The following is a 71597-nucleotide window of genomic DNA, read 5'->3' as shown; positions in this document are numbered from 1 at the left end:
AACATTGATAGTTGAGGTGCATGGATTGCCATCTTCATCCAAAATCAACATTGTCAAACCCTTTCTTGGTGGTACCCTCCAAACACCAACATACAACTGTCCATATGCAATATTATAATGTTTGAGAGTGAAAGTGAGAATAGGATGAAAGTGTGGGTATTTGAATTGTGAGTGGAGTTTGTCTTATAATTTAATTGAGTGGAGTTTGTGATTTTAACACTAATACAATTGTTAATCACAACAATATTTGAAGAATAAGAAATTTAGGACTTAAATCAAATACTTATTATAGCCTCACATTAACTAAAATACCTATAGCCCCATGTTTGAAGAATATGAAATTTAGGACTTAAATCAAATACTTATTATAGCATCCCATATTTAGAGAAATATAAAATTTCAAACTACCATCAAATATTTATAGCCCCCATGTATAGGAAATATTGATTTGTTTGAGGTTAGCATTGAAATATATGTTTAGAGAATATTCAATATGATTTATGCCATACACAGAGAGAGAAGAATAAGAAATAAAGAGTGAGAGATTGAAAGTGTGAATGTTTGAATTTTGAGTTTGAATTGTGGGTGAAGTTTGAACTAATTTAATTCAAACTTAATAAACAAAACACTAAAAGAAATATATAAAAGAAAAAAACACAATTCAAAAGGAAACTTAGTAAAAAGTCATTGTCAATAATAGCTTAAACATCTACTTCACAAATAAGTAAGCATCTGTTATGCTTCCCGTAAATCATACATCATTTATATCAATTTAATCAGTTTTGAGTTACAAATTTGATAAAGAACTTAATACACAATTGTCTAATATTTTTTGCCTTTCAATCAATCTATATACTTTTTTTAAATAATTGTCTATTGTTTTTGTATGTAACACACTATTGAAGAACTTGATAGACAGTTGTATTCACTCTTATACTTGTTGCAGAAGCTTATAGCAACACCTTCCTATCCATGTAAAATTAGTCACATGCTAGTCCCCCATTGCTCCAATATTGCCTATACCAGCAAATTTATAAGTCAATGATATTAAGTAGGGAGATTGTTTTATTAGTCTTCAAATGAGTGCAAGTGAAAACTGTTTAATCTACAATAATTTTATCATTAAATTCTTCATCGCCATTCCAAAAGGGAAAATGAATTCGAATAAAACTTGAATGAACATTGCATTTAACACAGACAATATCAAATTTAATGTGTTCTTGTGATTCAAAACAGACAAGTAACTTGGTTTATTGCAGTCATTTGGTAAAAAAAATGACTCTGCCTCTCTAGTATCAATTTTCCAACAATCATTGATTTATGATCATTTATGTAAAAATCTTAATTCAGCACTATGAAATGGCTCTGCAAAGTCAATAGTGAATTTTCTAACAAACAAAAATGAATATTCTTTAAAGGAACTACAGTAGGGAGATTGAAATTAAATAGGAAGGTGATAAAAACAAAATGCAACCTAGCTGAGAAAACATAGTCTAACAGATGGCTGAAGATAGGAAGGGTAGAATTAATTAGATACCTTGAAGGAGAAACTCTCAAACGTGTAATTGGTTGTGATATCTTCCACACTAACATTAAGAAGAGGTACTATTTAAAAAAAATTAAAATTAAAAGTCAATCCCAGGGTAAATCTAATATTGTTAAATTGCATACCTATTTAATCTTAACCATCAAATGCATGAAAGAATTAAAAACAGGTTCTTGTCCAGGTACCCCATCATAACTGTTCCAGTTTTGTATCATAGGGAACTCAATTCCACCCTTACATATTGTTTCATCTCTGTAACCTTCCATTGATCCTAACATATCGTTCTCTCTCATCAAACTGATTATAAGTTTAAAAATAACGATAATCTACTAAAAGTATTTAATTACTTAAATGTATCATCCTAAAGTATTTCATTGATCATAAAGCATAACCAAGACAGTTAATCAAAGATGATACTATAATATATTAATATCCATGTTTGGGTACAATAGTTTGAGAACTAAAGTTTAGGATGTTACCTTAGTTCATAGAACCGCAACAGCCAAAAAGCAAGGGCATCATGAAATCAATCAAAACAGGCCCTGGTTCAATAGATAAAGAACCTATAAGTTATAACACTAACAATTATATTTCCAATCAGTGCCAAAAGGAGTCAAAACACTTTCACGATTTACAAAGGCCTTCAATATAAATCTATATGTTAACTTGTTAAGTGAATTAGTAAAGAAATTGCCATGGGGAAAAATGTCAAGCATTTCAAAACCCCATTTAGATTAGTTAACTATTTGGAAATAAGATAGCATGACATATTCATAAAACTTAGTGTCAACTTAACAATACATGCAAGCTGGCAAAATAATAAAGTAAAGGTTAAAAGCTCAATGATATGAACAACAAATTGATATAGCTCCTAACAGGAATTTTGTCTTGTGGCCCATCAACTCAAAATGACAGAGAGTAAATTTGTACAAAATATTTCAGCTAACAATTAGTATCTTCAAAGATATGGACTTTTCACAAAATTTCATATAGAAGAATATGATAGCTAGTTTAAGACTATAATCAGAAAAAGATGATAATCCTTTTACTCCTAGAATTGAAATCCCACAAAAAACTTTGCCATAGGGTGTATGGAAAGAGCATTAGGATCAACAATTGAGTTTATAGTAAAAACCCAGAATAGCAAAGGATCAACCTAATAGGTAAAAAATATTTACCATAGTTTGACACCAAGGAGCAATCAGTGAGGCCACATCCATAGACATTGCAAAATGTGAAATTCCAACACTGTCAGCCACAAATATAGGGATCATAAAATATTTTGGAGGGATTTGAATTTGAAAACTTGATTGAAAAGGGAGAAAATTGCAGATAGAATGTGACTGGTCATGTGTACAACATATCATCTTTTTTTGGGGGGCCAACAAAGCATCTTGTGTTTAAAGAAAATTGCAGATGGAATAGGACTGGTCATTTGTAGAAAGAAAAGACTTCTAATTTTTTTCTCATTGGTTAGTTTTGGCCAATTCTATTGTGATATCTTCCACACTACTACAAATCTCCCATATATAAAGACCAATTGAAAGAAAGGAAAATCACTAATAACAAAAAAATAAATCTAAACTAAGAAATGAAGTTACCTCATGGCCATTAATCTCAAATACAAATCTTGATCTCTCATGTAACGCTTCAAAATCTGCCAAAACATTGAAATATGAGTGCACTGAATGAATAACTAATAAGACCTGATTAAGTAGTATCTATAAAAATAAGATTGATCTTACTTGTTTAAGATCATCAAGAACAACCCTTCTCTTTATCTTGATTATATATGGATGTGGAATTTCTTCAAAAACCTTCGATCAAGCAACATGTAGGCAGATATGAGCATTAAAAGAAAACACAAAAATCTGAACAGAGGTCTTCTATTGGAGCTCAAACAACCAAACATAGACAGAGTGTGAAAGAAAAAAAAACAAAAAAAAGAGATGTGTCATATTCAGATTCAAATTCTGAACTTGACCAATATGTAAATATTTAAATATGATTCTAAATCTCAATCTCATGAAAATGGTAAAAGATTCCAAACACCAAAAATAAAGGATTTTTTTTTCTACCTAGATAAATAGGTCATGATTTAAGCTTGCATAAAAGATACAAAAATGTGGTACTTTTATACTCATTATAGGAAATACTCTTAAGCTTAGAAATCATTGAAGTTTTAATGACAAAACAAAGTATAAGTAAAATCAAATAATATCTCTTTTTGATGTTTGACGAAATTGGCATGTGTGATGTAAGCATTGTGAATGTGTGTAAGCATGTCTTTTAGTGGATATATGTTTGAATTTAAAAATGATAGACACATTCAAATTTGAAATTTGAATGTGTGTTAGATGCAAGAATTGTTTTCTAATAATAATAAAAACTAACACAAATAATAGCATCAAAAGATGATGAAATAAGATACTAACTCTTGTAATTTGAATTTGTCTGCAGTATGCTTCTTTCAAAAATTAAGAGCTAACCAAACTTATGACCTTAACTTATTCATAGAACCATTACTAACATATTTATTATAGTAACAATCATAGAACCTTTAAATTAGCATGAATCACATAAAAGTATAGTTAAATAAATGTGTTTTTGTTTAAAATTGCATATCTTTATCAAGGAACAACACCAGTAAAGTCTAAATAAACATGACAGAACCGCCAATAAACTTTAATATTGTATATAAAAGTACCAAACAAAGACCAAGATGTTGTTGTTTATATTTGCCATCAGTTTTCAATGTTGAGACATTTTGTCAAACACTTGGTGAGTGTTCAATTTCACAATAAAAATTCATATGAAATCCAAAAATTAAACTACATGTACATTTATTCACATGTAATCCAAAATCATATGAAATCCAAAATCATGAACAGAACTTCATTGGCCCTCTTAAGTTGAAATCATGTAAATTTATTCACAAATTCTCCAAAGAATGCACATTTAAATATCTTCAAACACCTTGTTTTGAATTTCAAAATGAATCTGTGTATCAATGTGTAAACTAATTAGCATGTGCAACAAATGAACAATTGTCTTGAATTAATTATCAAGTTGATTCAATTTAAACTCCAAAAATCATTCAATTGTTTCAGTCGATATGACTTGGATTTTTTGCTACACAATTACAATAGTTTAATTGAAGGACTAATCTAAAAATTATAAAATTACACATTTAACAAAACCTTAATCTAAAGGAAATATAAAAAGAAGTTTTTTGTTAAAACTATAAACTGGTCAGAAAACCACTAACCAAGGAAAACAAAGATATGGATCACAACATGTTGCAGTTGTTCCAATTCCTCTATTTTTTCTCCACCTATTGCTGCACAAAAAAATCAAAACAGAAAATCATTTATCATTATTGCAAGTGGTTGAATGAGAAATACAAAATGTATCCAAAAAGAGAAAAAAAAAAAAAACAAACAAAATTAACAAATAACCTTTGAAGAGATCTGAATGAAAATAAAAGAAGCTTCTGATTGTAACTCCGGCGCCGCGGAAGCGAATTCCGGTGCGCTGGTCACTGGCGAAGTTTCTCCGATGAAGATAAATTTTTGTGTGTTTTACTGTAGCATTCATGGTGAAGGAGATATTCTGCTTAATTTCTCCATAGGCAGTCCACGGTGGTCGGAAAACAACAATTTTAGAAATCACCTCATGAGTGAACTTGATAGATCTATAAATTAATTAGTGGGTTTTGAAGAGGATGAAGAGAGGAATATTATGGTGGTTTTATTTCTGTGTGAGGCAGCCGAAGTTGATCGGAAATGAAGAAAGAAGGTAGAGGAAAAATGGTTTCATGGAGGGAGAGTGAGGTTTACATGAGAGAGTTGTGAGGAAGAGGAAGAGAGAGAAAGTGAGGAAGAAAAAGAAATAAGTTTGGAATGAAAGAGAGAGAAATGATGTATGTTGGCATAAGAGAAAAGGTAGAAGGGAAAGAAAGAATGATTTGAAAAATTTTGAAATTTGAAATTTGAATTGAAGAGGGAAAATATGTGATAATGATATTTTATTGTTTGTATTGTGTGAATGCTTAAAATGGCAAAAATAAAATTAGTTTTTAATGGTGATGTGACATGAAGGGGCTTGAGGATTTGACACATTGGATTGGTGCAAAATTTTTTGCTATTTGTTTCTTCCCATTTGTATATTATTATTAAGATTTGTGACCAATTAATTAACTGTTTATCATTGTTGGTTACATGCATCTTTAGTTCAATTGTTTAGGCTGTACATATTTATAAGGAATATAATTATTATTTTTTAGGGGAAGGAAATGATTGTTAGACGTGAGACTTATTAATATCAAATAGTCTCGTTGGTTTTTATGCATATTTTTAAATTTCGTATAAAGGAAGCAAAAGAAAAAGATAAACACATACAATGCTATATAGATACTTTAATACTTAAATAACAATTCTATTTATCTATGGTCCTTAAACAATCACGCTCAATTAATTACAAAGGTATAAGCATGAGGTGATTATTTGTAAGAAAGTGAGCCAACAATACCATTTTGTGCAACCTTGATATTATAAAGCAATTTAGTTCATCAATTTGTGAAAGAAAAATTAAACAATTTAGTGAATTTTCCTAATTTTGCACTGAACTTTAAAAATACAAACACAAGATGTGCCATAATGGAACAAAGCCGGATAATGATACAAATATTGTTTAGCTATCATAAACCACATCTACAAAAAAAAAAAACACAAAGATAGACACCAAACTTGAGTGTTAACTCCTAAATTCGCTTGAGCTTACGTTTTAAGGTGTGAATTTAGTGACAAACTTGTTTAATAGTGAAATTGGAGAATGTACTGAGTTTGAGCGATTTAACCCGCAACAAAATCGGACAATCTCATCCAATTTTAAACAAGTTTACTTTAATAAAGTCTTTCTTTTAGTCTTTTTTTTCTTTGTGACCCATAAGCTCATTTAACGCGTGAGAGTGCAATACTTTCAATAACAAACAACTTAACCAAACATTTAAACTAAAAAGGTGAAACCCTAACTCTAATTTTTTTGGATAGTTTTTTGTCAACAACTTTAAAGCTTATGAATATTATTTTTTTGGAATGCTAAAAAGTGCCCTTGGAGCAATGGTTAAAGTTCTAAAATAATTAAGTTTGTATTAAAAAGTGGTATAATTATTGCTAAGACAAAAGTAATTCTTGTATTACTAATACAAAGTTTCTATTAAGGGATCTTTAACCAATGTCTTTAGGGCACTCGTTAGCAAGACTTTTTATTTTATTTTTATTGTTTGTTGGATGTTTTAATGATTTTATGGGATAATTTTGTATATTTTGATACAAGGTTGAACATTACACTTATTTTAGCGATTAGATATATTTTGGTTTTATAATTAAGATAATATTTTGAATTATTTACCTATTTAAAACATTGTAGAAGTGATTCCACCCATAAATTTCAGATTTTAGGTAAATCCTCAAAAAAATTTCGATTTTTAGGATTCTACTAGTAGGGTGCATGACCAGTTAAGGTCTAATATTTTTTTTTCATTATTACTTATATGGAGCTCACTTTTCAGATTGATTGACCCACTACGTATTACCATCCATTAACTTTATTATACACAACTTTTTTTGTGTAAACTGGTATCCTCCCTATGCATTTGCGAAAATTAATCTCTCAAACTTGTTGGAATTCAAACGGACAATAAACTTTTGCTGCATGTTTAAAGCTAAATTTGAACCTAGACTATGGTTAAGTTAGAACACAATTTGAATCGCCGTTAAAACATTCAAATGTTTGTAAATAAAATAAATAATTTGAGATTCCTAAAACGCTAGTGTGTTCTCTCTTCCTAATACTTTTATAAGGTTCACAACATAAAGGATGTTAGGAAAAATACCACAATTTTGTCACACAAAAAAAGGAAAAAGCATAAGCGAGAGATTCTTATGTTATAAGTGCAAGCTACATTAAATAAAGGTATCGAATAAACCCACTAACAGGGAAGAATAATGGCAACTATATACACTTTATGCAAAGTGAACCACTGTAGTAGGCATTTTGTAATTAATGATCATAATATAACCTTCTTGAGAAACATTGAAGGATTATTAACCATGGGTTCAAATTATAAAAACTAACATAACTCACTAATTTATTAACGAACTAACGTTTGTCACAATCTAAAAAGATGAGGCATTTTTATTCAAAATCTAAAAAGAAGAGGCATTTTTATTAAAAAAAAAATGAAAAATAAAAGAAGAAGAAAAAAAGTAGAGGCATTTCATTATTGAAGTACGTTAATAATTATTGAGAAATACGACATATTTTTTTTTTCTCTTTCTCTTTTTTGCTGTATACATTTTTTAGTTTTTTAAGAGCATAGCCTTTATCTTATAAAAACTGACATAACTCACTAGTTTTATTGTACCTTATTATTCTTTAATTTGCACATATATATACACATTAGATTCTCCAATGCACAAGCAACTATCAGAGCCAAATAATCTTCAAAAATAAATGAGACCTAAGCAAATTTTAATATATAAGGTTTATTTTGTTTGCACATGCTGCTTTTTTGCTAATAAAATTTAATGTTTTTTTTTTTTTTGTTTATTGGCCTAAAGTGGAGGTTTTGATGGTCTTACTCTTAAGCCGGCCCTAACAACTATATTTGTGTGAACACCTTATCTCATACCAGCTATCAAATTAAGTTGAATAGTATCATAAAACTGTAAATGAAAGGGTGGGGCAGAGAGTCACTCATCATCATCATCACCATGCCTGATGCAAAAGGCAAGAATATATATACTTAGATCATATAAGTGTTGGGAATAAAGATATAATGTTATTTTTTTGTTAATAAAAGTTTAGGGTATGGGACTCAAATCAATAACTTTTCGAACATTAGACTCCACTCGATCAACAAATTTAAAGATCATCTTATATTGCTCCTTAATTCTTGTTCATGGAATTTAAAAACATAATTGGTTACATAAAATTCAACAGTTATTAATTTCCCATATAAATATAATTATATTAATGAGTTAAAATATCAAGTAATATTCGATAATTCAACTTATAACTGGTTACACTCTTCCATAAAAATAAAAATAAAACTCGTCTACACTCTTATCTTGGAGTATCATGTTTCTACTAAACACACAAACTTATACAAATACAAATACACTAATTAAATAAAGTTTCCACTCGAATTTTTTGGTTACTTAATGAGTAATATTTGCTTTGAGCCGTTGGCACAGCATTCGTGCAATATAAGTAAGCCAAGAATAGCATAACCAAATTCTACACACACCCTACTTCATATACAAGCTCTTCTATCTATTATACCTTGCCTCAAAATCAATCAAATTCAAAGTCACTACTCATACAATGGTGTCTCCAAAACATAGTTCTCAAATATTTACAATAGTTCTTCTTTTCTTCATCACAATTAATGCATACTCATCTAGCAAATTAGACCAATTATCATTGGCTTCTAAGCCATTAGACGTTGAAATCAAATGTGGATCATGTCCTTGTGGAAACCCTTGTGATGAACAACTTTCACCGCCGCAACCACCTCCTACACCACCACCAGAATCCCTACCGCTCCCCGAGTATTCCTCCCCAATAAATAGTAATCCACCACCGTCACCACCACAACAACCATCATCTCCACCTCCACCTCCACCGCGATCACGACCACCACCAACACCACCTCCACCGAGGTTCATATATGTGTCGGGTGAGCCTACGGATGTATACTATTATTACTCTGCTGCTCAAAATAGAGCTGTAGGGTTTATGGTTTTGGCTTGTTTGGGAGCAATGTCAATCACTATTATATTTGGGTGACTTCATGAAGCTGATCTTACTCATCAAGAACAACAGTTTGATTTATTTTTGTTCCTTATTCTTCTTGTTCATCCCCATTTTATTTTTCATATTTTGGCACGTTGTCTTATATTTCATTTTAACCCCCCCTTTTTTTTTTCTTCTCTCTCTCTCTTATATATAAACTTCCTTTGTTGAATTGATTAATTTAGCATGCCATGAACTAATTCAGTTGTTGCCATGTATTTTCGTTGCTTTTTAAGACTATGTTTGGCATGACAGGACTAAATTGTTAGCTTATAACATATAAATTGTCTGAGAATTGATTTTAGCACCTAACAATTGGCACAAGTACAAAAGGTTAGGCAGGGCAAGACAAAGTTAAATGAACTAATCCAAACAATTCTATTACACTAATTTTCCATAATTTAAAAGTAAACATGTCTATTAACCACTACTAATAGCATAAAATGCAGTCATAATTTATTACATTACGCTAAAAAATCAAACACTAGCTATTAAACCAAAGCAGTACCTACTTAAAAATAAAGAAAATACTACATAACTCTTAATTAATCAACCTACAACAATGTTCCTGAATTGTTCATCTGCTAACTCTGAAGGTGACTTTATGGATCTAAGAAAGTTATATGCAATTGCTCCAGCTATAGCTCCAACAATTGGACCAACCACATATATCCATAGTCCTTTGTAAACATGTACTATAAGTGCAGGACCAATACTTCTTGCTGGGTTCATAGATCCTCCTGATACAGGCCTGCAACAAATTTAAATTCAGTTTTATTTATTTATATGTCACTCTCATGGACAGTTTTAATTTGTCATGCAAAAAATTAGTATTTAACCAATAATTAATTACCCAGCAATGAAGACATTCAACATTATAGTCATTCCAACTGCAACACCTGCGAAATCATTCACCTGCGAAATAAAATGTAATCATCATTGGATGTTAGTATAAAATTGTTTTGCACCGACAAGCGTATATCCCTTAATGTGTAGATATTTACGAGTGCATACCGCTCTTTCGTCGGTTGAAACCGCTGAAATGACAAACATTAAGAGAAAACTGATGATGATTTCTACAACTAAAGACTGGCCATTTGATCCAACTGGTACGGTTCCAAAATAAGTTTTGGACGTGACATCGAACATTAGTGATAATGTTCCACTCGCAAGCGTTGATCCTACCAACTGAGCAAAAATGTATAGTGGAGCCTACATGCACAAGAAAACATATGGTAGTTAGAATGATTCATATAGAACACAAATGAATGAAATATTCATTAAAGCATTAGTCACTTATGAAACTAAATTTTTTTTATAAAGTTATTAATCACAAAAATGTAAATAAGTACCTCTTTAAGTGAGGTCCTACGAAAGATGGTCCATGTGATGGTAACAGCAGGGTTGAAATGTCCTCCAGAGATATGACCAACAGAGTAAGACATGACCATTACAATAAGCCCCCAAGTGATACATACCCCTGGAAATGTGACAGACCCATAGATCTTGTCCACTGCTACAGACCCACATCCAGCAAACACCACAAAATATGTCCCAATGATTTCTGCAATCACCTAGTGACAATCAAGAGAAAATAAATTAATCAATACACATGTGTCTTATTTTATTTTACTCATAAATTTATTTTGTGTCCGAATTCATGTGTATTATAATTCTAAACGTTTAATGTTGTGGAAAATGACATGGTTTGTATTATGTATCCAACATGTTGTAGGCACGAACTTTCACTTGCTCTTTGGTTACGATTGGATGAAAGATTTAATGTATATTTGGTTTTACTGTGGGTATGTTAGAATCACAGTGATACACGTGACTTTTTAAAAGCTACACTTTATAGTTTATGCAAAATCACCGTGGATCACCGCAATTCTAGCATATATCAAACATAGATTTAAGAAGCTAGACTTAGACCTTCAAAATCATTATCTCTAAAAACCATTTAAACCTCTTCGTCAAATGAACACGATATTTGAACACAAAGAATCCAACATCGTATACCCAAACAGTAAAAAATACACTAGTTTTCAATGTTGGTTCGATTCTGAGGAAAGTAAAAAAAATAAAAATAAAAAAAAAAGGAAAATTATATGAAATGACATCAAAATACGGTGTTGCTGTTAAGTTTTGATGTCTAAGAAAGTTTCCACCACGAAAACATATACTTAGGGTGAAGTAAATGTAATTCTCTTCGTAAGTGATCAACGCCTTGAATTATAGCATGTCTCCACATTCTTGATTAAAAAATTAATTGATATTAATTTATGAGACAAGTGACCAATTAAGTCACACTTACCTTTTGTATCAAGGTGATAGCATTGTTTGATGAACAACAAAGTTGCATGACGTTAGGGTTTCCTTCTTCAACACTTGAAAGTTCATCGTCATGATCATGAATGTCTTCACGTTTGTTGGCCATTGATGATAATTTCTCAAGTGAGTAGCAGTTCCGAGAAGTTGGCGAGTTATAATATTGGGAAGTTATGAAATGTAGCGTGGTAGATTTTGGCTTAGGACCAGTTTTTAAATAACTACTAAGTTTTTTTTTTTTTTTTTTTTGGATATGCATAAAATAACGGATATATTGATTAAGTCAAGTTAACTAGAGAAATCTCTTCCACATCATAACCAATATCACCACGTCATAACTAGAAAAATCTTCCCTCAATAAAAAAATAAAAAAAAAAACTAGAAAAAATCTCAGATTTTTAAGGGATGAAAAAGTTTAATTTATATACGTGTAATTTTTTTTTTGCACATTTTGCACATGCATCTAAAATCCAGTGATGTGTTGTTAATGAATTGTAATGTAAGTACTTATACTGCAATTAGCTTATGGAATGTTACATTTACTTCCAACAAAGCAAACGATTACAGTTACTGTTACTAGTAGCACTTGAATTCTGCTCATTACTCAAATGGTTCCGCTCATTTTCAAAGTAAATGACCGAAATACCCCTACGCAAGTAAACATGCGCTACGTGACTTAAGTCACGTAGCGCATGTTAACTTGCATGCGTTAAATACTATTTTTGTTCAAAACCACAAAGTTCCATTTTTTCTTTCACTCCACCTCCAAAAATTCCAAAAGTGCAAAATTTTGGGTAAAAATCTTCATTTCAAATCATTGCAAATCGTCAGGAAACAAGTTTCTACGCTCATCAAGCATCAAAGAACATGTAATGTATCGTCAAAACTTTTTCATTTTTGCTGGTAGTTTCGTTTTTCATTTCAGTAGGCGTAGGGCTCAGCGTGAGTTAACTCACGCTAGTTGTAAGGGAAACGTGACTTAAGTTGCGTAGGTAGATAGGACTAGCGTGAGTTAACTCACGCTACTGACAGTAGCCTAGAATTTGAAATTTTGCGCCACTTTTTTTATTTGCTTTGCTTGCCGCACAAGTCATTTATTTATTTTTTTCTTTGTTTTTTTTATTGAGTAGATATTGAGTGGCATGGTTGAAAATATGGCGGAGGATGGCGTTGAGGCGAAACCGGGCAAAAATAAAGCTTCCGGCGTAGGCGTAGGTTCCGGCGAAGGAAAACCAACCAATGATGTGAAGTTTAAAGTGAAAATTCCTTTTCAAGTTGAAGCTCACATAGTTCACAACCAAGCAAAACCGGTACCTACCGGTAACTTTGAAGAGAAGCCTAAACCGGTACCTACCGGTGTTCGTATTATTCAAGTAAACACCGGGTCATTTTTTACAACAAATGAAAGATGGAAAGATCGAGAAGAATTACTTGGTTGGATTCGTCAACAAGCGGCTAGGGCTGGATTTACTATTTCTACAGATAAATCTAGTACAATAGTGCCATACATGACGATGCAATGTGAGAGGAGTGGTGAATACAAGCCACCTAAGACGAGGAAGAAGCCGAAGCTTGAAGGCACGAGCTCAAGGAAGTGTAATTGTCCGTTTAGGTTGAAATGCTTCTTTGAAAAAAAAACACAAGAATGGTGGATTGCAATGCTTTGTGGAGTTCATAACCATGACTTGGCGTCAAATTTATCAGGCCGGTTGTGTAACCTTCTTGGTGGCTGGTTGTGTAATTTTGATATTTATTGTCAATATGTAACTAATATTATATAAATATATGAAATGATTTATTTTGGATCGTTTACGTGTCATTAAGTGTGTTTAAATTATTACCGGTCATTACCGGCGAATTTGTGAAATTTGGATCGTTTATGTGTGATTACGTGATTGTGAGAAGAACGATGTTTTTGAGTAATTTGGATCGATTATGTCGTATTATCCGATAATCTTGTTAAACTGGCGTAATTCGGTTAAGTTATGAGTGTGGCGTGATTATGGGTCATTCTACACCTTTCAAGTTTCAGTTCTGTTATTGCACTGCATTTATTGCAGTTTCTGTTGTCTGCTATGAACGTTAGTTAACTCACGTTACACATTACATTAGCGCATGTTAACTTACGCTAAGTTATTCTACAAATATCACTAGCGCATGTTAACCTACGCAACGTATCTTAAGTTACGTTGTAATTCCCACTAGTGCATGTTAACATGTGTAGGGGCATTTCAGTCATTTACTTTGGGAATGAGCGAATCCATTTAGGTAATGAGCAGAATTCCTAGCAGTTCATATAGCTTGGGGCAGGAAAATGCTGTTGTGGATCAATGGGTCAAACTAAAAATTGGCCATCTTGGTTCGATTATTTAGGCCCAATACCCCACAAACATTCTAAATGTACCCCTAAGGTTTCTTTTGTAGGTGAAGATGATTACTTAGCAAGATTCGATGAAGGCACAAATGAAACTCGCAATGAGAAAGGAGTGATTTCAAATTTGAAAATGACGAAGGGATCGAAAATGGCTAATGCAAAATTGGAGAAAATCCAAGACACTACATACATATGATCTAGAGTCCTTACACAAATGCAGGGTGCATTCATTTTTTTATAGGGAATGAAGGGATACATTAGTCTTCAATCTTCATAGTAATTGTGTTGAGAACACACCTTCAGCAAAGAAATTTTATGCTGCTTGCAAAGAAAATTTTGGTATGCATACAATCATATCACAATCACAAGCTATAACTTAGAGATACCATCTCTAAGCAACTTTTTTATTAAACTTATATAAGAGTACCATTTTATTAAAATATATCTTAGATCTCGAAGCTCATATGTTTATGCAATTGTAAAAATGAGGGGACAAAATAATAATAAAACCCTTTACTACTCACTTGCATATCATTATGTACATCAGTTTCTTATAGCTTCAATTTATTAACAGTTACCACTACCAGTCACTTGATACCTATACATGGCCTGGACTAGCATTTTTAACTATGTATTATCTTCTATAATATTAAATCGCGGGCCGTAAATGCAATATAGATGATTTTGAGGTCTTCGCAACTGAATTACAACCGCAATTTCGATCGCATTGGCTGCATTTTCATGCAATATAAATGTTCACAACGTACCCGTAACCACGACCACAATTCAATACCATGCTATCATCATTTGGAAGAAACTTCAGAAGCACAACTAGTAATAGACACATCACTTGTGGTAGAAACTAGAGCCCTTTGTTGTAAATGTCTCAAACTTTGTTCCATACTAACTTGAACCATTTCATCTAACATTTTCTTTGCTTTACCAAATTGTTCATCACCATCAATCTGAGATATAATATCATACACTATGTTCTCAAGAGTCTCACCTTCAATTTCACATCTTGTTTCAACATCAGAATCTCTTAGTAGCTGCAAAAGTGTACATGATTTTGCCTTAGACTTTGTTGTTCCTTGAACAGTTAGTTCAAGAAGTCCTGGAATTACACCTTCGCTTAAAATTGGTTCCCTATATTTACACCTATCACTTTGACACATTCTCAACAATGTTCCAACAGCATGTTCTTTACTTTGTGGATTTCCATTTTCAAGAACTTCAACTACTGCAAGAACACCGCCTTCTTCCGATGTTAATGAAACTATTCCTTCTTCATAATCGACCAACGACTCTATCAAACTGCAGCATTTTTCAGCTGTTTTTGAGGACTTTTTACATGTTTTGAGAATGTTAATTATAAAAGGAATTGGATTTGATTCTAGTATAGTGTTGAGGTTATCATGGTGTGTTGATAAATTGGATAGAGCCATTACAGCATCAGATTTAGCTTGTTGGCTTCCATTTCTAAGAATGTTAACAAGAAGAGGAATTGTTTCATAAGAAGTGATGATTGGTTTGTTGGTTGTTGATGCAGATAGAGTGAGCAATGATGCAGTTGCATACTCTTGTAGATTTTGATTTTGTGACTTGAGAAAATTAACTATTGGTTCTAATGCACCAGCTTCCACAATGTTGATTTTGTTCCTATAAAAAAATGTTCAAATTATTGAACTTTTAATAACTATGTAATGTATAAAATATGTACCGACCGATCTACACACATTTCTGATTTACACACATTAAATGTGTGATGCAGTAATTCTTCTTAACCGTCTAGTCTCAAATCAATGATGTAGATTATTTAAAGACGATTTGATGAAGTTGCAATATGTGCCGACCGATCTAAATTAGTAGCCGAGATTAACTAATGCAGTGTGAATTCAGATCCAATGATTAGAGAATATATAATCTATTTTTTTTTGTTTTTAAGATTGAATATGCATAATTTTCCATGATTTATTATAACTAATTTATCAAACCAACAACCTATCCACTGCTAGATAACTATTAAGCCTCTGAAACTTTTTCTCCTAGGGACCAAAAGTAAAAGAGAAAGGAAATTTGAGTATAGAAATAGAACATTTATATAAGTATGGTTGGTTACTTTTCTTTTATCAAAAGCATTTGGTATAAAAGGAAGCATGAACCAAACAAAGCTTATTTGACTGCATGGAAAACATAGAGGTCAAGATTTCAAATTGAGAATCATTGGTACAATAATAATGTAAAAATTTGAAAGTGGGGTTTCTTGATTTACAACCAAGTAACAATTAGCAAACCAAAACAATTTAATCTTCATTTTTGCTTCCATTCCATCTTTATTTTAAACCTACCATATCACAATTCACAAGCATAGTCTTAATGAGAGGAGTACAAAAATTTGGAAAAAAAGTCATTTGGTAGTTGAACACCTTACACACTGAATTGAATGTTATGGGCCTCAAGTCAAGAACCATCTTCTAAAATTAAGCCTATAAAATGGATGGTTTATTTTATTAATAGAAAATAAATTTATTTTTAACATTTCCTTTGTAAAATACAAAACAATATATAACTTGTCCATTTTAAAAGAAAAATTTGTCTATTGATTAGTAATATGCATTCATATCTGTAATTTGGCAGTTTCCCTTATCTAGGTTGGATTCCATAATTGTGCAGGGTCCAGCTTCTAGTCAACAGGATTTTGGTACTACATATAAGAGCGATAATACTGTATAGTTGCAGCAAAGTCATGGAATTAAAATAATCTCATTGGCTAAGAAAAATATAATAAGTCAAACTCATAGTTTGAACCTAATAAAAACAACCATCCAATTGATGAGCTTCAACTGTCTAAACTTCCAATTATTAATTGATAAACTGTATGCATTCATCCAATTATTAAATTGATAAACTGTATGACATTCATGAATTGCTGCTAAACCGTAGGAGACACTAATGTAAGGAATATATAAGGAAATCATAAATTGTTTAAGGCTTTGATACATCTTATATACCATCAAAACAACAAAAAATGTTCTAGCATCTCAATTGGGGAGAAAATTGAGAATCTTATATTTATTTTGTCTTTTAACTCCGATTTTTTATAAGGGTCGTAGTAATCCAAAATTCAACTAGGAACTAGATTAATGTTGATAAAGTATCATTTTAGAAACAATTATTGTCTTAGATCAATAATAAGAACTTAGTGTCGTAACTTAGCATACAAAATTTAAATCCTTTGGAATGATTGTAGAAGAAATATTAATGTTACTTTAATTAAAAATATAAAATAAAACATGAATCATCTTCCTTATGTTATGGACATAAGATTCTCAAAACAAATAAAGACAAACACAAAATTCTTAACCGTTGGTGTAACTTTTCTCGTTCTCGTGTGTAATTTGTTTCCTCCTCTAAATAATATATTTCAAAAATCCATTTAAAATTGAATAACAAAAAAGAAAATGATGAAAAAACAAGAAAATGATGAAAAAACAAGAAACAAGTTCAAGTATATATACATACTTTTCATCTTGAACAGCGAGGTTAAGCAAGGCCAAAAGAGCAGGTTCATGGGATTCCGGCAAGTCGACTCGGAGCATGGAAACAAGTGGGGTGATAGCTTGTTGGAGCTGACGGCGGCAACGGTGGGATGTTTTGGTGAGATGGCGGATGTCCTTGGCAGCCTGAATTTTCATGTCCTGGTTGTCCAGATGGAGTAGCTCCAAGGCTCTCCGTACGGACACCGATGTATTTTGGTCCTCCAACGTTGGAGGAGAATTCTCTGATGTTTCCATTTGTGGAATTGTAGAGAGAGAGGTTGTTTGGAAGAGGCTTTAAGCAACAGTTATAAGAAAGGAGACACAAATAGAGGAGCAGTTGTTGGTTGAGAAAGGTTCTTATTTTGTATACGGTATTTACATTAAAATATACAGCTTCATTATCTATAGACTATAGTCTATACCGTAATATAAAGTGGTCATTTATAAATCAAAAATATTATTGAAATGGTTTGAGTTTCACTATTAATAAAATTCTTGAGACTTTTGGATGTATATATTTGTGGTTAGAATATCCTTATCTTAAGGCTTTAGTTTTTGAAAGTGAGATCTAAGTATAGGATAGTTAGATTGAAGATGAGAAACTCAAAAGCACTTGAATGCTTAGATGAGATGGTACAAGTTTCTTCTACCATAATCAAAATTCTAATTTCGAATTCAATTTTGGGCATGCAACGACGTTAAAACTCGAGGGAGTTATGTCAGTTAAAGACGAGAACTTAGTTTCATCTTACTATGAACTAATTTTTGAATCTGAGATCATAGCTCATTTTACAAAAATAATATTAATGGTGATTTTAAAAATTAAAACTAACTTTGAGATGATTTACATTTCATCATTCGAGATTTGTATACGAGATTCCATTTGATTATTGCTTACAATTTTTAAAGAAAATGAATTTTAGAAATTCAAAGTTCATACCCAAAATTAAACCAAAGATATCAACATAAATTCAGTCTTGCGAAATAGGATACATTCCTACAATGAAACTAATCAATATTCCCATTTAAATTTGAAGAGGCGCACGTTAAACTCAATATCAATTCTAAATCTTAGATATCAATTTTTCTTAATCTAAATCTTACTAATGAATTGAGCTTAATCACTTTATTTAGCGCATACAAATTAAAATAAACTCATAATAAAACATTAATTTGTGAACTAATGATTCAAAACTCCCTATCAAAGCAGTCAAACACCAATTGAATGTTTAACTGACCATGAGTTTCATACCATGATCCATGAATATAAAAATTGCTTGATGCTGACATATTGTTATAACGGAAAAGAAACTACACTCATTTATTTGTGTTTAATATCTATGCACAATACTTTTGCTTTTGTATTTTAATTTATTTCTCGAAAGTAATATTAATACATTTATAGTTCACCAAAAAAATAAAAAATATTAATACATTTATAATTCTAGGCTACTAAGTTAGGAGGCCCTAATATAAATTTCATATACGAAGGTGCTCTTGAAATTACATTGTGTTTAGAGTGTTTTAATTAAAAAAAAATAAATAAGGAGCGGATAAATTTTAACCAAGGAAAGGGAAATGAATTTTTTTTTATTTAGTAATTTAGTGACTTTAAATTCATCTTTTAAGATGAATAAGTGACAAATTTGAAGTTCAGGCCCCGATCACCTTATATTATAGTGTCTCTGTCAATTGAGTGTGAAATTACTTTTTTTTTTGTCAGGTAGTCTAGTGACTAGAATTCACCTTATATAAGGTGAATAAATGAGATGTCCGGGGTTCGAACTCCGACCCCTATATATAATAATGCATTGTCCTACCAACTGAACTATGTTCACGAGACGGTGTGAAAATACATTTTTACATTGCAAATATTTAAGGTCATATTAAATAATATAACTTTTAAGTTCAAATTTTACATAAATACTTTAGAGGGCACCTAAATTTGGCTTAGAGGCAATTTTGCTCATCTCGTTTTTCCTTCCATTCTCTCCAAACAAAATTGAACCACATACCTAAAATATAAAATAGGGTTAAATATGTTTTTGGTCCCTATAAAATTGGGAACTTCTAAGTTTAGTCCTTGCTTAATTTTAATATGGTTTTAAGTCCCTACAAAAAAAAATTACTTTTAATTTTAGTCCCTATTACAACAAAGTTTGTTTAATTATCCTTAAACTCTTAAATTTTTGTACTATTTTTTTGAGACAAGTTTAGAATACTAAGAAAGGTTCATTAACTAAAATTTAGAATTTTTTACCATAAAACAAATTAAATATGAATTTTTTAAAACGGCAAAAGTTTAAGATAAAATTAACAAAATCTGAACGTAGAAATCAAATTTTGCGTCAATTTTTTGGAGAGGAACTTTTAGTAATGTTTTTTTTTTTTTTTTTTTATGTTCTATTTATCTTTGAAAAAGAATCCTAGATTGTCCAACAGGTTCCTTACTGTTATTCTCTGTAAGGGTTCAAATCGTTTGAATCAGTGCAAAAAGTAAAATCTAGTTTTTTTAATTTGGGTTATTTATTCACTTTAATGAATAAAATTTCAGTATGATCATAGTTATGGAATTTTACCTTATGAACTATAATAAAGTGTGACTTTTTTCTTATTGAACTTCAATATTGTTTTATTTCATTATTTTCTTGGTTGGAATCTCAGAATTGAGTAAAATAAGTTCATCTCTATATCCAGGCTGTATCAATTTTCTCTTTATTTGTATATCTTATAATTATGTCCCAGGATGTTTATATTGCCCGTGACATCATTAACAATTGAAAAAACAAGTGTGACTTGGATCCATATGAAGTAGGTGAGGGGGAAGATGATACTGGTGAATCTGATGTGAGTGACTTTATAGTCACGTTTCACTCACTGGGTTCCTTACTGGGAAAATGAAATTCTATAGGATGTTCAAAGGATTGAGAGTGAAGTATAGGTATATACCTATTCAATATTCAAAAGTTGAGTTTAACGTGGTGATGATTTGCTGAATGAGAAATTTGGAGCTTCCGGTAATAATTTGTGACCACATATACTAAAACAATTGTGCAATGATTAGAATCATGTGGAATAAACAAGTTTGCTATTTGGTTCGTTTTGGATTTCGATTAAAAAATCAAACCATATTTATTCACCTCATGAACATGAAAGTATAATGTCACTAAGCAAATCATTGATGAAATAAACATGGTTCTTTGAGTGGATGATTTGATTTTGTTTAATCTCCTTTGGACTATGCTTAACTTAATTACAGAAGCTAGTTCGGTCACATTGTCTCAACAACACCACTCCATCACGCCTTACATTTAAAATATGGAGCATTGACATATACGCGTGACTCAATATTAGATCAAGAATAGGTTGTGATACCTTATTGGAGTACATGGTACATTTAACTTAATCCCAGAAGTTACCTCAAGGGATCTGCTTGACGTGAACAACTAATTGTTGGAAAACCCTCAACTTTCACGATGAACTGACTACTTTTCTATTCTAAGTTGTAACAAGGTTATATACACCATTACACCTACCATAAACTTTGTTACTTTTGATGAGCAGAAATGGATGAAAAATGTATGCTTATCTTTCTTATGCTTCTAAACATCCTTTCACATTCCTGAATCCCTAACAAGACATTTCCTGCATACAAATTAGGTATAGGTTTTTCCACTTTTAGACACCTAATGATTGATTGATTCACTATCAGATTCTAAAACAACATCCATGAAACAGCAATGGATTTTCCTGTTCTCTTCATTCCCTCCCTCCCCACCAAAACCTACAAATCACTCTCTCAATTCTGTCACAAATGCTAAGAAGAATTCTGAAATAACTCATCACATAAGTTGGCATTGACACCCCTGATTAGCACTCCCCTAATCCTAAAAGAGAAAGAAAGATTTCTCTCTTTCCAACCTTTCAATTTAAGATTGTTTACCAAACATGATCAAACACTATTATCATTTTAAGATTATTGATAAAAACAGATAACATTTTCTTTCATAACAAGACCATCATAAGATTGGTTCCATCTACCAAAACTTCAATTGAATATATAAGTTAACTTTTAAGCGCTGTGTCACAAATTCTAAAGAGACGAGAAGGTCATCACAGTTACTACTAGTTAGTTTGAGCTTGAAAAGTGATAAACTGCATAATTTAAACAAAGGATTTAATTAATAAGAAGAGTACATATATAAGTTATTGGAACTCACACCGTCTCTACAACATACCTGGCATTTCATCCATCAATTAAATCAAACACAACTGTGTAAACAAGAAGAAATGCCACTTCTAATTACTAAAAAGAAAAACAATACACACCATAATATGTTGCGCCTTGATCCTCCGCCTCCCACTCATTGACATAGTCTGACAATTGATTGCTAAGCTGAATACCACCTATACCACTCTCCTCATCATCAGGAGATGATATCTAATTTTCTACAAGAGGATAAAGCACACTAACCACACGAGACATGTCAGGCCTGCGACCTGAACTCCTTTCAGTGCATTTAAAAGCTAACTTTCTTATAATGCCAATAGTAGCTAGCGTATCTTCTTCGGTGGTATCAATTGTTTCGTCAACCGCACTTATTAACAAGTTTTCATCCTTGCGCATTTCTTGGAACCATGTTACAATACTCCGCCTATCCTCACCCCTGCTGTCATCCACTGCTTTACTTCCTGTCATCAGTTCCATCAACATGACGCCGAAGCTGTACACGTCACCTGGAGGTGCCACGGTGCCAGAACCTGCAATGAACATACAACAACTTTATGATTACTAAAACAACTTTATCCCGGTGAAATTTCAAAAACTAATATACTAATTGCAAATATCATTTTAAAAAGTAAAAAAAAAAAAACAGAGAGAATAGATGCATCAATACGCTTCACTATAAAAGATACCTGCGTATTCTGGCGCGATATATCCAAATGTTCCTCGTGCGTTTCCTGTTCGGATGGAGGATTTGTTGTGTGGAATAAAACAGCCTAGGCCGAAATCTGCGATCTTTGCCCTCATATTTTCTCCGAGAAGAATGTTAGAAGGCTTCAAGTCTCCGTGGACGATAGTACTCTTAGTTAAACTACCATGAAGGTACTCCAAACCTTTTGCAATATCCAAGGCAATGATCATTCTCTGATTCCATGTGAGTGATTGGAGTCCTTCGACCTCCCAATCAAAAAGATGCTGACTTAGAGTCCCATTAGGCATATACTCATACACCAGAATCTTCTCTCCCTCTCCCAAGCAGTAACCAACAAGAGAAAGTAGATTATGGTGACGGACTAATTTTGAAGCCTCAAGTTCCGAGTGAAATTCTGATCCAGTTCCTCCTGCTGCACTCTTTTTACTGCAAATGTGCCAGGAAAACCTTGACGAGTGCCTTTATAAACAGTTGTTGATTATCCTTGTCCCAAAATATTTTCATCACTAAAGTTGTCAGTGTAGAACTTGAGCGACCTTAAGGAAAAGACCACTGGTTTAAATAAGCAATCACCATCATTTTGAGGTGGTACAACACTCGAACTTGCTTCACCGACATGACGTGCAGTTGGTACAACACTTGATCTTGCTTCATTGGGAGGCGTATGTTCAAGAAAATGGCGAGGGTGGTCATGGACAACTGAGTGGGGAGGGTCATGATCAACTTGTGGGTTCAGACTTAGTTTGTTTTGGATGTTCTTCGAGACTTTCTTCAAGGCTTTCGCTATGTTCATGTTGTTCGCTTTCAATGGCTTCTACAAAAGGTTAATTAAATTGTTAATGGAACAGTTCCTGTGCAAGAAGCTCTCAGCAACATAGGAATAAATTGTCATATAATGTGTTCAAGGTCTAACTCATAACATGGCATAGCATAAATAACTCTTACAAATGCATTTGCACAAAAACAAACAACCGCTTCATTAGCAAATTTAAAGAGAGTGAGACTTGTTAGTGAACATGCTGTGTAGAAGAATGTAAAACTTGGAAGAAAGATACTTCAAGAGTGTGTAAATTAGATGTTAGCAGGTCAGAGTGCGATAAACATGCTGGGAATGAGAGATCAGAGAAGTCACATTATAACGAGGAATTTTGCAAGAGTTTTAATAAAATCAGAGAAGTTACGTTATAATCAGAACAGTCACATTATGGCATATCATAAATAACTCCTATCAATGCATTTGCACAAAAACAAAACAACATTAATCAAAGTAATAAATAAAATAAATATGAAACAAAAATGATTTCCACAAAGAAACCAAAATATCATGAAAAATGTTCCTTAAGAGGGAGAGAGATTACCTTAGGAAGAAGGAGAGTGAATGATTTGAGAAAGGGAATGGAAAATAGGAAAATGTAGTGTTTGAAGTGGTGGACTTGTATCCTGAGTAAACTATTATGATATTGTATGTACTAATAAATTAAACAACGGTTATGTTGTATTGATATTCAATATTTTTCACAAAATTGTACAATTTTGTTTGAAGGTACCTTCAACCTTGCATACACACATGTTGTAATTGCTTGCAATATTCAATAAGTGGGCCTTTTATATCTAAATACAAAAGGCATCTGTTTTATTGAGTTTCTTTTTTTTCGGTAGAGTGGAAATGATGATTTTATCTAAGGTAAAATATGTTTTTAGTCTCTAAAAAATTACGGGTTTTTAAGTTTACAAAAAATGTATATTTTTAGTCCTTTAAAATAGTCCCTATAAAATGCAAATATAGACAAACATTATCATTTGAGTTAAACCTTACCCACAACAACTAAATTATCTTATCTACATATTTTTAGTTCCTATACAAAATTACAACATTTTAAATTTAGTTTGTACATAAATTTTATTGAATTTTAGTCTTTATTTTATTTATTTTTTTTACAAATAACGAATACTTTGTCTTTGTATTTAAACTCTACAAAAAAAAAAAAAACCAAACAGATAATTAAAATTAAATAATAAAAATAGTATTTAACTTTGTAAAAAAAAAATAGCATTTAACTCAAAAAAGATTAATAAGAAAAGTCAAGTGTGTTGAGTAACCTTGGCTCTAAATGAATTATTAGAGGAAGAATAACAAAAGAAAGAACACGGTTCTGCTATTACTTAAGCTGCTATTTTCTTATCTTACTTAGGCTTAATCATGTTGCTTAGCATGTAATTAGGCTCATTGTATTTTTCCTTCTTTCATATAAATACTTGATGTATCCTCATTTACATCTATGACAAATGAAACTATTTTGCTCTTTCCCACTTTCATAATATGAATTTTATAGAAAATGATATCCTTATTTTTGTATATTAAGCTCTATTTTTGTTGGAATTCCTTGTCGAGTAAGTTATTATCCTATCACCTATGTAGTCCTAAACTAGTCATATCCTATGTAATGTAGTCTTTGTTTCTTTAAGAGGGGTAATCCATAGTCTTCTTATCCTATGTAATCATGCTTTTTTGACAAAAGACAATCACCAACCTTTCTTCGAAATCTCTTTTTGTTGACACACACAACTTCTAATCTGAATATAATTAAATAAATACTAACAAATATTTTTTTAGTATTAAATTGCAAAATACTTAAAAACCCTTTCATCCCATTTTAATTTTTGCTCTACCTGTTGGATGTAACCACTTTTAAAGTTCTTTTTCTTAAAAATGTAATGATAAAGTGTATAAAAATATGAATTTATGTTAATGATGTTTTTCTTTTAAATGGATATGCTGAAAGAGATCCATTGAACAAAATTTAAAATAAAAAAAATAAAAAAAAACTTGGAGAAAATTAGAGACAAGTTGTAATAACAGAAGAGAACACACCTGAGCAAGATAGAAACAAAGATTTTTGGTGTTGAGAAGATGCAGATGCTTAGGACTTGGTTAAAAGCAGGAACAGATATTGTGAAGAGGGTGATACTGTCATATTGCATCTAATGTATTATGTATTCAAATACAAAGGGTTAGTTATTAATGAATGAATACATATTAATGGTGGTCCATTTATATTTCTACTTAGGCAATTTTTTCATTATCATTTTTCCACTTACACTTTTTATTTGTTTTTCTGTTTTTGGTAACTGATTCTGAGTATGAGATTGACATAATTGTAATGCATATGACGTGCATGTGCTATGTAATAGTACTACTTTCTGATGTGCATCCCAAATAATGAATCATATTCAAATTGATTAATACCATTGGACTTAAGCATTCAAATATCAACACCGTTGGACTTCTTTTGTATAAAATTAATTCAAGTATTAAAAAATATAAACGTAGTCCTTCAAATATTCAATTTTTTTTTTTTAAGGAATCAAATATTCAATGTTATTATGTTTCATGTAGACTATATATAGAAATTTAATTTCGGCAAGAACAATTGTTGAAGAATCTAGTACTCAATTTTGGAAAGAGAAGTTATTATCAACAATAAAAAACTTACGAAATACAATAAATATGAAATAAAGACTAGGTTTCTACTGATGTCTAATAGTAATGCAATCTTTGCGGGAATGACCAGGCATCCTACAAACGCCGCATCTTCTCTCAGTTTCAACATCGTCCATCTCGGTCCTAATGCGAGTAATTGGTGGACGACCTTTCTTTGCCCTACGCATGGACTTGTTGGGAACCACCTTCAGTCCTTCATAATCAGGCCAATATGACTCGTGGTGAACCACGTCGAAGTGGATGTTGTATACGGTGTATACACACTCATTCGTGAATTTGTTATCGACAAAAGTCTTGTAGTCGTGACAAAATCTAGAACATGCGGCAATGACATGTGAGCATGGTAGATGTAACGCTCTGAACCGTCCACAGTCACACCATTTATTTTGCAGGTCCACCTTGTATTCTTCCTTTGGTAATCCTTCTTTATGGTCGATGGTTTCACGGACGGAAAAGGTATACCGATCCCGGTCGACAAGGGAACACGATGTGTCGTTGTCGTTGAGTTATGGTAGTCAAATACAATCAACTACAGATAACAATGACGAAGACCAACATGACCCTCAAGTAAATCGCGGAAGACATCGTCGAAGACGAGGGTGTCGAACAGCAGGGCATTTATAATAATTGTAGTTGATTATTATTATTATTATTATTTATGCATGCTAATACGTATCCCAATCCTTCAAAAAAAAATTGTCCTTATTATACCACTCTACTTCAAGTAGAGTGGTATTTAAAAATTTAAAAAACAAAACCAGAAAATACCCCGCAAGTCAAGATGGAGGGGTATTTAAAAAAAATTGAAAAAAAAATGGAAAAATACCCCGCAACTCCAAGTGGAGGGGTATAATAAGGACAAAATTTTCACCAACTTTTAGGGTACCCCGCAACTCCAAGTGGAGTGGTACTAGAGACCCCTGAAAAAGTAGGGCATTTCTGCAATTTTTCGAAAAAGTGAGGTATTTTTGTGTTTTTTTGGCAAAAACTAGGGCAGAAAAAAAATTCTTTAACTACACCCTTATGTATATATCATAAGTTATTTTCACACTCTCTTAAATATTCTCACAAGTGGATATGCCTAAATATAAGCTCAAATAAGTAAATCCAAACGACCCTTCAATCATATCAAACTAATAAGTTAACCAAAGAAAGGAAGCATTGATTTATCACATATATTGAGATTAGTTCAATGAAGTTGTCAAATAAATGAAGCATGGTATAACTCAATAAATATAGCATTTCCATGATGTTATCAAGATAATAACTTAGTTAAGAGTGAGATCGACAGGGTCTACTAATGCTTACTATACAAGGTATGCTTTAGTGAATCGCGATTCCCTATGCAGTCAGAGAAACGTGCATTTGACAGAATGGAATCACTGCAGTCATGAATTGAAACAGTTGAAAATCTCAGTTGTTGGATGAAAGTCATTTGAATTATATTTCGAGTTATGTTCTAAATTAGATGTGTTGGAGTTTAAATCCAAATCATTTGATTTTCATCCAACGACTTAATTGGTCGAATGCATGATTCTCCTAACTGCAGATAATTCAATTAAGCCTTTGAGGTAATCATGCAATCTAGATGATCATGTCAAGGTTGGATGGCACACGTTTCGACTTTCATAAATCGAAGCCAAAATAATGTTGGAAATGTGAGCCATCCAATAGTCCATATGAACGACTTCGTGATTGACTAGGCAATCCACATCCACGCTGTAAGCAACTAGCATCGACTAAAAATGCAAAGTAAATAAACAAATAGGTCATCAAAATTGTAAACATCAGACAAAATAGCCCTTTATTTTTGTGAATTTGCAATAAATATTTCAAATTGTAAAATACCATGTTATGACGTAACATGTTAAATGAACATATCACATTTGACGTGGATCCCACATAAACTTCAGCTCAATAGAAACTAATTTTCCTGTGAAATTTATTTGATATTAGAAACAAATTTGTCAATGATTGCAATTATATAGAGATTAATTACCGGAAAATGAGTTCCTAAGAGACCCAAGTTTTATAGGTAAATTAATTTCTAGAGCGAAGTCATTGTCGTGGCCCTCGTGGGATCAATGTGGAGGGGCCGCATATTTAATTAACATGTCACGCCATAGTTCTAACAATACAAGTTACTATAAGGACTTTTCTGACTGACATTTTTCAATTTCATGAATGTATTTACCGATTTGCAAAAAATCAGTGACTATTTTCACCGATGCTTGCAATTTCAAGGACTACATTTTGGTATTTTTGTGGTGTTTGAAGAGAAAAATGAAAGTAAGAAGAATAGCATTCTTGGGTTAGACTCAAAAGCCCATTGTTGCTTTAAGTCCAACATGGTCCCGGTGAACGATTTATGCACAACCAACATCAAAGAGAATATGTTTTTTAATGATAAATATAAGTTGTTAGTAGTTAAATTAATCTTTCCCTTAAAAAAAATTAAACAGTCCACAAGGCCTACCTCAATTGACGAATATGTCGAAATTATTAAGCCGTATGTCATGATCAGAGTTCGAATCCCTAAAAGAATTTATATTGTCATTTCGTCTATCTACAAAAAAAGTTAGATTAATTTTTTTCTTCTTCTTTTGGGTTTGAGCTACATCAAAGATACTTATATTTATGCTTATAAATAAGTGATTTTGACATTTAATAATTTAGCTAGTATATGGTAGAGATTTTTAAGAAAATATGTTATTTTGTGTTTATAAAAATCTTCTATGTTATTAACTAACCAATAAATCATTATTAACCAATAAATCACTATTATAAGTTCTAACAGCAACTAGCAAAACTATGGAACTGAAACTAGAGAAATTATATCATTCCTCAATATCCACATCAACGTATGCTCTAGTAGCTCTACTACAAGCTCGTCATCTGTCTTTAGAGTTTTTAGATGGTTTGGTTGGAAGCTAGATCTAGGTTGGATTTGGTTTCGATATGACATTTGGTTGTGTGGTCTTTATGAAAAACCCGAAATGAGTTCATATTTTATGGGAGGTAAAGCTACGCGTTGATTTGGTTATTTTCTCCTATTAGAAGTGGTTTTTGGGGAAGTACCTTTACCTACACCAATACGAGTTGAATGTGGAACCTATTATGTATTGGGGCTAATAGTGACTGGTGGGTCGACTTTGTTGAGGTCGTTTGTTGTATTTAACCTAAGTGATGGCCAAGGTGTGTGTTCCCTCGTGTGTTGGCTGAGTTCAATGCTTCTAGTTGGTTTTGGTTTGGCTTCGTTAAAACAAATCGTCATACAATGTTTTTTTTTGTGGTGGTGGATGAGGTTCGAATCTTGTACCTTGTATATATTATGTATTGTCCATACCAATTGAGTTATGCTCACGAGGACCGTCATACAATGTATTTATTGATACATGAGAGGGTTTGGAAGACAATTACTTCAACAAACTTGAATGTAAATAAATTATTTTAAAATTACTTTCACGATGATTTCTTTTGATAGACGAACCATTGTTTAATCCCGTCCTACACATCATAATCTTAAACGAGGGGAGATGTTTTACATGTCAAATAAAAGTTGTGGAGAATACGTAGAAAGTATTGTTCATTTGTTTTTTGAAAAATGCAAAATTTACTCTTGTTTGTTGATGATTGTGTGAATCGGGTGAAAATATTTTTTATTTTTTTTGCCAAAACAACTATAGAACTCATTTTGGGATGGCTCTACCTTATTTTGATATACTATATATCGGTTTGACATACTATATATGTGATTTGCTATGATGTGGAGAATTTTGTTGGCTAGTAATAATTTTTTTGTTCAAAATGATAGATCTAAAGCACTACGTACGTGGCCTAATCAAAATTTTATCGGTTTGTATTTTTTTTTTATACAAAAATAAATAATATTCATTTATTCAAATTGATAGAGTATAATCAATACAATGCAAATTTAAAGTCGTTATTACAAACAAAAAGGATGAATCTGTGAACAAACTCACATTATACATGATAATAGGATAAAAATGCATACTATCTATGCCTACAAATATGATTATATTCAGGTCTCTGGAATACTCATGTATCTTGAGTTGCAACATTAACAACGTTAACGTCATTAATTGAATCTGCACTTGTTCAAAGTTGGTATTTCAACCTACAATGGGTGTTTTTAGGTCAAAATTGACTCTAAATAACCCCTCTTTGGTAAATAAAAAAATGGTGACGATTAAGGTTTAGAAAAGAGAAAATTGTATTTGGTAAAACATCCGCATACTTTTTATCAAAATATAGCCAACCAAATCCGGTGGCGAGCGGTTTCAGTTAGATCAGGTGATCGAGTCGTGGAGAATTTAAAAACCCAACAAATTATAATTAAATATTTTATTTCATGAATTTCAACCCTTATATTAAATTGTATAATTTAAAATATCAACATTTAAAATTGAAACACTTTTAGATCAACACATACAAGTCCAAAACTACATTAACATAAGTAAAATAAAATGATTGTTTAATAACAAATTTGGTTCATGGGTTTGGAAGCATAAATATGCTACCCAAATCAAACAACTTCTAGGTTGACCAATACTTGAACAAGTTTAGATAGTAAAATATATACTTGTGAAGGAAAATGTTAAAAATTGTCCTTAAAATACTTGTTAAGTGTTTTGATTCTATTCTCTTGAAAAATGGTAAGAAAATGCATATTAAACTTTTTGAATGTTTGAAATTTTTTCTTTCCAATGTAATTTTTTTTTTTTTTTTTTGTTAAGTAGCCTAGTGGCTAGAACTCACATAATTTAACTGTGGAGAAATGGAGTGTCCGGGGTTCGAACCCCAACCCCTACATATAAAATGTAATATCGTTACCAACTGAGTTAAGCTAATGGAGATAATATAATATTTTGATTAATTTAGATCACTAGTTGAATGTGTCAACCCAGACCCTTGGACACCCATACATAGTGGACTCTGCAAAATTGTGACATGACATGGCAATGACCGTATGTTAAGGGTAATTGGTTTAAATACTCATTGTCAAGTTGATTTCCCAATCCATTATACTTTTTGAAAGTAAAATTAGATTCAGGCAAGTGATAATGTAGAGGTGAATTATGATCATGAAGAAAAAACATTGCATGATTGCTTTCATATTGCAGTGTGGCAACTGTCATTTAAGTTTAGTTCAATTTTGCTGTCATGGTTGCATATTTAAGAACTAGCTAGCATCAAACACTTAATTAGTTTTCTTATTTTTGCAAAGGTCAAACAATTATTTGGTTATTGATTGAAATAGTTATTGTGATGTTTTTGAGTAGCTTTCATTTATATATCTGTTTGGGTCAGCAGCAAGGTTACATAAGTACAACTTATGGTTAAACTCATATAAATGTAGTTATGTTCCATAACTCATAAAAAAATCAAATCTGAACCAGATTTATTAGAAAACATGTAGTTATGTTCCATAAGTACAACTGATCATATGGTAAAAATATAAACGACATTTAATATATTGGAGCGCACGTATGAATCTCGATTATTTACTTTTCAATTCTTAATGTGTAAGAGTTTCACCACTAATTTGTTTATGAGAACCAAGGGAAGAATAGTTACTCCTCCGTTGTCGATTATAAGTAAATTTGACTTAGGTTCATTCAATTAATGATGTATGTAGTTCATTAATTAAATGAACATAAAAAGTCAAATTTTCTTATAATTGGCAACAGATGGAGTATGCATTATGATCATGTAATCTAACAAATTGATATGTGTATCTTTAGCTTTTATAATAGTTCACAAATATTTATGGTATATAAATAAAAATATATAGATTTTTTTTTTTTATATTCACTTATAAACTCAAAATTATTTATTAACATATCAAAACTCTTATTATTAACATATATTCACTTATAAACTCAAAATCATTCACTAATATATCCTTATTAGTTAAATTGTATTCACCTTTCGATTGAATCCAAACTACTAAGAGCAACTCCAACGGCTTGAATTTCCTAGGGTCCGCCAGCTTGTAGTTTGCAAATGAAGATTATTTTGCCAAAATTTTCATTGGAGTTGGAGTAACCGTTCTTTTCTGAAGCAACCAACACTTCATGGTTCTCAATGTTAAAATGGTGAAAAATTGAAAGAGTGGAACTAAAATAAAATATTAATATGTGTGGTAAACTTGTGGGACCCAATATAAGTATTTTAAAGTTTATCATTAAAATAAAAAAATGAATGAGTACTTACAAAGTTATGTGGTATAATAGGGCCCACAAAATAACTATGGATAGAGTTCACCATTGAAGATGCTCTAATGTTGTTTTCCCTTTAAACGAACCGAGACGATTATAGATATGTGCAAACAGACCCACATTGGATGATTCTTATTGTAGTTCAATTATGACTAACTTGAGTCTTCTGCACATGACGTTCAAAGTGTTTAAGATGGACTTGTAAACAAGAGTCTTAAAAGACCAAAAAACAATACTACTTGAATCAATCGATCACATTGTAAATTAACTAATTTTTAAATCTCTTATTTCAATTTTCTTACAGAAACAAACAATTCATTTTAGATTTCGAGTTTACTTGCTATACACCGATAATGTAAAGTTAATTTACACTTAATTGGATGTATGTGTAAAATAATTATACACCGACCAACCTTGTATACAAATTAAATTCTTAAACTTATGATATTTTTTTGTCAAATAGCGCGGTAACTAAAAATTCACCATTTTAAGATCAGTAAGTGAGAATTCTGAGATTCAATCATGTTTGTTGCATGTTGCAAAGTTCATACCAACCGAGTTATACTTACATGGATGTTAATTATGATATTTAACTTGTTGAATTAAGTATTCATTGGGAATGCATGCTGTTGTCGCCGAATTTTATGGGCTTGGGCATGTGATTACCTTCTGCCATGTGAGCCTTATTAAAAGTCACACGTGCTTAATGGACCCCCTCTTCATTCCGAAGCAAATTAAAAAATATTAATTATTGAAAAGAAATTACTTACATTGATCGTATAAGATAATAAATTATGAGAAGATATCTATAACTATAAGATGTGAATCTTCCAATTATTTGATTGACACAGCAAAGAACAAACCAACTGTACGGATATAAACATGTGCATGCATAAATTGGATTAAGTCAAAAGGCTTGAAGATGTAATTAGTTATATCATCGAATCAAAAGGGTTAAGTTAGAGGCTATAACGCATGCATCATGCATGTAAACTAGGTAATGCATCCGAATAGGGTTAAATGAATATTTATATGCATTATTGACAAAAAGAATATTTATCTACATGCATTGTCACATTTAATACATTTGTTTGAATATTAAAATACATGAAAATCTGGGTGAATACATCCACTTCAGCTAATATAGAAAGCAACGACTATGTACCAAAAAACAAACGACTGTAGGAAGATATTTTGAGTCTGATTTTGGGATTATGTAGTTGCTATTAATTATATGCTTTAATGCATGTTAACAAGAAAAAGAAAAAAAGGCTATACTCACTTTGTTGTTGATGCTAAACTAGTTTTTTTTTTTTATTATCAAGGGGCAAGTCCCAAGTCAACTAAAAGAGCAAGAGAAATAAAAAAATATATTATCAAAAACAAAATCAAATTAAACACCTTATAGATACTATTGGGACATAGAGCAATTGGTGTGTAATGTCACTTGGTGTTTATGCGGTTTGGATCGATTTTTAAGCAAAATATCACCTGATCCAAAATAAAAATCGTCGGTTTGGTTTGAATGACTATTCTAAAAAAATATGAACTGACCCGATTCAAATATATGCGGTTTAATTTAGATCAGTTTTTGGATATCCAAAATGAAAATATATATTTTTATTTTGGATTGATTTTCTGTTCTATTTTTCAGTTTTTTTGGATCGGTTTACGATTTTTTTTGTGTGGTTATTGTAAATTTGAGTTCGATTCCTACTATAAAAACAAAAACACCCCATAAGTGGTGAGGCCAAATGGAAAATAAAACCTCATAACTTAAATAACTATGATATCCATCATACCACTGGTTCATGCTATTTTTATTTTTTTTTGTGGTGGTTGGGTTCGAACCCTGGACCTTGCATATTTTATACATTGTCCCTACCAATTGAGTTAAGCTCACGAAGACATCCTAAAAATTAAGAATTTCGAAATTCTTCATCGTAATATTTTTTCAAATTTTTCATTTTGGTCCTCAAATTTTCAATTTCACCCCTCAATTTTTGAAAAATTATAATTTGACCCCTAAAAAATTTAAATTTACAAATTGACCCCTAATTTCAATTTTTAAATTTGGCCAAAAAAATTAAAATTTACAAAATTTACCCAAAAATGATGACAATGAAATTTTTTATTACTCCATCCAAAAAAAAGTAATGAGAAATGGAAGCATTTTAATTGAATCATTTGAATTGCCTAAAATTCTAATTTCTTTAAAATTTGTCAATTACATCATCCAAACACACTCTAAGAGTATTAATATTTGAATTGTTGTCTTAGGAGAACAAGGGTTAGAGTATTAATATTCCATTTAAATGGAACGTTTGAGACTGCTACAACCTAGGGATGCTAGGTTCATTCATTGGTTCGAATGTTTGTTTACCATTCAATAACTTTAACAATATGAAAGTTGTTGTTGACATATTTTATAAGGTTGAGGCACACAAGTAAAATACAATTTTATCCCCTCGACAGTTAACTGCCGAGAAATTCAAAAATCGGATGCAATTAACTGCCGAGGAAAACCTCGGGAGTTAACTGCCGAGGAAAACATTTATGCAGACAGTGGGTTATGCATAATTGTTAAGCATTTCCAAGCCATTTTTCGGCCAGTTTTTACATGTAATTTAACCAGAACATTTCCAAAGGCAATATAACTTATACAACATTTAAACTCAGTCATAAACAAGTAAAATACAATATCTTTTACAATTGTCCATAATTAAATCAAACCGACATTTGGTTCAAAATACAAAAAAGTTTGAAATTCTTCAAATCGTTACATAGTGTCCATGCATAAACAACACATTACACATCATTAAATTAAATCCCTACTTACATTCAACGCAATTGCATATGGAACGAACATACATATATAATATATTATCTTCCACCATATTAAGAAACATAAATCCGACGTCGCTATCGTCGCGAATAAGCCAAGGCATATAGTTTGCCGTTGTCCATGCGTATTCATCTCTATCTTCTCCTAGGTCTATGCATGGCATTTGACCAAACAAGTGACGTGTATATTAATTTTCACCAAGATGCTCAAAATAAGTGTTAAGTTGTGCCTTCAAATCATCAAGAGAGTCCATCGGCGTTATCATAACCTTAATTGTCTTTTTAAAAGCAGAGTACCTAACACGACCTTCAATTTTTGCAACCTCAGACATGTTTCACTTGACAAAAGCTTTAAGAAAAGAATCATAGATTAGAACAAAATTAAATGAAATGTAATAACGAATAAATCAAATGCATAAACATTAATAACGAATAAATAAGTATTGCACTAGTTTCACCACATAAAAGTCATATTATCATATATATCAATATCAATATAAATTACATAATGTTAATTATATATTGGCTACAAAAATGTGTCCTTCTAAAGCCGGCTCCATTGCATGGTTGTGAACTCCATTAAGAATGTTCAATCCTCGTTCCTTTGTTTGCTTACTTTGATATCCACTAATCATGAACAAGCACCCATATTTTCTTGAGCTCGTTCTCGGATGCTTCGGTTTTTTTTTCGGCACTTTGTGAGCTCCACTCCTTTCACACACTAGCTAGGCGGAACATTTGATTGATGAAACTTGATCTTTGTGTAACAATTGTAAATCCCGCCTTATTTGCTTGACGACGTGCCCACTCAAGCCATTCTTCTCTATCTTTCGACTTAACGTCGTCTGAAAAAAACCTAGCTATGTCAACTTCGTGGGCTTGAAGTGGGAGGACACCTGAGTCAACTTATTTTGAAGCTCCATTAATGTTTGGTTTCGCTTCAACCTTAGGTGGTTTGACATCTCCGGAAAATTCGACAAAATTTGGTTTTGTCTTTGCCGGAACATCTTCTGTGTTCTCTACCATTGCTATAATTAAACAACACAAAAATATGAATTAACAACTAACTAATGCATAAACATCAATGCCAAAATGAATTAAAACAAAAAAAAAATGGAAAAAATGGCATTTTTTCGTTGTGAAATTTTTTCACAAGTATTCCTCAGTACCTTACTACCGAGGTTTTCCTCGGCAGTACACTACCAAGGTTTTCCTCTGCAGTAAACTACCGAGGTTTCCCGTGACAAAGTTCTACATAACTGACGTAGATACCCATAACAAGACCAAAAAATGTACGGATTAAAATGCTCAATACCTGTTTTTTTACGTCAAAAGTGTGTTGATACCTCCTATGCTTGATGCTTGAATAATTTTGGAGCAAGAATTGATGAAAAATATTTTGGATTTGGGGTTTGGATTGAAGTGGTATGGAAGTTGATGATGAAATAGTGTGTAGGGGGAGCAGGTGGCTGTTTCAACTGATGAAACATAATTCTCGGCAGTTAACTACCGAGGTTTTTCACGGCAGTTAACTACAGCCGGTTTTTGAATTTTTCGGCAGTTAACTTCCGAGGGGGCAAAAACGTATTTTACTCGTATTTCTCAACCTTATGAAATGTGTCAAAAGCAATTTTCTAACAATATACCGCAGCAACTTGTTACTTATTAATGAATTTGAGTTGGGAACAAGGTAGAATGTTTGCCGGTAGAAAAGTGCTTTAATTGATGGACATTGACTTCACTACCATGCATACATAGCATCACTAATTAGTGCATTATATAAATAACTTAATAGTATGGAAATGCATTCATTTCCTATGCATTGACTCAATTTATGATACTATCGGAGTGAAACAAGTAGATCTAAAGAAAAACGGGGGTTGTATTCTATTAGTAACAAGTAAATCTTTTCTGGGGTTGTGGATACTGCTGTACGAACATCAGATGCTGGATATCTTACACGTCGACTTGTTGAAGTGGTTAATAACCAACCCGCAATGAATAGGGAGGGTATAGTAATGCTATGAATAATCCAGTATTCCTCTATCCGTAGAGTACATTGAATGTACAGAAATGGCTATAACAGAGTTTCTGTTAAGGCTTAATTGCATGTTTGATCCCTTATGTTTATTTTAGTTTTTAAATTGGTCCTTTATGTTTTAAAAGTTTTAAATTGGTTCCTTACGTTTTAAAAGTTTTAAATTGGTTCAAAACGTTACTCATGTTGGAATAAGTTAATCCCTTTCGTGATATGATATTGAGTTTAATAAAACCAAAAAAATTAAAAAAATGTTTTAAACTGATTTTCTAAATAAGTTAAGATTCTATCACTCATATTGTCAATCCAAATCTTTAAACGTTAAGTGGTGGAATAGACTAACTTATTTCAACGTGAATAACGTTTTGAACCAACTTGAAACTTTTAAAACGTAAGGGACCAATTTAAAACTTATAAAACATAAGGGACGAACTTGAAAACTAAAATAAACATAAGGGATCAAACATGCAATTAAGCCTTTAAATAAACTAGAGTTTTAAACAAAATTTTCAATTGTAGAAAAAAAGAAGTTAAAATTAAGAATTGATTGATTGACCGTATATGGGAGACACACGCCAAGATCAAAGAGAACAACAACCCTAAAAAAAGAAAAAAGAAAGAAAAAAAAAAACCTCAAATGATTTATTATTAAATTTATATATAATGAAGGACTCAAAAATTGAGTTCATGTCACGGCTATTAAGGTCCCGTTTGGATAAACAGCTTATATAGATGCTTATAGCATTAGAGCTTATAACATTAGAGCTTACATCATAAGCTCTTATACTTGATAAACTATTTATGTTTGGATATGTACACTAAAAAGTACTTACATAAATTGAAGTGTTTGAATTTGACATTACATAAGCAATTATTGAAATTTTAAATATTTTTAATTTAACAAAAAAAATCAAATAATCGAACCACAATTATCAAGATTTTTTTTTGATAAAATTAATCAAGATTTAAAAAACAATATTATAATATATTAATTATATATATATATATATTTATATATATATATAGTATAATCAATATTCGCCCTTAAAAAAATATCAATATTTATATAAGACAAAATTAACATTACTTCATCAAAAAAGACAAAATTAATATTAGACGTGTAAATAAACTTACCATATATATAGAAAAGACAAAATTAACATTAGAGATGTAAATAAACTTACCATATATATATATATATATATAGATATTAGTGTACAGGTTACCAAAAAAAGACAAGTTAAGTTTGTTTTTTTTATTCAGTTTCATTTTGTTACGTAACAAAAAAATAATAAAAATATTCCTTAAAAAAAAAAAAATCTTAGTTATGTGTTACTTTATTAAGATAAGTATATAGCAATTTTGTTACTCATGCATCGCCAAAGATAACTAACATTATAATTAAAATATATGTTTGTTTCTAAAAACAAAAAATAAAATATATGTTTTGAAAAAGTGAATCCAGAGAGAATCGAATGAGGTTACATAAATTCATAAGCTCCTTGTTAAGCCGAAGGGTAAGCTGAAAATTTAGGCTTATTAAAATATGGCATAAGCAACTTATGAAACTATGATAAGCTATTTTTATTTATTTACCCAAACACCTTTAAAAAGGCTTATGGAAGTAGATAAGTCCACATAAACTCAAAATAAGTCAATTCAAACGGGGCCTAAGAGTGAAAGGTCCAACCAAATGTGTTGACTATTTTGACAAATAATAATTTCTTCTATTCTATATTGAAAACAACTTTCACGTCTTAGTTCTTTTATAAACTTTATTAAAAGCATCCATAATTAGAGAGAAAATAGTCTTTGTAGAAACTCAGAAACTTCCTATGAAAATAGAATCCTAAATATAAATACTTATCTTAATTAAAAAATTTAACCAATTAGTTGTTGAATTGGGCTATTTTTCTTGACAAAACTAGTCTTCAGTACAGCTAAACATGAATCTATACCAATATAAAAAGAGGATATTAAGTTTTGAAATAACTTTTTCTTTTTTAATTTTACTCTTAATTTAAACTACTTTATATATATATATATATATATATATATATATATATATATATATATATATATATATATATATATATATATATATATATATATATTATTTAAGTTAGGAACCATGTTAAGAAGTACCCTATATATCCATCATGACTCATGGCACTTCATTAGACAGATCACTCTGTCTGATATTCTTCACAGAAAAAAGTCAAAGAACAATATACTTTAATTATTACAGCTTAATTGTTAGACCTTTACGTTAATAATAAATTCAACATAATCTCATATAGTATCTTAACATCATTGTTTATGGAGTAGTCAGATATTTATCATAAACATTTCCAACACCACTAGTACAAAGAGAAGTACAACTTTTACATGTAGATACTTGAATAGTACACATACACTTCTAAAACACAAGATGTTCAATTTTGTTTTCTGTTACATATTAATTTAGAAGTTAACAAATTAGAAAAGGTTATGTATTCTGAATTTCTAAAAATTCCCTTGTCAATTCCTTGAGAGAATTATGATGACATTTATTTTCTTGGATCCAAAATCTTCATTAATTTCATCTTTGAGATGAAAGAATTGCATCAATTGCTTGTTTTACTTGACCAATGTCAGGAGCTTTTCCACCATTGACAGGCCAAAATTCATCAGCTGCCAACACCTACACCATGAACAAATATAGAAAAATGTCATAAAAATATAATTACTAGTCCCTAAAATATTTTTAATTTATAAAATTAGTCCTTGAAGGTTCCAATTGAGTATTTGTGCTAAAGTCTCACCTTCACTTGCAACTGAAGAAACTTCACATAACTAATTGCTTTCTCCAACATGGTAACCAAATCAACCTGCAAAATTCATCATCAGAATTAAATATAATTCTAATTAGTAAAAATTTACAAAGACTTTGGCTTGGATAAAGAAATGCAAAGAAAGCAACATAACTTTGAGGACTAATTTGAAAATCTACCTTGGAACCGTTTGGCACAAGTTCTTGTAGGATCTTGAGCCTCTCACTTATTCTCTCTCTTCTATTCTGTGATACAAACAAACATTCTATCAACACTAAATATTTTAAGTTTGCTTGAATTTCAATCAAAACATGATATAACTTGGGTTTGAAGCTAACCTTGGCAGCAACACTTTGAGGATCCTTGGATGGATTTGACTTATGTTTTTCTTTCTTACTTGCAGCTGTGCATGGCTTCTTGGCATTGGTAGGCTGCATGTTCCCCCCCTATAAACACAAATCTTATCTCAATTTTCCATTCTATTTCATTAAGTTCTCAAAAAACTAGTCCTAAATTAAAAGTCTGCAACCGCGATCAGGACAGAAACATCAAGATTCTTGATATCTCCGTGACCCATTTGACCGCAGTTATGTGCAATATATCAAGGATTGCGACACAAGTACTTCGAACTGATATAAAACAATGACTCTAAACATCATAAATGGTAAAAGATTTTGCTTTAACTAAAGATGCAATACCATAGAAGATCGCTTCTTCAAGACGGATTCATGTGTTTCCGACTCTTTTATTAAGCTATCATCATCATCGTCATCATCACAAGGAACATTTGGTTCAGAGTATAGCCATCCACATGAACTTTCACCATTTTGCTTCTCTTTTACACTATTGAACATGGATCCATAGCTACCACTTGAAGTTTCAAAGCTATTAAAACCTTGCACCATGCACAAATTTGTGGTACTTTTAGGACTAGCATTATTCCATTGCTGCAAATTATTCTCATTGGAAACCATCCAACTATGCTGAAAGCTAAGCAATGATTCACTACCTTGCATGAGGTTGTTGTAATACTCATCATTGCCTTTGAAATTAATCAAAGACTCTTCTTCAAGTTCATAACTTGTATTGTTGTTATAAACATGGCTTTTTCTGCAAAGAGTAGGAGAATTTGTAATGGCAGAAGCTGAAGCTGAATCATTGCTTAGTCCATTAGTGCTTTGTGAACCATCTTCTTCTTCAATCATAGATTTTTTATGAGACATTACAGAGTTAATCTCCATAGTAGTCTCATCAAAAACACAATGTAGAATGTTGTTGTTGGCTAGTGCCATTAAAGAGGGTGAGGAAATAAATGCACAAAAAAACAAACAATTAAGGTTTGTTTGGGAAGGGTCGACAATGAACACGACAACAAGTGAAGGAAGGCTCTTTATAGATGTCTAAATTTTCAAACCAACTACTCATTTTTTATTGGAGATTGGTGTAATATTTAATAATTGAACTGAAATCATAACTAGGGGGGAACAATAAATCAAAATTTAATACTAAAATATGTTTTTCTGGTCCTTGAGATTTTTATACGGTTAATAATTAGACTTACAAAATCGGTTTGTAAAATGAGATGTGTTATTGGTTATAAAAACTTATTCACTCCGTCTCAGATTAACTGAGTCATTTGCTCAAATCACACATATTAAGACAAATGTATAAATGAAGGAGAAAGAAAAATGGTTTTAAGTGTTTTTGTTAAGTATTGGTGTATTCTCCACTATCATAAATGTAAAGTGGAATATATTGAATTGGGAGTAATGAAAGTAATATGAATTAGAGTTATAAAGGGAAACAAGTAATTAATGATGTATTGAAAAGTGAAATAAACTCACTTATTTTGGGACACTTTTTTATTGAAAATAGCCCGGTTATTATGGAATGGAGGGAGTATCTATTGTCATCGTAGAATTTGAGTTTTTTTGAAATACATCTTATAGGATTAGACATTGTTGTGTTTGATACATAGATAATTTGGTAAGTGTTCCTGATGGATAGTCGTTGATACCATATTAAGTTTTTACGCAAACTTAACTCATCTTTATAAAACCGACTTGTAGGTTGAAGAGTGTCGCTGTATAAATCGTTTTTAGACTTTATATCTTTTAAATGTTGGTTTTTTCTCCGATTATAAGCATATAGCGAGAAGTTCCACCCACTGCTTGTGTATTTGAAAGATCACTTATTTGTAAGATCAATCACTTAAATGAATCTATATGTATCTTAAAAGCTAAACTAAGATGTTACCGAGCTTCATTTAAAATACGAATTGATTAGATTATACAAATTTGAGCTCTTACTAAAATAATTCCTAATCAAAGTTTACTTGCTTCTCGATTGAACTTTAAATTACCCTTTTCTTTAAGAATCAAATCGTTAACACAAGGAAAAAAATGTTAATGACTTTTGGACGAGTTTAACACAACCTTGTAAAAATGACATGCAAAGCGATGATTAACCTTACTTATTTACACACTGTCGAGTCATATCTGATCAAATGTGAGACTTTTAACAAGTTTGATTCATTGTAATATTGGGATTGTTTTAGCTGGCAAAGGAGAATGGATTGGAGCATATAAAAATTAGCGTAAGGAACGCCGGATCCTTAGCCAAACCCATGTCTCACAGTCTGACTCTGATTCCCATTTGGGTTAGCCTCACTCATTTTGATGAGTCTATTTATGGACTATGGTAGCTTCTCACATGCTTCCTAAGTATTACTTAAGCACGTGGACTCAAATTCTGTTATCATATACTATATGTGTATTAACATTCTGTGCAGCTGTCGCTTCTCTGGATTACTTATTCAACTGTCTATGATTAAAATACTAATTTGCATCAAGAGTTTTGACTATAGTTTCATTTATTTAGTATTATCTTGGTTTCATTAGTATGTAAGATTAATGTCCAATAAGCAGGGAAAGTAACGTGGGAAAATATAAACCGTATCATAGGGATTAGGGATAAGTATTGAAATGGCCAGGCCAATTAAGCATGTCTTAAGGTGTATTTGGTTTGCTCAACACAAAAGGTATATCTGGTTAGAGGGGAATGGAGAAGGGAAAAGAGAAGGAGAGATAGTATTTTAAATTTAAGTTGTTGTTAGAGCAAGATGCTGTAATAAATTTGGGTCGTTCGATATCAAATCGGCGGAGATTATTTTACTACATAAAATTGAGTTTGAAATTTGAATTGTCCGATCTCAAATCAATAAGTTAAAATCCACTACTACGTGAAGTTGCATGAAATTCCTACATCATGGAATCATCGACCAAACAATCCTACCAAAAGATAATTTAACTCCACCCTAATATGGGGAAATTTGGAGAAAGAATATTTTTTTTTATAATTTGAACTGAAATGACATTTTATTCCATATCATCTTAAATTCTACTATTGGAAAAATATACAATTTCTCTCCATAAAACTAGAGATATGATTTTTGGGCCACTATTATTCTCCAACCACTAGGTCTAATAACATTAAGAAAATTGCTCTTCTCCCATTAAAAATCGCTCACTCCCAACCACACTTCCTAAAATACCTCCACCTGATTTAAGTCACGCAGGTGTTATAGTCGGTGTGAACACTGTGTGCTTAAAAATCTCAACGTGACAAATTGAATTATTCTCCCTCCATTGTTGTGTGAACTCTTCCCCCCATCCACTCTTCTTTCATAACATGGACTCTCCCCCCTATCCACTCTTGTTGGAATGTTTTTTATGTTTCTTCTCCTCTTTTAGTTTCCGTGTTGATCGATGATTATAGGGTTTGTTCTTCCCCTGGTTAACTTGTTTATTTTAATTTCTTCTTGACCGAAAAACAATCGAAGTTCAATAATATACAAATCCAATATAAAGCAAATAAGTTTTAGAGACTGATATGTTATGCAACGCGGCGGCAACTATTGACTACTACGCAAGGCCGGCCCTAACCTAAGGCTACTAAAGCTACGGCGTCAGGAATCATAAGATGAAGGCAGAAGAAAATTCATGTTATGAAAGAAGAGTGGAGAGGGGCAAGAGCTCACACAACAATGTAGGGGGAAGAATTCAATTTGTGCTGGGATTTTTTCAGCGTTTTTTAGTGTGACTTAAGTGTATAACATCTGCGTGACTTAAGTCACGCGGGGCTATTTTAAAAAGTTTGATTGGGAGTTAGCGATTTTTTATGGGTGAAGAGCAATTTTCTAGCTTTAAACATAAAAGGTGTATTGGAGAAAGTCTCAAGCAACTATTCATCACAAACTCTCGAAATCCAAAAAATTTACCTCTCCATCTTGTACCTCCTACATTCACAAACTCTTTAAATATTAAGTTTGTCATTCACATTTGTTAGGAGAGGTCAACCTCTTAAATGAATCTCAAGTATCGTGAAATGATATTAGTCTTTCCAATTGTGTGCGAAAGATACATTTGATTTTTAAAAAACATTTAATTCAATTGTGCAATCGTATATGGCTAAACAAATTGAATTTTCTCTCAAAAAAAAAAAACAAATTGAATTTGAAAGAGATGGACCAAGATTGAAAAGGTGTTTTCGCATAGACAGGTAACAAAGGAAAACAATACAAGAGGAGAGGAAAATAAATAAAATTAGGATCATCTTTTTAAGGTGGATGTCATGACTTTGATACCATCTTGGGAGCATGGTGCAACCCAACAAAGGGAAAAATAAAATAATAGAAAAATGAGGAATGTTATGCACACTTTCTTTCTAAAAATCTCTCTAACATACACATTGAAAATTAATCTCACATAAAGTGGGTGATCCCACATATGTTTCACTCAATAAGAGAATGAGTGTTAAAGAGAATCTAAAAAGAGAATGTTTCAAGTATTTCTCATAGAATGATTGATTGAGGGAGGACACTAGTTCAATTTTTGCATAATACACTCTTAGATAGGGGAAAAGGGGTCTTACTTTAGAGGCACTCGATCAACTACACATGTGATTTGAAAACTATATTAGAAATTTTCAAGTATTTTTTAACTCAAAATTTTTAAGTGCTGTATACATGAATACTTTCACCTACATCTTGTTTAGCATGTAATAGAACAATGTTCATGAAAATCACATGAAATATTACAAATCCAACATTACTCTAAAACACAGTTTTATGATAATATAAAATCTCGTCACTCTCACTCACGAATGAAGGTTAGATCTAGCGGCAGTAACTAGACTTCTACAATGTGGTGAATCAAGGTTCGAATACTGACCAAGAGATCTACTCATATTTAACGTCTAACACACCTTGAATATGATTTACCTTCAGTTAAGAGAATCTATTAGAAACCCGAAAAGAAAAATCTTGTCTCTCAAACCATGACTCCAATTCTATGATTAAAAGTGACATTAATTTTGAAACAATTTTTTTTTACTAAAACGACATTATTTTAATTAAAAAGGAGGGAGTAAATATTAATAACAGTTGTGACTACACCAGTTGCATCTAGTTACAACATACCGCAAATTGTGACGTGAATGAAGTAATATACACATATAAACTATATTATTATTAACTAGTTAAAGAAGAGTTACATGGTGTGAGAACTCATCAATGTATAGTGTATAGCAACTGAACCAATAATATGGTTCTTCTAAGTTTAAATAATTAAGTCACCAATTACCATTCACTAATGACAAAGCCATAAAAAAGTCAACATTCGCTTAACAGATTCCATCATATATAATTAATTATTTTAAACCAAATGAATTCCTGTAATCTACTCACATTTTTCCTATCCTAGATCAGTTGTTCTTTTTTAAGGATTATCTTTCTTTTTTTTATACAGAACAAATTCTGGTTGCTCATGAAAGACAGTTAAGTGTATCTTTTTCAGACACAAAGAAGATATCAACATGATTAATTTATACAAAGAAGCAAATTTGATGAAAATTAAGATGGAAAAAAAATTAAACCAGATCTGACATTTTTTTTTGAATAAGCAAGATTGCAGAATTTGCCTTATATTCCAAATTCTATCAAAACATTATGTGGACATCTTCAAAAATTGACAGCTGGTTCTTTAAGTAGTTTAATATTAGACTTTATGGATTAATAATAAAATTATACTATATATAAATAATGAATTGTTTCTAGCATATATCTCACACACATGTATAAATGTAGCTTCAATGTTACGTACGAAATGCATATATTGAAATGGATATTCTCTTGTGAGATGCTTTATAGGAGATATTAAAAATAAAATAAAAAATCCTCTCTACCCATAAGCATTTATGAAAATTTTATAGAATATTACTATTTTGTCTTAAATCCTCAACTTTTAGGAGTTACATTGAAATTCTACTGGGTGGAGTCAGGTCCAGCCTAAGACCTAAGTCACCGAGGGAAGAGAGGCTACAAAAAAATTGGAAAAGTTGTTTAATAGACACCTTAATTTCGCTCTTAATTGAATCGTAACTTCTGATCAATTGTTTTCTGTGTAAAATATGATCGGGTCGTAACTCTTAACCGACTATATTCAGTCAAGTGAACAATTTTGATGTGTCTATCAAACAACCATCGTTAATTGGTGGTATAACTTCGTAATGCACTATAAAACTAGTGTGTCAACTGTTTCTCTATTTTAGTAACCAAAACTGAAGAATCAAGTTTTAATTGTTTGATAGAACAGTTTAGGCATCTCTTATGTAAATGCACTATAAAATTAAAAATGCACTATAATAAAATTAACTACAGGATAGTTTACTTAAGTATTTTCTTCACTTGCTTTATCTCAAAAGTTATGTTATCATATTTATTTATTCTAATGAGAACCATTTTGGTTTTAGATTATGCCAGAACTTAACATTACATTCATCATGGACCATGGTGCTTTCTTTAGGGAGAAAAACGTGAACAAGTCTAGGCATCTCATTTGTCATGTGGTTAGTTACAATCTTTGGCTCATGCACTGTTGATATGTTTGTTGTATGTTAGGTAAGATTGTGTACTCGACTCTGTTTTTTGGATGCTACAGTTACTATAGGGGTGGTTGGTTTTGTTTTTAATAAGAGTAAGAATTGGTTTCTTGTGTTAGTTTGTTTGGATTTGACGAGTTTGACAAAATCACGGTGGATTGTCTAATTTTACAAAAACAGTATTTAATATTTCACCAAAACTAAACTGACATCGTGACTTGTAGACAAAATTTAATTGTTACTTTGAATTTTTCATTTTTGCCACAGATTTTGCTTAAATGTTAAATCTTTTGATTTCAGTAAAGTTCTTTGTAATAAGAAAGAGAAAATAAAAAGCCAGAGAAAATGATTTTTTATGAGACTAGTGTGAATGGCACTAGCCACACACTAATACAGAATTGGATTTTCCGCAGTTACAGCAGGACACCGTAACTGATTTAGGCCCTCCAGTCTCAAATCGGTGGTTAAGATATTTTATTACGTGAAGTAGTTTTTGAAATCAATCATCCGATCACGAATCTATGGTTGAGATCCGTTACAGCATGTAGCCATCACTGTGTAGAATCTCTACAGCACGAAATTTGGATCCCACTAATATTGCAGCTTTCATTCTATATTTCATCTATCTATATCAAAACATAGATTTAGCACTCTAAATACAAGCATACAATGATAGATTCATGCTACAAACATATATAAATGTATATAGGGAAATGTTATATAGAATGAGTTTGCTCAACTCTTCTCACAATATTAAACTTTTCAGCTGCACTTTAACAACAATAAGCAGTAACACAAACACCAATTCACCACAACTAGGAAAAACTTGAAAATAAACTTGTTACAACATAGCCTAAGATCCAACATCCAAACTGTTACACATTTACTACTTAGCAAACAAGACTAGGAAGTCATTAACTAATACCAGCAAGAGTAAATCAGTTGAAACACCAAACACATTACTAAGTTTTTTCCGGTCACTCAACAAGAAATTTAATCCTACATTTTTAACAACATATAAGAACTATCATTCAAAGCTTTCCACCACACTTCCCAAATTGCTACTGTGCCACACAAGAACTACCATTCAAAGCTTTTAACCTGCAAATTTTCACAACCGAACATCAATTAATCATAAGGCACACATCCACAGGCAAAAAACCAAGATTAGCATCCACACAAACAAATATAGCAGCTATCTTAAGTCACTCAGAACCCATTATACAACCACTAAAATATGTGTTGGACATTGCCCTTCAATACATAATATTAACACAAACTTTGTTTTACTGTTTTACCTAGACATAAGCTTATGTGCACCAATACTCAAGTTACTCTAATGAAGCATACATGGATAATCCCAAACAGATTAATAGATGATTAACTTTTCTATGAAAGAGGTATATAGAGTAATACTTGGTACTTATTAAGTCAACAGATATTGAACAAAGACAAAGCAATAAGATTCATATGGACAATGTGAACTTCAAGCATTATGGACAGACATGGGAAATATGCGCACAAATAGCAAAATAGTTTTGTTCTGTTTGCAGGAAAGTTACAAAATCACAGAGGAAGCAAAAGAAACACCGGATAATATGACAAAATGAAATATAGAAAATAGATACTTACTCAGCTTCCATCCTTGCCTTCTTGTTAGCCTTGTATTTTAGCCTTCGACGCCTTTTTACACTCACACCAGTATCAATAGGAAGTGCAACACTTGGTTGCTCAGGCTCATTTGAAGACTTTGCAGCTTCAGGTGTTGGTTCATGTGTTTGCATCTCAGGCTGTTGAGATGTGGAAATAATTGGGCCAGACTCAGGACATGCCATTTCAATCTCATTAATATTATCATTACCCATAGGATCAGTAACCACCTTGCCTTTAGCACCGAATAGCTGAAGATGCCCACCAGAATGTGCAGAATTTTCCATGGGTGAGACAATTACACTATCACGAGTAGCTTGCAAAGTATTATCATTACCCACAGGATCAGCAACACCCTTGTCCTTCTCTTTATCATCCAATAGCTGAAGATGCCCACCAGAATGTGCAGAATATCCCATGGGTGAGACAATTACACTATCCCGAGTAGGTTGCAAGGTACTATCACCCACAGGATTAGCAACATCTGTTTCCTTGTCTTTATCATCGAGTACCTGAATATGCCCACCAGAATGTGCAGAATTTCCCATGGGTGAGACAATTACACTATCCCTAGTATGTTGCAAGGTATTATCATTACCGACAGGATCAGCAACATCCTTGTCTTTAGCACCAAATAGCTGAAGAAGCAAAGAAGAACGTTCAGAAGATTCCTCGGGTAAGACAAGTACACTATCACATGTAGGTTGCAAGGCCTTTGGTTTGGTGGAATCAAAGAGTTTAGCTTTTGTCTTGATTATCTGAGCAAGCAAAACCCCCGAGTTAGAGTTACCTGCATTGGATATTTGATTAGTAAAAAAACTGCATGCCTACCTTTAAATCTAATAATAGTATTATAATTTTGCAGTAAAGGAGTCGAAAGGATACCGAGGATTGAAAGAATAGCGGCACGAGCTGCTAATTCCACTGCATCTTTTTTTCTTCTAGCTGCATCTCCAGTGTAACTTGTACCATTCAAATCCAAAGTACATACAAAATATGGAATCACCTCTTTGTACTCCACAGACTTATATGTAGGTAGTTGTATACTCAGCTTCGAAGCATACTCATTCAGCACGGTCTTGCAAAATGTAACTGCCTGAAATATAAAACATACAAGAAGTCTCATTTCTTAAAAAGAAAATAGTATTGAACGATAATACAAGACCATGCCAAATTGAAACAGACAATAAATTTAACTTAAACCATCATTCAGAAGTGTTATTTCACCATCAGTCATCAGTTATTTACGAAAGCATAAGATATTGATAACAGTGATGGAAACTCCGGTACCATGGGCAACAAAATATAATGCTAATAAATATACTTCTTTTTAGCAAAACTATGAATTTTTAAATCAAAACATCTTATATTATCTGTTATTCCTTCATTCCAGCAAATTTAAAGACTCTTCAAAAGGATGCAATTTAATGTTGTCACAAGAGAGAGGCATATATCCAATAAAAACATAACAGGCAAAAAAAAAAATTCTTGCATATAATCCATTAAAACAGACAAGGTCCGTCCTGGCAAACAATAACTATGGGTAACATATTAGTAAAAACACGTCAGCTCTTCCGACAATGTTTTTTTCTTGATATATTGAGAAATTTCATTATAAAGAATGAAAAAATCCTGCATCTAAAGAGGGATAAAAGACATGTTAAAAAAAATGACAACAAATTCTTCTAATTACACAACGACACAAGTTAGTTTGTCAACCACATGTAAACTTTGTAAAGTCATCACAGAACAACAAACATAACAATCATACAATGCTGTCAAATAGCGCATAAAGCAGCACTATATCATAGGGAAATTTGAACAAACCACTATTGTTCTGTGATACGCTGTTCAGTAAAAAGTTTTGTCAAATAGCAGGCTATATGGCACTATAGCATAGTGATATTCGAAAAAACCAATATTTGTCACGATCCGGTATTGACAACATTGCAATCATAATAGAACATTCACCTACTGAAATTGATAATCAACGATATTGTCGTAACAAACCTCGCTCATAATAGAGTATGCCTCGTCTTTAACCTTCTTGGTAAGGTACTCCAGCGCGAATCGAGCAACTTCTTGTTCAGCAGCTTTTCGATGGAAGAAAGTAAGTTGCGAAGTGAAAACCAACCCATCCACCATCACACTTGATCTATACGCAGGTGCCTGGATTGATCCCTCGTTGCGCGAAAAAAACTCAGGATGTTTCATGTTTGACTTCAAAGCAAATTGTATCAAATTATTTTTAAACATTGCTGCAAAAAAACAACATAACACAACCATTTCCATTACACCATTACATTAGATACCACTCTAACAACAAAAATACTCAGATTGATAAAACTTCTATAACAACAAAGACATTCATAACTTGAACATTTATCATTATAACAACAAAAATTTCCACAAAACCCTATAACTAAACCATTTTACCATACTAATACCACTCTAACAACAAAAATAATCATAGCTTAAAAAAAAACCACTATAGCAACAAAATTATTCACTGCTTGAAAATTTATCATGATAACAACAAAAATATTCATAGTTAGAAAAAGAAAAGAAAAAAAAACACTATAATCATAGCTTGATCATTTATCATCAAATCAACAAAATTTCCATAAAAACCTATAACAAAACCACTTCATCAAACTAATACCATTATAAATACAGAAACATTCAAAGAATCATAGCTAAAACTACAAAACAGAAAACTATTTTTTTGTCAATTTCATTTTATTCATAAAAACAATCCAAAAAGGTTATCTTGATTTTAACAAACCCAATTTCATATCAAACCGAAAATGAACAAAAATGAAATTTTGAGACAAACCCAGAAAAATTGATGACTTACGAACAGGGGGGAGTTGTGGAGGAAGTTCAGGTGAAACTGAAGCTCGATTCTGCGGAGCAGAAGATGAAGAAGCCATTGATGAGAAACAAAATGAAGAAAAATTGGGATTTTTTGGGGTTTTTTGTGAGTCACAAAGCCGTTTCAACTTTCAGTTGTACAAAGCACAAACACAAGCACAACCACAACCACAAACAAGCATTTCAGTTTGCGTTAATATGAATTTCTGGGAATGTAATATAAAGAGTCTTTTTTGCCTTTCCCAATGCCCTTTTTTTTTCATACATTTCTTATGAGTACATATCCATATTTACCCCCACATAAGAATTACATGGACAAATTTAGACATCATGTCAAGTTTATGTTTGATTTTAAGAATTTTACAGCCCGTTTGATGGTCCGAATAAAGATATTATACTTTTGTTAAATCTTTTGTTTGATACTTCAAAAAGATTTTATGAATTAAATTATGTATTAATTCTATTATGATCGACCTTTGTAATTTCTATCATAAAGTTAGGTATTGAAGTATTAAAAATGTATTTCATTTTTTGCCATGATTAGTGTCTTTTGCGATCGTATATACTTCAATGCCTCTTCCATCACAACAACTTCAAGCCCTGTATCTTGAAGTTTGTAGGATAATTTTAAAGATGTTTTAATTTTAATAAAAGATTAATTTGATCCAAATTGAAAATTTTATGAGATTCAAATAATCTTTTCTTGTTCTCCAACGACTTGATTGATTTATACGATTGAATATGTATTTCTCATTTTTCAAGGATCATTAATATGGAAATACATATGATAAAGATAGTCTTGGTTATAGTTATCATAGACATCATATGGATATCTAGAAATAAAAACAATTTTGGGAATAAATATGTATCAATTCAAATCTCTGTAAGTGATGTTATCAATCGTGTGAACAACTTCATAATCACCAAGAACTGGTATGATCAGAGCCTAGAAACACAACGCAGGAACAAGAATAGGGTTACGATTAACAACATAAATCATGTCAAATTGAGTCCTCCTTCTCTAACAAATTTGAAAGTCGGTAATGATTTTAACATATCTTTTGAACGGTTTTGGGGTTTACATACAATATTTGCAATGAATAATGAATTTAATGACAATTATCATGAAAATCATATGGATAGTGTGAAATTAAAAGAATTTTGAGAATAAAGACATACCAATTTAAATCTCCTTAAATAATGTTATCAATTGTGTGAACAACTTGAGAGTCGCCAAAAACTGAAATGTCATAGCCTAAAAACACAAAGCAGTGAGAATAACAAGGGAGCGATCAACAATAGAAATCATATCAAATCGAACCTTCCTCCTTCTCCAGCCAAACTGAAAGTCGATAATGACGTTAACCTATCTTTTGAACGATTTTAGGGTTTGGTTACAATAATTCGCAATGAAGGACGAGCTTTTTGCGACTTGGAAGGAAAAAGGATGATAGGAAGCAACATTGATCGAAGCAAAAACATTTGTTAACTATGTGGATCTGGCTCCTTACTATTGTTTCAAAAACATCGTCTTTGAAACTAATTGTGAGTTAATAAACAAATCTATTAGATAAAATAGCTTCATATGAGCTAAGGCTAACAAAATGGGTCTGGCTCACCGAGTCGGTCCATCGGACCTGTATTTTAGCTTGTCATATACCATCGGCCTATTATTTTCATGGTTTAGGAAAACCAATCGTGCTTTAGACTGGTCCATTAAAAATACTAAGAAAAATAGGAAGTAGTTTTGGTTGACTTTGCTAAAAACATTTTTAGGTTGATATGTTTTTTAAAAAAGGCATACAATGAATTAACCTTACATATATGTTATTTGCACCCAAAAATCCAGACGCATATACAACACAATTATATATTTAAATGATATTTTTTTTCTCTTTCTCTCCTCTGACCTTCTATGCATTTCCATCTATATGTCACTCATTTACGAGACCCTCTTTATACCTTTTGACCGTCACGAAGGTCGACGAGAATGGTGTGAAGGACGATGATATGTCCTTGGTTGACGACAATAGATGAACCATGGGGATGGTGGTGGTGGTGGTCAGGAGGACGATGGTGGGGTTGGGTAGGATAGAAAGATAAAAAGATGGAGGAGAGTGTGGTCAGTGATAGATTTGGTTTTGGTGGTGACTTGTGATCATAATGAGCCTAGAAACACAAAGCATGAACAAGAATAAGGGAACGATAAACATCATAAATCATGTCAAATTAGGTCTTCCTTCTCTAACAAATCTGAAAGTCAATAATGATTTTAACATATCTTTCGAACGATTTTGGGGATTGGGCATAATAATTTGCAATGAATAATGAGATTTACTGGCAATTATCATAAAAATGATATGGATAGTGAGAAACTAAAGGAATTTCGAGAATATAGACATACCAATTTAAATCTCCATCAATAATGTTATCAATTGCGTGAACAACTTCAGAGTCGTAAAAAACTTGGGATGGTCATAGCCTAGAAACACAAAGCAGGAAGAAGAACAAGGGAGCGATCAACAATAGAAATCATATCAAATTGAATCTTCCTCCTTGTCCGAAAAAGTTGAAAGTTGATAATGACGTTAACCTATCTTTTGAATGATTTTGGGGTTTAGATACAATAATTTGCAATGAAGAACGAGCTTTAATAGAGATTGTGATCTGGAAGGAAAAAGGAAAAAAGGAAGCAACATTGGTGAAAGAATAAACCCTCGTGAACTCTATAGATATGGCTCATCATTGTTGTTTCAGAAACATCGTCTTTGAAACTGATTGTGAGTTAATTGACAAATCTATTAGATAAAATAGATTCATAGGAACTTGGGTTGATAAAATGGGTCTGACTCACCAAGTCGGTCCATTTGACCTGTATTTTAGCTTGGGTTGGTTTGAAGAAAAAAAAATGAAAAGATGTAAATCTACATTCTTGGCATAGACCATTAGCCTATTATTTTAATGGGTTGGGCAAACCAATTGGGCTTCAGGCTACCCCTTTAAAAATACTAAGAAAATAGAAAGTAGTTTTGGTTGACTTTGCTAAAAACGTTGTTAGGTTGATATGTTTTTTAAAAAAGGCATACAGTGACTTAACCTCACATATATGTCATTTGCACACAAAAATCCAGACACATATACGACATAACTGTATATTTAAACAATATTTTTTCTCTTCCTCTCCCCGGATCTTCTATGCATTTCTCTCTCTGTGTCACTCATTGTTGTGTCTGTCTCTATACCTTATGACTGTCGTGAAGGTCGACAAGAATGGTGGCAAGGATGATGAAATTGTCGTGGCTGGTGAATAGTGGATGAACCACGAGGACAATGGTGGTGGTCAAGAGGACGATAGGCGGGGTAAGATAGAAAGAGAAAAGTCGGAGTAGAGTGTGACTGGTGATGTGAGAGAGAGAGAGAGAGAGAGAGATGTCATAAGATAAACAATGGTCGTCATTTCCACTGGATAATAAGGGTAAATACCCGACATAAGGTTAGTTTTATCATTTCCACTAGATAATAAGGGTAAAAGAGATAGATGATAAAACAAGAGATATGATAGAGGTTTATGATTTTAAATCTCACACTATGTCTAGGAACTTAGCATCTACAAATGAAATTATTTCGTATCCCTTAAGGAACGACATTGTCGTAACAAACCTCGCTCCTAATAGAGTATGCCTCGTCGTTAATCTTCTTGGTAAGGTACTCCAGTGCAATTCGAGCAACTTCTTGGTCAACTACTTTTTGATGGAAGAAAGTAAGTTGTGAAATGAAAATCAACCCATCCACCATCACAGTTGATCTATACGATGGTGCCTGGATTGATCCCAAGTTGCAAGAAAGAAACTTGGGATGTTTCATGTTTGACTTCAGAGCAAATTGTATCAAATTATTTTTAAACATTGTTGGGAAAAAAAACATAACACAACCATTTACATTAGACCATGACATTAGATACTAGTCTAACAATAAAAATATTCAGATTGATAAAACCTCCATAACGACAACGAGACTCATAACTTGAACATCTATATAATAAATGTTCAAGTTATGAATGTCTTTGTTGTTATAGAGGTTTTATCAATCTAAATATTTTTTCTGTTAGAGTGATATCTATTGTAATGGTCTAATGGAAATGGTTGTATTATGTTATTTTTTGCAACAATGTTTAAAAATAATTTGATACAATTTGCTCTGAAGTCAAACATGAAACATCCTGAGTTTCTTTCTCGCAACTTTGGATAAACCCAGGTACCTGCGTATAGATCAAGTGTGATGGTGGATGGGTTGATTTTCACTTCGCAACTTACTTTCTTCCATCGAAAAGCAGCTGGCCACGAAGTTGCTCGAATTGCACTGGAGTACCTTACCAAGAAGGTTAAAGACGAGGCATACTCTATTATGAGTGAGGTTTGTTACTACAGGGTCGTTAATTATCAACAAGATAAATCATCTCAAATTGTGTCCTCCTTCTCTAACAAATTTGAAAGTCAGTAATGATTTTAACATGTCTTTTGAACAATTTTAGGGTTAGGGTACAATAATTTGCGATGAATAATGAGATTTAATGGCAATTATCACGAAAATCATATGGATAGTTAGAAATTAAAAGAATTTTGAGAATAAACACATACCAATTTAAATCTCCATCAATAATGTTATCAATTGTGTGAACAACTTCAGAGTTGCCAAAAACTAGGATGATCATAGCCTAGAAACACAAAGCAGAGAGAATAATAAGGGATCGATCAACAACATAAATCGTATCAAATCAAACCTTCCTCCTTGTTCGACCAAGCTGAAAGTCGATAATTACATTAACCTGTCTTTTGAACGATTATGGGGTTTGGTTACAATGATTCGCAATGAAGGACGAGCTTTTTGCGACTTGGAAGGAAAAAGGATGAAAGGAAGCAACATTATTTGAAGCAAAAACCTTCGTGAACTCTGTAGATTTGGCTCCTCACTGTTGTTTCAGAAACATCGTCTTTAAAACTAATTATGAATTAATAGACAAATCTATTAGATAAAATAGCCTCCTATGTGTTAGGGCTGACAAAATGGGTATGACTCACCGAGTTGGTCCATCAGAATTGTATTTTAGCTTGGTTTGGTCTGCAAAAAAAATGAAAAGATGTAAATCTACCTTCTTGGTATAGACCATCGAGGAGCATAAAGCATGATAAAGAAACGAGGAACAATGGACAACATAAATCATGTCAAATAGGGTCTTCCTTCTCTAACAAATTTGAACATACCATTTGAACGATTTTGGGGTTTAGGTACAATAATATGCAATGAATAATGAGATTTAATGGCAATTATTACGAAAATCATATGGATAGTGAGAAATTAAAAGAATTTGGAGAATATACATACCAATTTAAATCTCCAACAATAATGTTGTCAATTGTGTAAACAGCTTCAGAGTCGCCAAACATTGGGATAATCATAACCTAGAAACACAAAGCAGAAAGAAGAACAAGGAGCGATTAAGAATGGAAATCATATCAAATCGATAATGATGTTAACCAATCTTATGAATGATTAAGGGGGTTTGGAAACAATAATTCATGAAGAACGATCTTTAATAGTGATTATGACTTGGAAGGAAAAAGGATGAAAGGAAGCAACATTGGTAGAAGAAAAATCCCTCGTGAACTCTGTAGATCTGGCTCTCCATTATTGTTTCAGAAACATCGTCTGCGAAACTGATTGTGAGTTAATAGACAAACCTATTAGATAAAATAGCTGCCTAGGAATTAGGGCTAACAAATGGGTCGAACTCACCAAGTAGGTCCATCGGGCTTGTATTTTAGCTTGGGTTGGTTTGCAAAAAAATTGAAAAGATGTAAATATACCTTCTTGTCATAGACCATCAGCCTACTATTTTCATGGGTTGGGCAAACTAATCAGGCTTCAGGCTAGCCCATTAAAAATACTAAGAAAAATAGAATGTACTTTTGGTTGACTTTGCTAATAACATTGTTGGGTTGATATTTTTAAAAAAAAAAAAAAAGTCATACAGTGAATTAGCCTTATATATATGTTACGCTGCATGACTTAACTCACGCATGGCCATTTTCAGCAAGGCTGCAGGACGCGAGCGAAAAGTGCAGGGGAAAGAGTAGAATTTGTTAACTTTTTGTTACATATACATCTAATCAAAACACACTATATTATCACTTTTTTTAGATTTGGTCATAAAATATATTTACAAATATTTATATGGTGTGATATGCTTAGATGTACTGTAAATAAAAAACGTACACAAATGGTTGCATAATTTGCTTTCAATTACAGGTTTATTAGTCTAAATATTATTGTAAACATTACATAAACAAGTAGCTGGAATAGCTCAGTTGGTTAGAGCGTGTGGCTGTTAACCACAAGGTCGGAGGTTCAACCCCTCCTTCTAGCGGTCTTTGCATTTTATAATTTTATTTACATTTTCGATTTTTAAAAGAAATAATAAAAAAAAAAAAACGTGGACGGCAGGATTCGAACCTGCGCGGGCAAAGCCCACATGATTTCTAGTCATGCCCGATAACCACTCCGGCACGTCCACTTTGATGTTATCAATGCATAATGAACCTTAATTATATTCGTTAATTTGATGCTTAAAAAAGTGAAACGAGACATTAAGGAATTACTCAAGTATAGTTCGACATACTCATAACAAATAACAAATGGATTGAATTGTTGAAGCAACAACTACGTATGTTCACAAATGGATACACCAGAAATTGTTGTGATATTTAATGGTGAAAAAGAGCATGTTTTCTCTAGAAGAATGAAGTTTGTTTATCATGCAATGTGAATGTATATGTATCATGTACGTGATATTGGTTGTTAGCCTCAGTTACATACAACAAACATGTGATAAGTTCTTTGGCTTTGACAATGCAAGGATCGATGATTATCTTACTGGTCAATGGTTATATTAAAATATATTTTTGTCATGTTTCTCACTATGGTCTTAGGTATTAGATGAGAACATTTTGATGTTTACTAATAGGATCTCACAGGAAGCTTGCTTATAGTTGTACATTGACTTTCATTTACATTCTCTTCTTTTCAAACCGGGTGAAATTTAATAATTTTTTCCAACTTATATGAAGTTTTAGTCCTCTCATTTTAGTTGAACCATAATTTTGGTTCTCCATTTTTAAATATGCAATTGGTGTGCCCTATTTTAGAAATTTCGACCATCAAACTTGATGACCTGACAATATATATAAACTTGGTGACTAGAAATGAAAATAAAGGGCATAATAGTTGAGATTCTTAGAAAATGAGGTGTTAGATCAATAATACAAAATCAAAAGAAGATCAATTGAAATGATAAAAGGGGATTAGAGTGAACAATTGATGTTTAAATTATGGGTTGGTCAGAATTTCTGAAAATGGAGATCAAAATTGTGCAATTAAAAATAAAAGACCAAAATAAGGTTTTGGCTAAAATCGGAGACCAAAATTGCATTACATTTTTATTTTATTTTATCAATTTATAACATCTTGAGGGAAAATATTTTCTGTTTATCCTTGAGAGCTCTTGGCTTCTGTTTGCTATAGTACTTTTTTAGCTTCATCTATAGATTTAGATTTTCTTTAAGTTAACAAAAATCTCACAATTGATGAATTGGAACCACATTTATTTTGTATGATATGACTTGATTTACTCAAAATATTAGAAATGAATCTCCATTTATTTTGAGAAATACTTCCCCTCCGGTCCTTATTATAAGAAAAAGTTGATTGTTTAGTTTCATAGAATAATTAATGTATTTTATTAAAAATATATACTAAATACATCATTTATACAATAAAATAAAAAAGTTAATTGTTTCTTATAATAAAGACTGGATGGAGTAGATAGGATTTATATCGAAAGAGAAATGAGTTGAGATCTTCTTTATTTTTTCTCTCTCTATTTATTATCTCCATTATCTAAAAAATTAAATGTTTTGGGATGTATAAAAAAGATTTAGACTCATTTAATGTCATACTTTTGTATTTATATCTCCAAAAGGATAGTAATGGAGCAAATGAAGATAACGGAAAATGGAATGAATCATAACCCAAGATAAATGCTTGAAATTATGAAATGAACGATAACGAACTACGTGACCAATACGTGGAAGCACTTTATACCACCAACACAACATGTATTTCGTCAAATATTAGGATTAACACTCCCAGGCTTGAGGAACATGATTCACTTTTTATTTTTTATCGTTGTAGTCGTGCTAAGTAGCATAGCCCCTACCCAAATTAGATAACATTTATGATTTAATTTTGAGTCTATAATTTTTTTTTAATGACAAATTTTAGCAGTTAATAGTTTATATTAATATATTCTCTTTTGTTAGGATTTGAATCCATGACTTTCAACTCTTTAATCATTACCTCAAACCAATTGACCTACTCAATCCATTATCAAGTCTATAATATGATATTGAGAAATTGAAACATAAATCGTTCAATCATGATGTTACTTTATTCACTTCATAATCCTATTGTATCCAAGCTCATAGGCACACACAACCCGGCCGATGAAAAGAATGGATGAAGATGAATATATAAAAATAAAAGCCTTGCATTATTCATCTAAAGATATAGTGTGTATAGATAGATATACAAAACTACTAGCTTTGTGCTTTAAAGCATGTTCCCTTTAAGATTAGATCATCACTTTTAATCGTTGTTTACCTATCCTTGCGTCTATATCAAGGGCCTTGTTTTAAGGACGTACACTGATCAATGCTAAAATCAAATTGACATGTAAAAATGAAAGCAATCATAATATAGAAAATCATACATCCATTAAAATGGTTCTAAAAATCCAAAACAGTAGTATAACTTCATGAAATTAATGAACCTTTCATTGTCATAATGTAATATAGAAATCATGCACACATATAATATATTTTTGAAAACTCTAATGAAATCAACCAACAAAGGTAGGTTAAAGGTGCGAAAAAAAGTTAAAAAATCTTGGCGACATCTTTGACTAGACCACGGTTGGCTTTTGCGAATTCAGTGAACTCATCATAAGAAATGAATCCGTCGCCATCAGTATCAATCTCTTCCATCATTCTCTTCACTTCATCTCCGGTGACTGATCCAAGTGTTTCTAATGCTTCTCCTAGCTCAGCGGAGGAGATTTTGCCATCGCCGTTGGCATCAAAGCGCTTGAAAATACGCTCGCGGTCAGCGACATCTTGTGGATCTTCAGCCATTGTAATAAACTTTGCTTTGTGTATGACAAATTGACAATTGGTTCCTTTTGGTTTTTGGATAAGCACTTAAATTGGAGATTGGTCAAAGCTAAGCTTAACGACTTGGTTTTTAAAGAGCATAGAGGCTGGCTTCAATGTAAGGTCATCCTTAAGCATAGGGAGTTATCTTATTTGGCAACCATAAGACTCATCAAAATAGCATATTTCACATCTTATTTACTATACTTATCTATGGTTGAAAATGTTTAAATGTGTTTGTTTTGGAAATGGAAGGTACTCGATCTTTTGATGGTTGAAAATGTTTAGATCCCATTGGCTCAATTTGGAATATGAGAATGTGAAAATATCCCTATGTCCACGTGGTTTCTCTTTGAGGATTCGTTCTTTACATGCCAAATGAGATTTTACTAAAAAAAGGAGAAGCTAATTTGAGAACAAGGTGTGTGCCCATAGATGGCCAAAAATAGATTGGTACAAGTACAAATATAACAACTTTATGTGAAACTCTTAACATGAGATGATTTATTCCGTTCTGACTATTTTATATAGTATCATAATAACCAACAAAATGCAACTCAAGTAAAAAATCTTAATCAACAAAATGAATGATTTATTTTTGGTGTGCACCGGCCAATGCAATAGTTCAACGCATAAACAACACACAAGAGATCTAGTAGCAAGCTACTATGATGTTCTCTCCCCCTTAAAAAGTTATTTAATATCGCGTGATTCAGTTAAGATAAAGACTGATTTTAAAGTTAATAATAGAAGTTACTAGTATATGACTTAGAGCTTTTCAATTTTTACAATAATTTGAATAACTTATTTGATACGTGAATAGTTTCATTTAAATTGTCATGCAGACATCATGTGAAAACTTTAATTATAGATTAGAACCTAAAAAACACTTTTTTAGGAGAACTAACAACACCCATAGAAATACAAGAGCAAAACGTATAAAGAAAATCAAAGTTGTCTGGATGAGAAGTACTAATGTTGTTTCCTCAACACAAAAAGAACTAATGTTGGGTATAACAATTACTCTATGAATGTGTTAAAAAAAAAAAATTACTCTATGATAGATGATTTATGATTTTACGCTTGAGGTGCTAGTTCAGTGGTAAAAACTTAGCATTGTAACCTCAAGGTGCGGAGTTCTAATCCTCTCAAGGATAGTTTGTAAAATGACCATTAGTGTAACTTGAATCAATTACTCAATAGATGGTTTAACTCTTGTAAAATGAGTAAAGGGTGAAATAAGATTTTAACTATTGATGAGGAAATTGATAGGTTAATATTTTAACACGCCAATAATTTGTTGGAAAAAAATATGACATACACTATCAATGTAAATTAATTTACACTTACATCTAATGAAAATTCAGTATTTGACAGTTCTTTTCAAAATGTGGTTACATTGTTGGCTAATGTGGCAATACAATTAGTTCTCAAATCTAATTAAATGTCAATGTTAAAAAAATTATGCCAACAATGCATCCCCATTAGTATACTTATACATCAAGCCAAACAAAATGGTTTGTTATACATGTACATAATAATATCAATTGTTAAATTTTTCATGATTAGTTGGAATTACTTGTTTTACCTTTTAAAATTAATTGTTCACTTTTGAAAAGCTATATTGCAATTGATTGCTATAAAAGATGTTGATTGGTTTCTCAAAGTTCCATATGCAACCACATGAACTGAAAATTATATATTGTCGAAATATATATAACCTGATGTTGGATAAAGAACGACCCTCCATTATTAGAACAGTTGGTTCTTATTTACTGCATTAGCTCAATAAGTTCCTAAAATTCGCCAAAAAATAATACTCAGAATGTGAAATTATGATACAGGTTTAAGCAGGGCATTCAGAACAGTTTCCTTTGTGGGCAATGCTGGTATTGCACCTCTCTCAGTCACAGTCAATGCACCACAAGCATTGGCAAACCTGAGAGATTCTCTCAATTGTTCCTCTTTCTGCAAGTTTAAACCACGTAGCGTTTAGAAAAACATGTACAAGGAAGAAAAAACTAATATATATTGAATAAAAATAAACCAGAAAGATATCACAGAATTAGTAAACTAAAATTTAAAGAGGAACTTTTAAAACTGAACACATGTTTGAGAGAGAAAAACAAACGAAAACATTAGCACGTTAATGTAATGTTTTGGCAAATTATTCATAAAATTGAGCATTATAACATTTTAGAGTTTTCACTACATTATAGGTATATCCTAAATTGAAGGGGCCGTTTGGATGAGTAGCTAAATATGTGTTTATTCAATAACCACTTATCATATAAATGCCTATGTATTAGTTGCTTCTACAATTGAAGAGAGAATGAGAAAAAATTATCCATAAACTCCACAGAAGATGCTTCTTTAAGCTACTGTAGCGTGCTCATGAAAATAAGTTGAAAATAACATATGATAAGTTCTTTCAAATACTTACAAAGTGATTATGTTATAAGTTTAAATAAGTTTCCACTAAACGACCCCTTGATGAAAGTACCAAACAGAAATGGAAGAAAAACAGGCAAGCTGTTTTTTTAAACCAGCAATAAATACTATTTTAGTCAAGCTATTTTCATTTCTTAACTCATTTACATTGAGTGGCGGGCTTAAAATTGCAGTATTAAGGTGCAAGAAATTGACAAAAATTTATGTTAACTCAAACAATAATTGATCTACAAACGAGTTTTGCAGTTGTTTGGTATAAATATTTGGGATAGTTGATGTAAAAAATAACAAAAAAATGGTCACCTGAAGTAATGAAAGATCTGTAGCTAATTGTGATAGTATTCCAGCCACAAAAGCGTCACCAGCACCGGTGGTGTCAACTGCATCCACCTTCATTCCCGTCACTCTACCACTGAATTCCTGCAAAGAAACAGATAGGACTGATGTTATTAATTGTGGATAGCAGTTTATAGTGGAAAGCTTAAAACCCTCCGTCATAGCAATATGGCAAATGGAAGCTGCCATACCTTACTTCCATGGTTTCCATGATTTGACAACATCAGATAGGAAGGGTTTCAAATAATGGTTGTCGATAATGCACTATAACTATCAGCATAACTGTTATTTATTAGGATTTAAAACCAATAAGTTTTCAGGACATTTCTAAAGCTAGGTAAGTCAAACAATGCAGATTAATTAATAACAAAATATCATGGTTATTCCATCTGATTTCCTCACACTTTTCTCGGTTCTTTGCTCTCTTGGGAAACAACGGATGCTTTAGTAAAGGCTGGCTTTGGTTTGACATTCTATGGTTTGTGCCTTTCTGTTGTAATGGGTTGTAGTATCTTGTCATGTGTACTCCTCTTTTCTCATTTGCATATATCATGCTTTGCTTTTCAAAAAATAAAATAAAGATATCATCGATTCTATATCGATGATTCTAAATGAGGTTATCCTCTATTCTTAATCTACGTGTCCAGATGGAGTAGTAACTTTGGAAGGCATACCTTGGTGTAATACCTGCAGCCTTCTGCACCTTCAGTAACAAGGAGTAGCTTGAGGTTTGGATGGAAAAGTTTTCGAACAACAGCATCATCGTATGGGTCTTCACCATTTGTAAGAAAAGAAATCTCTTCTTCACTAATCTGAAAAAATAATCATTGGATTGATTCTGTTAGTGATGACATTTTCATTCTATTTTACACCTCCTGTAATTCTTATTCTAGAAAAACGAAACAAAATACACTATTGGAATCTAAAGAATATGTATTTGTCCCTATTGATGAGAGAAGAACCTTGATGATATCTGCAGTCTCCCATATACTCAGAATTCCTTCTCTAGCACTATCTGCAGAAGGCCATAAAGGAAGCCTCAGGTTAGGGTCATAAGACAGAAATACACCAGCTTCTTTTGCAGCCTTTGCTGCAGCTATGTGTGCCGATTTGCATGGTTCTGTTATAAGACTTATTGAACCATAATGAAAGATCTTGGCCTGTAAGAAATGAATAACAGAACAATATTACGACAATAATTTAAGCATTAGGTATGAAGTTAAAGTGGCAAACATTGAAAGAATATAGACTCGCAAAGTTTTGAAGTTTCGATTTTTACCTTTGTGATTAAGTCCAAGTCTAGTTCATCTTCTTGGAGAAGCATATCAGCACTGGGGTTACGATAAAACATGAACTCTCGTTCTCCATCACTCCTTAGGGTAACAAATGCTAAGGCGGTACGTGCACCAGGGTCAAAACGCATCCCTTGGCTGTTTACATTATTTTCCTTGAGTATATCTGCAAGCATATATCCGAATTCATCCTCACCAACCTGTACATGTTGCAATAAGCATTAAAATCTTGTTGAAATTGAGTTTGGAAGATAACTTTAAGTATGACTTCTAGTTCATGAAAAATACAATACAATAATGCCAAACAGCAGAAATTACGTAGTTAGGGGCATAATTGAAGATTAGTTGTAACCACATAATTATTGACATGCTTATGATTATATAACTTCAAATATTAGGTAATTCTTGTAAAATGGAGCTACTCACCAAACCGGCAAGGAACCGTGTATTAAAAGCACTTATTATTTATAATAATTTAAGATACAATTTTTTTAGCCTTATATGAGCCAAAACAAAGGGGTGAGTTGTTAAATGTAATCAAACATTTATAAAGTTGATAAATGTAGATGGTAAAAAATGTTCATGACAAGGGATCTCTGATTGTCATATGACTATTGAAGAAATTGTATATTTATATTATACACAAGCAAATTTAAGATTTGCAAACAAACATGTTTCTTTTATACCTTGCTCGCCTCTAGAACAAATTTCATGCCTGCAGGTTCAGTCCTGGTGATCTAAGGAGATATTTTTCTAGGTTCACAATTACATGCATGTTCAAATATTACTTGTAATGAGGGTGTCTCTTGTCAGTAAGTATTCAACATTCCTTAAAACTTTAGAGCAGGGCACTCGAAATTATAAGGTGATACACACCTTTGGGTTAATTTTCAGGTTTCTACAAAACTTATTAATCTTGTTTGAGATAGTGTACATTTTGATAGAACATTTCTGTAAATATAAGCAAGAGGTGTCAAACAGAATACGTTTATGTGTGTTCTACCACTTTATTTGTGATATATTTCTGTGTGTCCTCATCTTTAACGGTTGGCATGTACAGTTTTTCCCAACAAGATTCACAAGTCAATGAATTGGCCCCTTAAAAATTTGTGCCGTTAGATTAGTCATTTTGCTAACACGATCACCAAGTGACTGCTTAGGTGGTGGTGCCATGCAGATGCTTGGCTGGTGTTGATAGTCCCACATAAAATACGATATGGCCTAAAAAGTGTTTATAAATAGGAAGACGCCCTCACCTTATATGCTGATTTTGGAGGGTTGAATTAGACTCATACCCGAATTCTAAGAGGTGGTTAATTGACTTAACGGGTCATGTTGGAATCCACCAGTTATGTCTATTTCTAACAGAGGCTGACATGGTGACACATTTCGTTATCGAGGGACTATAATGATAAGTCGATGACAAATCTAACATCCTATATATCTTTCATGGTACGAAACAGGGTTAACTCTTGATAATTGATAAATACTAATTGTGAAAACAAATATAATGGGATTAACCAAGCAATACCCTTCCTTTGGGAAATGTATTACTCGAGTATGAGACGTAGGGACAACTTCATGTCAAGCAAAGTCAATATTGGTTGTATGCCTAAGTTGCACAATAAAGTACAATGTTTCCTTCGCCTGTAAAGTGTATAGAACGAACCTTAAAAAGTATCTATACAATACCTTTCCAATAAAAGCCGATGAACCTCCTAATCGGGATATGCCTACAGCAACATTAGCAGGAGCACCACCTGGAGCCTTTTTAAATGCTGGTGCGTCAGCCAAAGAAAGGCCACTAACAGTTGGGACAAAATCAATGAGCATTTCTCCGAAACAAACAACCAGAGGCGATTCCTTTGTTTCAGGGCTCCCATTTTCAGGTATTGCCTTTGTCTTTCCTATAACAAAGAAATGTTGAGAAGTAAAAAAAAAAGTTCACAACTTGATATCTTCAGAAGTGAAACTAAAGAAACAAGAAATAGAATCATTTAAATCTGAACCTCAATTACACACATCTAAAAAAATAAGAAAATATTGAATCAACAAGCTTTATTAGCTACAATCCATCACTAATATTGAAATGGCGAGCAAAGAAGGGAACAAATACAAAAAACAGCAGAGGAAAACAAGCTTAAGGCAAAGCTTAAACAGCAAATGCTTTAGCGAGCCACACACTGCCACCAAAAAAACAAAACACCCTGACCTACAAAATAATCCCAGGCCAAAACAGTTGCCACGCCTAAGAAAAACACACACAGACCGAGGGACACTAAAACCAAACCCCTGAACAAGACCTGCACCTCTCAGACAGCAAAACACAGACACCTTTCATGCCCCATTACATTCGAATGCAATCTCCCGGGTCCCAACACCACTCATAGAAGAAGCAAGGGGAACACTTTAGTCAAGTCAAACTCCACCTCCAAGACAATACCTTATTATCCTCGGCCATAACATCACTCTCTTTCACAACATTGTTGAACATCCTTTCATTCCCACTCCTCCATATCACTCAAACTGTCGCATGCCAAATAAGCATAAGACCATGCCTCATTCTCTTATTGTTAGCCTCTCTTCTCCAACATTCCAACTGCCTAAATAAATTAAATGGAGTAATAAAATTAATTTCAATCCAAAATCACCCTCCACACCTTTGATATGACTTGGCAATGTAAGAATAAATGAGACTATGTTTCCACAAATTCATCACAAAAAACACAATGTTGGGAACTTTGTGGATCAATAGCTTTTCGAAGCAAAAGGTTTTGTCTAGTTGGAATACGATCCCTAAATAATTGCCAAGAAAACGCTACCACCTTAGACGGAGTCAGACTCTTCCATAAATGCCCGAATACCTTTTCCTGCAAAGGACTAACTTCCCCTTCAAGCACCATCCCAAATTGATGACAAAACTACATCCTCCACTTAGTTGAGACAAATGCATCCCAAAATAATAAAACAAAAGTTGCAAACAAAAATAGTAAAAGCAGTAGCTTGTCTTTTGTTAGGAGTCTTACATTGGGAAGCCTTACCTAAAAAGTGATTCTTATAATTCAAGGGGTTCTCTCATCTTATTTTCTGGGCTTTTTCCTTTGGGCTTATACTCTTAGCATTGGTGTTTTCATTGATAGTGTCGATTTCTTGGAAAGAACTATCCAGGAAGGGTTCTGACCGATGGAGGTTTCTGACCAGATAACGCTGATTAAAGTATCACCCAATGAAGTATTGTGGAGTGGACGTGAGGTCGTCGACTCTCAAACAGTGGTACATTGTTAGAAGTTCCACATTGGAGATAGCTTACCAAAATAGTGAGGCTTATAATTCAAGGGGTTCTCTAACTTAGAGCCTATTTGAATTGAATTATTTGAGCTTATCTACGGACATAAGCACTTATGAGACTGTTACAACTTATGACATCCATAAGTTGTTTTCGGCCTATTTCCATAAGCACTCCAGCTAGCTTACGAAAACAACTTAAAGCTCATATAAAAACAAATTGGCTATATTTTATCCTTTGTTATAAAAGTACCTTATACAAAAACACTTATATGATAAGTGCTTATACTATAAACACTTAATTAAGTCGTTTCTCCAAACAAATAGGCAAATCTTGAGTTTTAGTCTCCCTTAAGGATTATACTCCTAACATCTTTGCACCTCTTTTATTGTGTCAAATCATCAACATTCTTAAGCTTTAGATTGCGAAATTCCAAAATTCCAATTTCACTCATTCAATTGCCTACAGTTTCATGAAATAATAAACATGCAAGTGATGCATGCAACAACTACAATCTCATTTCTTCAAAAACTTTAGCTCATTTCAGGAAATACCAATCTTCAATGCATCAGCATCAAAATACAGAATCAAAACTGAAAATTGACAAAAACCCAGAATTGATTTACCTTTAAAATTCAACCGAACATTAGGAGGAGAATGAGTTGAAGGAAAAACCGAAGCTTTAACAATGGGTTGGCTGAATTTTACAGAACCTGGAGGGTTAGTAACCACACTCGTGAAGGTGAAAGAACCACCACAGTGAAGAGCCATGGAAGAAGCAAAATTACTTCACACAGTACAAAGATTCAGAATCAGAACAGTGTTGAATGTTAATCGATTAAGATGTGAGATTTGAATTGAGTTATGATTTGTTGGATTACTGTTTCGGAGGAAGCATAGGTACAAGAATGTGTTTCTTAAAATGATGTTTTTCGTGTTGTCTTTTGATTGTGTCTTTCTCTGCTATCAAACAAATAAGCAAAGGACAGCGCTTACTATAAGAGTTATAACTTATAAGCTAAACTAAAACGGGAATCAGTTAAAACTGTTTTTTTTTGGGGTAGTTAAACTGAAATATGGTAAGCTAGATAAATAGTAATGAAATGATATAACGATGATTAAAAAGTAGTACTTACAATTTATTGGTAAAAAAAAATAGTACTTACTTATAGTGCATTTATGTTTTTATAATTTTTTTAAGATTTTAAATTTGTTTAAAATTTTGGATGGTTTTGGGGTTGAGACTTGAGAGTTTAAGCTCTTTGAGCTAAGAGTTAAAGAAGATGATAGGATAAAAAAACGAGAGCTCAAGTTCGGGATATATATAGGATGATTTTAAGAGGAAAAAAATAATACACGTGTATTTGAATTTTGTTTTGAAGAATATCTAAATTTGTGTGTTCGAAAGCTCATAAGTTCAACCACTTGGTAAAAATTCAACTCAGATTTTACAATAATTTAAATTCAATTGTATTGTTGACGTGAAAATCTTATTGATGAGTAATATATAAGCACTCTCTATTCAATTTGATTCAACCAAACTATAAGGATCAAATCAATCGACAAACTCTAATTCTTTGTTCAATCAAATCAATATGTTTGGTCAGGTTCTACATACAAGCAAATGTTAGTCGATTGAATAATTCAAAATTAAACTTAATCTCATTTTTGATCGATGATAAGTTTGAAAGAGAAGTTGGGAAGAGAGAAGTATGTAAGATAGAGTTTGAGATGAGAGAAAGATATAAGAAATAGAGTAGATGATACATGTGGATTTCACATTTTAAAAATGGGATCCACATGAAGTAGTGGGACAACACATATGTTTCACACATAAGTTGTTAGCACTTCTCTGATTGGTATAAGAGAAAGAAGAGAAATAAAGTTTTTTTTTATTACAAAGAGAAATAAAGGTTATTATTTTTTTAAAAAGATAAAAATATCCTTGAATTTAGTACAACATATAGTTTTGATTAATTAAAAAATCTTCAAACTTTCTTCTCACTTTAGGAGAGAAACAAAAAAATAAAAATATGCAACCCACCACCTACTCATCTCTCTTCTCAATTTTTCTTCTTATCAAACAAGAGAAGTCTCCGACTTCTCTTCTTTTTCTCTCTTTTCTATCTCGATCTCTCTTGCCTCTATTTCACTCAAACCAAACAATGGTTAAAAGATAATGCTTGCTCTCATCTCCAATATAAGGAAAAAAATTTACTTTGCATCATTTGAGAAAATTAGTTAATACTATATCATTGATGCGATTAGAAAAAGAAATTGCATTGTCAAACTTAGTTCAAATTTTGAATTCTAAATTATTTCGAGGGTGTTATAGGAATAATATTATTACAGAATTCTAAATTATTTTGTTTACATTTTGGACAGCAAAAGTTGGACATTTTGAATGCTAGGCTCTTCATAGTTTCATTATTATCTAACTTTCTATAGGAGTCATTATTACCTCATCATTTTTTGTTTTTATCCTTCTTTATTTCTTTCTTCAAACCACATTTTTCCTCATCAGTTTTAAAAGATCCATAGAAGCGTGATAGACTTTACCATAATATTCTTTCAGACTCCAAGTATATGAATGAAGAACTTTGAGCTTCTTATATGCTGTTCGTAGGGATATATGCGCTATTTGTAGGGATATTTAACTCGGCCTAACCATGATCTCTAAAATAAATTCAAAATATGATATAGTACCACAAAAATAATAAAGATTAGTAGACACCCTTAATGTGTATATTCCTTTATACCATTCTCGAAAACTTCAGTTAACAAAATATATATCTATGTGATTACATTTTTTCAGCTGCGTGACCACTATTTAGAAACTGAAAAATATGGTCACGCAACTAAAATCCGAGTAACCACTATTTTTCCACTTAGTTGACCAAATAAATTCTGGAAAAATTGTGGTCATGCAGCTAAAAAAATGTGATTACATAGACCATATATTTGGTTAAGTGAAATTTTTCAGAGTGGTACAAAGGATATACATATTAAGGGTGTCTACCTATCATTATTTTACAAAAATATTAAAGAAAACCAAGTTGCTTATTAAAATTATAAATAAAAAAAGATAACCAAGTTTTTTTTGTAGTAAAAAGATAACCATTCTTTTTAGTAATAAAAAGAGACAGATAACTAAGTTGGCAACATGGTCGCCCATCTTCTTTTTTCTTATTAATTTTTGTTACATTTCTCGATTCTTCGATACAATGATCCAAGAAACTATCCGTCAAAAAAAAAAATGATCCAAGAAACTAACCCTGGTTGTTGTTATTGTTTGTTGTACTTATTTGATCCTTCTTTTTCTTTAATTTGGAGAGTATAGTTTCACGTGGATTAGAAGGTTTCATATAACCTAATACCCTATTTTTTTTTCTCTCTAATCAATGAATTTCATTTCAATTTCTCTTTAATTTAATTAATTTTCTTGTTCTCAGACAACAATGATGGGGACACGAAGTCAACGTA

At 32.0% G+C, this 71597-nt stretch overlaps 7 protein-coding genes, 2 long non-coding RNA genes and 2 other non-coding genes across 15 annotated transcripts; 1 reads left to right on the top strand and 10 right to left on the bottom strand.

The window, feature by feature from the left end:
* Positions 1 to 673: 673 nt before the first annotated feature.
* On the bottom strand, positions 674 to 5474 carry LOC11435585 (uncharacterized). Of its 4 annotated transcripts, XR_003012094.2 has the most exons (8): positions 5005 to 5474; positions 4815 to 4886; positions 3292 to 3363; positions 3148 to 3203; positions 2026 to 2088; positions 1672 to 1817; positions 1538 to 1586; positions 674 to 1017 (listed from the first exon to the last, which is right to left on the bottom strand). It is a non-coding gene; the product is annotated as an uncharacterized lncRNA (long non-coding RNA). The 4 variants fall into 4 exon arrangements; XR_003012089.2 differs by having other exon boundaries at positions 685 to 1017; positions 1538 to 1817; XR_003012087.2 differs by lacking the exon at positions 1672 to 1817 and having other exon boundaries at positions 685 to 1017; positions 1538 to 1605; positions 5005 to 5470.
* A 4353-nt stretch (positions 5475 to 9827) lies between these two features.
* On the bottom strand, positions 9828 to 11799 carry LOC11438361 (probable aquaporin NIP-type). The gene is made up of 5 exons (XM_003616332.3): positions 11721 to 11799; positions 10759 to 10980; positions 10421 to 10618; positions 10260 to 10321; positions 9828 to 10157 (listed from the first exon to the last, which is right to left on the bottom strand). Exons 1-5 carry the CDS (start codon positions 11766 to 11768, stop codon positions 9956 to 9958), a joined length of 732 nt encoding a protein of 243 aa, XP_003616380.2. The 5' UTR covers positions 11769 to 11799; the 3' UTR covers positions 9828 to 9955.
* A 2807-nt stretch (positions 11800 to 14606) lies between these two features.
* On the bottom strand, positions 14607 to 18099 carry LOC11426107 (U-box domain-containing protein 3). The gene is made up of 2 exons (XM_003616330.4): positions 17631 to 18099; positions 14607 to 15767 (listed from the first exon to the last, which is right to left on the bottom strand). The coding sequence occupies exons 1-2, from the start codon at positions 17900 to 17902 to the stop codon at positions 14912 to 14914; spliced, it is 1128 nt and encodes a 375-aa protein (XP_003616378.1). The 5' UTR covers positions 17903 to 18099; the 3' UTR covers positions 14607 to 14911.
* A 3989-nt stretch (positions 18100 to 22088) lies between these two features.
* LOC11428950 (receptor protein kinase TMK1) lies at positions 22089 to 23377 on the bottom strand. Its single transcript, XM_003616329.2, has 3 exons — positions 23121 to 23377; positions 22565 to 23010; positions 22089 to 22408 (listed from the first exon to the last, which is right to left on the bottom strand). The coding sequence occupies exons 1-3, from the start codon at positions 23375 to 23377 to the stop codon at positions 22089 to 22091; spliced, it is 1023 nt and encodes a 340-aa protein (XP_003616377.2).
* A 16112-nt stretch (positions 23378 to 39489) lies between these two features.
* Positions 39490 to 41373, bottom strand: LOC11426918 (putative transcription factor bHLH086). Its single transcript, XM_003616327.4, has 5 exons — positions 40722 to 41373; positions 40362 to 40469; positions 40203 to 40268; positions 40015 to 40080; positions 39490 to 39893 (listed from the first exon to the last, which is right to left on the bottom strand). Exons 1-5 carry the CDS (start codon positions 41313 to 41315, stop codon positions 39792 to 39794), a joined length of 936 nt encoding a protein of 311 aa, XP_003616375.2. The 5' UTR covers positions 41316 to 41373; the 3' UTR covers positions 39490 to 39791.
* A 6305-nt stretch (positions 41374 to 47678) lies between these two features.
* Positions 47679 to 51604, bottom strand: LOC11430114 (uncharacterized). Its single transcript, XM_024783845.2, has 5 exons — positions 51470 to 51604; positions 50623 to 50870; positions 49498 to 49708; positions 48595 to 49402; positions 47679 to 48063 (listed from the first exon to the last, which is right to left on the bottom strand). Exons 1-5 carry the CDS (start codon positions 51543 to 51545, stop codon positions 48024 to 48026), a joined length of 1383 nt encoding a protein of 460 aa, XP_024639613.1. The 5' UTR covers positions 51546 to 51604; the 3' UTR covers positions 47679 to 48023.
* A 4047-nt stretch (positions 51605 to 55651) lies between these two features.
* On the bottom strand, positions 55652 to 57188 carry LOC120580506 (uncharacterized). Of its 2 annotated transcripts, none has more exons than XR_005646229.1 (4): positions 56869 to 57188; positions 56565 to 56604; positions 56306 to 56455; positions 55652 to 56200 (listed from the first exon to the last, which is right to left on the bottom strand). It is a non-coding gene; the product is annotated as an uncharacterized lncRNA (long non-coding RNA). The 2 variants fall into 2 exon arrangements; XR_005646230.1 differs by having other exon boundaries at positions 56312 to 56455.
* Positions 57189 to 57836: 648 nt separating this feature from the next.
* Positions 57837 to 57910, top strand: TRNAN-GUU (transfer RNA asparagine (anticodon GUU)). Its single transcript has one exon. It is a non-coding gene; the product is annotated as a tRNA-Asn (tRNA).
* A 65-nt stretch (positions 57911 to 57975) lies between these two features.
* TRNAS-AGA (transfer RNA serine (anticodon AGA)) lies at positions 57976 to 58057 on the bottom strand. The gene has a single exon. It is a non-coding gene; the product is annotated as a tRNA-Ser (tRNA).
* Positions 58058 to 60411: 2354 nt separating this feature from the next.
* LOC11436926 (polcalcin Nic t 1) lies at positions 60412 to 60788 on the bottom strand. Its single transcript, XM_003616324.2, has one exon. It carries the CDS (start codon positions 60729 to 60731, stop codon positions 60477 to 60479), a length of 255 nt encoding a protein of 84 aa, XP_003616372.1. The 5' UTR covers positions 60732 to 60788; the 3' UTR covers positions 60412 to 60476.
* A 1618-nt stretch (positions 60789 to 62406) lies between these two features.
* On the bottom strand, positions 62407 to 69104 carry LOC11436464 (probable fructokinase-6, chloroplastic). The gene is made up of 7 exons (XM_003616323.3): positions 68741 to 69104; positions 66521 to 66735; positions 64816 to 65028; positions 64499 to 64696; positions 64211 to 64348; positions 63504 to 63620; positions 62407 to 62717 (listed from the first exon to the last, which is right to left on the bottom strand). The coding sequence occupies exons 1-7, from the start codon at positions 68883 to 68885 to the stop codon at positions 62583 to 62585; spliced, it is 1161 nt and encodes a 386-aa protein (XP_003616371.1). The 5' UTR covers positions 68886 to 69104; the 3' UTR covers positions 62407 to 62582.
* Between the last annotated feature and the right edge of the window lie 2493 nt (positions 69105 to 71597).

This window comes from Medicago truncatula, chromosome 5 (assembly GCF_003473485.1).
Source record: "Medicago truncatula cultivar Jemalong A17 chromosome 5, MtrunA17r5.0-ANR, whole genome shotgun sequence".
In the NCBI taxonomy this organism is placed as follows: Eukaryota; Viridiplantae; Streptophyta; class Magnoliopsida; order Fabales; family Fabaceae; genus Medicago; species Medicago truncatula.
The sequence above is the reverse complement of the archived record's forward strand: the minus strand, read 5'-3'. Positions and strand labels throughout refer to the sequence as shown.

Coding starts and splice junctions, on each gene's coding strand:
- LOC11436926 (XM_003616324.2), bottom strand. CDS start 60,731: ATGGCTGAAGATCCACAAGATGTCGCTGACCGCGAGCGTATTTTCAAG.
- LOC11426918 (XM_003616327.4), bottom strand. CDS start 41,315: ATGGCACTAGCCAACAACAACATTCTACATTGTGTTTTTGATGAGACT. Junction 40,269..40,361: donor CTCAAAGTGTTGCTGCCAAG/GTTAGCTTCAAA, acceptor TTTGTATCACAG/AATAGAAGAGAGAGAATAAG. Junction 40,081..40,202: donor TTGTGCCAAACGGTTCCAAG/GTAGATTTTCAA, acceptor TGAATTTTGCAG/GTTGATTTGGTTACCATGTT.
- LOC11426107 (XM_003616330.4), bottom strand. CDS start 17,902: ATGGAAACATCAGAGAATTCTCCTCCAACGTTGGAGGACCAAAATACA. Junction 15,768..17,630: donor CTCGCTGTTCAAGATGAAAA/GTATGTATATAT, acceptor ATTTTTTTATAG/GAACAAAATCAACATTGTGG.
- LOC11428950 (XM_003616329.2), bottom strand. CDS start 23,377: ATGAACATAGCGAAAGCCTTGAAGAAAGTCTCGAAGAACATCCAAAAC. Junction 23,011..23,120: donor CCAGTGGTCTTTTCCTTAAG/GTCGCTCAAGTT, acceptor GCACATTTGCAG/TAAAAAGAGTGCAGCAGGAG. Junction 22,409..22,564: donor TATCGCGCCAGAATACGCAG/GTATCTTTTATA, acceptor TGTTCATTGCAG/GTTCTGGCACCGTGGCACCT.
- LOC11430114 (XM_024783845.2), bottom strand. CDS start 51,545: ATGGCTTCTTCATCTTCTGCTCCGCAGAATCGAGCTTCAGTTTCACCT. Junction 49,709..50,622: donor CATACTCTATTATGAGCGAG/GTTTGTTACGAC, acceptor TTTATATTTCAG/GCAGTTACATTTTGCAAGAC. Junction 48,064..48,594: donor AAGGCAAGGATGGAAGCTGA/GTAAGTATCTAT, acceptor GAAAATTTGCAG/GTTAAAAGCTTTGAATGGTA.
- LOC11438361 (XM_003616332.3), bottom strand. CDS start 11,768: ATGCAACTTTGTTGTTCATCAAACAATGCTATCACCTTGATACAAAAG. Junction 10,981..11,720: donor CTATCACCTTGATACAAAAG/GTAAGTGTGACT, acceptor GATTGTCACTAG/GTGATTGCAGAAATCATTGG. Junction 10,322..10,420: donor TTTCAACCGACGAAAGAGCG/GTATGCACTCGT, acceptor TTTATTTCGCAG/GTGAATGATTTCGCAGGTGT.
- LOC11436464 (XM_003616323.3), bottom strand. CDS start 68,885: ATGGCTCTTCACTGTGGTGGTTCTTTCACCTTCACGAGTGTGGTTACT. Junction 65,029..66,520: donor CATCGGCTTTTATTGGAAAG/GTATTGTATAGA, acceptor CAACATGTACAG/GTTGGTGAGGATGAATTCGG. Junction 64,349..64,498: donor AGACTGCAGATATCATCAAG/GTTCTTCTCTCA, acceptor TTATTTTTTCAG/ATTAGTGAAGAAGAGATTTC.